At 51.6% G+C, this 72,089-nt stretch overlaps 2 protein-coding genes across 2 annotated transcripts; one reads left to right on the forward strand and one right to left on the reverse strand.

Moving 5' to 3' along the window:
• The first annotated feature begins 24,671 nt into the window (after positions 1 to 24,671).
• SUMF1 (sulfatase modifying factor 1) lies at positions 24,672 to 51,974 on the forward strand. Its single transcript, XM_073591520.1, has 9 exons — positions 24,672 to 24,891; positions 25,791 to 25,964; positions 26,040 to 26,114; positions 32,354 to 32,436; positions 40,155 to 40,277; positions 44,479 to 44,593; positions 47,745 to 47,858; positions 50,184 to 50,243; positions 51,274 to 51,974. The coding sequence occupies exons 1-9, from the start codon at positions 24,727 to 24,729 to the stop codon at positions 51,370 to 51,372; spliced, it is 1,008 nt and encodes a 335-aa protein (XP_073447621.1). The 5' UTR covers positions 24,672 to 24,726; the 3' UTR covers positions 51,373 to 51,974.
• Positions 51,975 to 57,042: 5,068 nt separating this feature from the next.
• On the reverse strand, positions 57,043 to 60,682 carry LOC141102302 (histone-lysine N-methyltransferase SETMAR). The gene is made up of 2 exons (XM_073591261.1): positions 60,557 to 60,682; positions 57,043 to 57,857 (listed from the first exon to the last, which is right to left on the reverse strand). The coding sequence occupies exons 1-2, from the start codon at positions 60,680 to 60,682 to the stop codon at positions 57,099 to 57,101; spliced, it is 885 nt and encodes a 294-aa protein (XP_073447362.1). The 3' UTR covers positions 57,043 to 57,098.
• Positions 60,683 to 72,089: the final 11,407 nt, after the last annotated feature.

Genomic DNA, 72,089 nt, shown 5'->3' on the forward strand with positions numbered 1-72,089 from the left:
TCTCCGCCGCACTCTGAGGACACAACGCCGGGGGGAGGAGCTGCAGGCCTTGCACAAAGTTTACTTTTACAAAATCCACATTGGCGCGGCGGCGGAGCGCAGCCTTCCAGATGGTGCCGAGTGCAGAGGAGGAAGGTGATTGAATGAAAATATACTTTTCAACTTGGTTACAATAATGTCTTGTGATCCTAAAAATAGAATGACGCGGGGAAGGGGGGGAGGGGGGAGGGGGGGTGGGATCCGCTCTCCGACTGAGACATGTTCAGGGACAGATGTGCTTCTATCCCGGGAGACCACCAGCCCACGGATCGCGGCCCACCTGTCAGGACTGCCGTCTATGGAGGACTACAAGTCCCAGCAAGTCTGTACCAAGAATGTGTGGCTACCCGCCGGGAGGGGGGGGGGTTAGGGTTTTAAGGGGGAAGTAATTTCCCCCCTTCATTTCTCCTGTAAAACTATATAATTGCCCCCAATCTGCCTTGCCCCCACACCTCCCCCTCTAATACACGGTCATTCTGCCCCTGTGAGCCCAGCCTGTCATTTACACCCCCCCCAGGGGGCACCTCATCAAATCACAGGCTGGGGTGACAATACTCCATAGAGCTCTGAAGACTGCAAGAAAAAAAAATAAAGAAAAAAAATAAGTACCCCCCCCGGTGATTTCTGTACATTGCAGATGGCGGATTACGACCTTTTGTTACTCTGAAGAAATATCTGCTCCCCATGTCCTGTGATTGTGAATGATGGGGGGGGGGTCAGATGTTTGTGAATGATATGGGGGGGGGGGGTCAGATGTTTGTGAATGATATGGGGGGGGGGTCAGATGTTTGTGAATGATATGGGGGGGGGGTCAGATGTTTGTGAATGATATGGGGGGGGGGTCAGATGTTTGTGAATGATATGGGGGGGGGGGTCAGATGTTTGTGAATGATATGGGGGGGGGGGTCAGATGTTTGTTGAATGATGGGGGAGGGTCAGATGTTTGTGAATGATATGGGGGGGAGGGTCAGATGTTTGTGAATGATATGGGGGGGGGGGGGGGTCAGATGTTTGTGAATGATATGGGGGGGGGGGTCAGATGTTTGTGAATGATGGGGGAGGGTCAGATGTTTGTGAATGATATGGGGGGGGAGGGTCAGATGTTTGTGAATGATATGGGGGGGGGAGGGTCAGATGTTTGTGAATGATATGGGGGGGGGGGGTCAGATGTTTGTGAATGATATGGGGGGGGGTCAGATGTTTGTGAATGATATGGGGGGGGGTCAGATGTTTGTGAATGATATGGGGGGGGAGGGTCAGATGTTTGTGAATGATATGGGGGGGGAGGGTCAGATGTTTGTGAATGATATTGGGGGGGGTCAGATGTCTGTGAATGGGAGGAGTCTGGTTCATTATAATCACCTGGTGCACTCAGTGTTGTGATGAGGAAAGTTGCAGGGTCTGCATCCCTTAAGGCCCCTTCCACACTTATACGACGTGTCCCACCATTTTGTACTGTGAAATCGTATGACAATTCATTCTCCATGATTTTCAATGACTACCATTCATGGGTGCAGAACGCCGGCATGTCTCATTGGATTTCACAGAAAACTACAGCGGCTGAAGACTGAGAAGGGAAATGGAATATTTAGTAACATTCGATTACAATATGAATTGTAAGTTCTATTTAATTTTTCACAAAAGTAGAGTTACCCTTTAAGGGGAGAATATACAACATGTTCTCCTCGTTTGGGGGGGACCGGTCTTTTCTCCGCTCCCTACTGTAGATTTCTGAAGTGGGTGGAGCCTGCTGGGCCCCTCCCAAAGCTCTGCTCTCTTTGGGCAGAGGGGGAGGGGGGGCAGGTCTTGTCTCCACAACCCTTTACTGCAGTGGGCGGAGCCTGATGGAGCCCTCCCACAGCTAGGATATGTACAGCCCAGTGATGATGTCACTATTACTTTTACAAGGTAATATCTGGGTTTGTAAAGAGCAGTCGGATCGATTACAATGTAGCAATTTTTGAATAAAGTCAGAATTTAGACTGGAAGGTGATAAAAATCGCAGAACACCGAATGGAATTTATAAATCGCCGCTCCTCACCGATCCGGCTTCATAAACCTCCGGCTCTCCAATCCAATCACTAATATATCAGGACTCCTATGTACAGCACACCTGACTCCAGGGTCCCCCCCAATCTTACCCGATCGTCTCAGTACGTTCGACTTCCTGCAAAGTGCAGCGATTCCCCTCCCCCCTGTACAGACCTCGCTCCTCATCAGATCGACAGACCGAGAAAGAAACGAACGTTCCACCTTTCCATCCGCACACATCCAGGGATCCGGATCAAGGCTCGGAGCGAAGGCCTGAAATGTTACATGGATGCAAAACGCAGATTTCAGAACGTTCGATAATCGCTGTTTAGACCGATTTCACCGGGGGGGGGGGGGGCGGGGGGGCTGGGCGGGGGGTGGTATTTATAAATACCTGCCAGCCTTGCAATGCCTCATGGGAAATGTAGTTCCACAACAGCTGGAGGGGCCCCAGGTTGCCTCCCCCTGCACCGCAGGCTCCACCCACACCTTAGCGTTCTGGAATTGTGATTCCACCCGCGATCCAAAATTGCGGCGGAACGCGTTTGCCATTCCATTTCTTAAATCACAACCGCAAACGCTCCCGACTCTGTGGCGAGATTTGGTACTTGAGCTTCTATTGCAGCATTTTGAACGGGCCCCGCCCTCCGCTCCAAATACGCACCATCAAAAAAACAAACAAAAAAAAAAAAGAAGAAAAGGGAAGCGGTCGCTGCAGATCACTCAGATGTGAATGGAGCCCAAGGCTGCGTTCACATCGGGGGGGGGGGGGAGGGGGCACGTTTTGAATGACGGGCACACACCCCTCCCCCCCAGGTGTAAATGACAAGTCTATGCCTCTCCCTGTCCCCACCGTGCTTAGGGGGGACCAGTTATGAAGCGCAGCGCGACTCGCGCATGCGCAGTAGGGAACCGGGAAGTAAAGCCGCAGCGCTTCACTGCCCGATACCCTTACAGAGAATGGCGGCGGCAGCAACCGAGGGACGATCCGGTCTTGGGTGCCGACATCGCTGGACCCCGGGACAGGTGAGTGTCCTTATTTTAAAAGTCAGCAGCTGCAGTATTTGTAGCTGCTGACTTTTACTTTCTTTTTTTTTCCGCGGGACTCCCTCTTTAAAACACGTGCTGACACGCCCCTTTTTCTGACACTGTTTTTTTGCTTGAAAAATTACTTAGAACCCCCAAACATATTTTTTTTTTTTTGTTAGCAGAGACCCGAGGGAATAAAAAGAACATTGTTGCAATGTTCTGTCACATGATTACAGCGGCGTCTATACAGGGAATTCCAGCGGCATTGTCCAGGTCTGGTATATACATAGCTGCTCCAATCTGCATCAATGTAACTAAATATAATCTTGTCTCCAAATATCACCCAAACCATCCTCTCCGCTCCTCCCAAGACCTCCTCCTCTCCAGCAATCTCGTCTCCTCTTCTCCAGCAATCTCGTCTCCTCCTCCCATGCTCGTCTCCTCCTCCCATGCTCGTCTCCTCCTCCCCAGCAATCTCCTCTCCTCCTCTCCAGCAATCTCGTCTCCTCCTCTCCAGCAATCTCGTCTCCTCCTCTCCAGCAATCTCGTCTCCTCCTCTCCAGCAATCTCGTCTCCTCCTCCCATGCTCCTCTCCTCCTCCCCAGCAATCTCCTCTCCTCCTCCCCAGCAATCTCCTCTCCTCCTCCCCAGCAATCTCCTCTCCTCCTCCCCAGCAATCTCCTCTCCTCCTCCCCAGCAATCTCCTCTCCTCCTCCCCAGCAATCTCCTCTCCTCCTCCCCAGCAATCTCCTCTCCTCCTCCCCAGCAATCTCCTCTCCTCCTCCCCAGCAATCTCCTCTCCTCCTCCCCAGCAATCTCCTCTCCTCCTCCCCAGCAATCTCCTCGTCTCCTCCTCCCATGCTCGTCTCCTCCTCCCATGCTCGTCTCCTCCTCCCATGCTCGTCTCCTCCTCCCATGCTCGTCTCCTCCTCCCCAGCAATCTCGTCTCCTCCTCCCCAGCAATCTCGTCTCCTCCTCCCCAGCAATCTCGTCTCCTCCTCCCCAGCAATCTCGTCTCCTCCTCCCCAGCAATCTCGTCTCCTCCTCCCCAGCAATCTCGTCTCCTCCTCCCATGCTCGTCTCCAGGATTTCTCCAGAGCCTCTCCCATCCTCTGGAACTCACTATCTCCACCTGTCCGGCTATCCCCTACTCTTCTACCTTCAGACGATCCCTGAAAACTCATCTCTTCAGGAAAGCCGATCACATCTCCCACTAATCTTCTACCACTTCCATCAGCTCATTCCCACAGTCACAACCTTTTGTACCACCTGCCCCACCCTATTAGATTGTAAGCTCTTCTGAGCAGGGCCCTCCTAATCCTCTTGTATTTTATTGTATTATAACTGTATTGTCTCCCTTTTATATTGTAAAGCGCTGCGTAAACTATTGGCGCTATATAAATCCTGTATAATAATAATAATAATAATAATAATAATAATAATATATAAATTCTCCATCCCCGGAACGCTCCATTGATCGGATGCAGCGCACTCCATGGATCCGGATGTTCTGGGGAATCGGATTTTCCGATGACGGGCTCTCTAATAAAAGCCGTATATATTGGTGTCAGGCGGTGACGAGAGGACCCCCCTGTCACAGTTTATTCCATTACACTTAATTAGCTCTTTGAAGCTGCACAGGGCTGACTAACCGTTTGGCAGGTTCTACCCGGCTTGGCATTCCTATTCATCTGTATGGAGACTGGCTTCATTCACAGAGGTGTCAGACACAACCCCCATCATACACAGTGAGGGGGGGGGGGGGCAACATGGAGCTGTTTACCAGGAATGAACTACAAGTCCCAGCAAGCTGCCAGTCTCCGGGGGGCCCGCAGGTTGGTGTCTTCATACATTCACACCTAGAGATGTGCAACCCTGACAGGCACCTATAGGATCAGGAGTCAGTTCTGATACCTTATCAGGGATATGATGGGGGTTGTAATTAGTGTGGGGGTGGGGTGCAGGATTCAGATGGGGCTCTTGCAGGTCTCCACCCTCCTGTCAGTCTGACGCCTTACATCACAGCAAACACTTCAAAGCAATAATTCCCTATAATCTCCTTTAATGTCCAACCATTTCCACCTTGTACTGCCCCCCCCCCCCCCCCCCCCCCAGCAGGTACATTACTCCCGGGATTATATATATTATACACATCAGAGCAATCAGGAGGCCGGCAATGGAGCCGATACTTCCAGATGTTCCCACCAATCAGCCGCCTACAATTTACAAGAAATAGATTATTTATGGCCGATTTTATCCACAAAAGTTGACCTTTCACTTTACAAATCTGATGACCGATCTCCTTCCCCCTCACAATGTACAGCAACAATCTTCTTTACACAAAAATAAAAAAAAAACACACCACAAAAAAACACCCTTTCAATATTAAATATCCGTCCTTGTCAGTGACTTTGCCTCGGCTCAGTAAAAAACCTCATTTAAGCCGTATGTTTACTGCCCCCCACCCAGCCACTACCCCATGTAGCTGCAGAGGCAGCAGTCGGGATGTGGACACCTTTGTACTGTTACATTGTCAGTCAGGTTGAAAAAAAAAAAAAAAAAAAATACAAAAACAAAACAAATTCCATAAACATAATCCTTCATCTACAGTTTATCCAGAGGAAGGCAAAACCCCCCCAGCAAAGCATGAAAGAATTCCTTCCTCATTCCAGAGATACAATCAGATTCTCCCCGGATCACCTTTCCCTATAAGTGTCAGTACCCCGTTATATTTGTACTTTGTAGCCGCGGCAGGAATTATACCCCCCCCCCCCCCCCATCTCCTGTGGCGGGTGTAGTGCCTGATGAACGCGGCCCATTCAAGTGAAAGATGCCCCACGTGCAATGCACACGGTTGAAGCGCACTACTGTGGGGTGCAGAAAGCGGGTGATGAGGATGTGATAGAACGCCTCACTGCCCGTCAGAGACCCAAACACCGATCGCTCTTCAGAGACCAAAGCCAGTGCGAATGAGCCCCTATAGAGATCCATTGTAGTGATCGGTAACCTTCCTACATGGTGATCCAGGAGAGAATGATACTTAGTAACTGCCAGAGACACAGAGAGCCCTGAGGAGTAATCGCCCCGCCCCCCCAAGGGTCAGCAACCGGCCCTCAAGGGTCAGCAACCGGCCCTCAAGGGTCAGCAACCGGCCCTCAAGGGTCAGCAACCGGCCCTCAAGGGTCAGCAACCGGCCCTCAAGGGTCAGCAACCGGCCCTCAAGGGTCAGCAACCGGCCCTCAAGGGTCAGCAACCGGCCCTCAAGGGTCAGCAACCGGCCCTCAAGGGTCAGCAACCGGCCCTCAAGGGTCAGCAACCGGCCCTCAAGGGTCAGCAACCGGCCCTCAAGGGTCAGCAACCGGCCCTCAAGGGTCAGCAACCGGCCCTCAAGGGTCAGCAACCGGCCCTCAAGGGTCAGCAACCGGCCCTCAAGGGTCAGCAACCGGCCCTCAAGGGTCAGCAACCGGCCCTCAAGGGTCAGCAACCGGCCCTCAAGGGTCAGCAACCGCCATCATCTTCCTATAGGAAGTAGAGAGAAGAAAACAAAGGAAAACCCGGAATTAAGCTGGAAGATACAACACTGATATCCACCGGAAACACTTCCCACCCAGAGACTCCGGAATACCGATTCATTATTGAAGTATAAATCCCAATCCGCGGAGTGCAGACATCTTCCATGGTACAGCCGATGTATCCAGTGGTAGAATTATCAGCAAATATCTGATCTGTATACAGCAGGAGCCGAGGGAACAGCCACCGTATGATCCAGACATACAAGTCAGGGGGTGACCATGTGTACCCCGAGAGCCGAGCCATCAATCTGTATACAGCAGAGGAGGAAGTGGTGCCGGATCAGTAATGTGTATACAAGGTGATGGTGCGTCTGGCTCCGGGACCCAGCCGCGGCCCTCGGGGCTCCGGGACCCAGCCGCGGCCCTCGGGGCTCCGGGACCCAGCCGCGGCCCTCGGGGCTCCGGGACCCAGCCGCGGCCCTCGGGGCTCCGGGACCCAGCCGCGGCCCTCGGGGCTCCGGGACCCAGCATCTATACTGGAATGTGGTGGAAGGTGCTTTCCCCACAAATCAGAGGAGGAAGCAGCCATCAGCAAGCTGACCACATGTTCTTTGTAATATCAGAGAAGGAAGCAGTAATCGATCGTTAAGCTTTATAACAATAAGTGTGGATCAGGACCACAAACTGCACAAAAAAAAAAAAAAAAAGCTGTACACAAGGTGCCGGGAGGAGGAAGCTGTGATATGTTAGGTAATCAGGTGACACCGTCTTGTCAGGCTGTAGAGGAGGAAGCGGTGATGGATCAGTAAGCTGTATACAAAGGTGAAGGTGTGCTGTGTCTGGAGGAGGAAGTAGTGACTGATCTTTTAGCTCTATATGAGGCGATGGTGGAAGTCTGATCTCTATAGAAGGTGACAGATGAGCCCCGGATATGGTGGAGGAGGAAGCAGTGCCGGATCAGGAAGCTGGTAGAGGTCAATGTGTGTCTTGTGGGATAGGAGGAGGAAGTCGCACTGTATGAGGAATAAAGGGAATATATTGGACAAGGTAACAGGTTTTCGTGAAGCAGATTGATGGCGCCGGTTGGTGAGGGATATTTTGTTACTCAGAATTCATGTTGTACTGATGGTTTCTCTGGGGAGGGGGGGGGGGGGGGGGGGCGGGGTCATCAGGATGAGGAAGGCGATTGGTCGGCGAGCAGAATAATCTCGGGATGGGAAGACAATCTTCTGGTCTAGAATAAAAAGCCCCGCCCACACTGGAATATTCCGGCTTCATCCCAATCAGTGATATCAGGCCAACGCGTTTCACCTCCATCAAGGCTACAAAGATTCCGAATATCAGAATGAGATTCCCGGAACAGATCCTCTTCTCTGATAAGAAGATTTCACCTTTTACATTCCAGGTCACATGTCTGCCTGACAAGTGCGGCTCCAGAAAAGGGAAGACTCGGGGGAAGTTTTAGAACCCAAACCATCAAATGATACAAACATGTGACTCTGATTATCACTACATATCAACAATCAGTGAGCCAATCAGAGCGCAGAGATGCTGAAAGATAAACATTGTAGAAGGAAGACACCTGCTGGAGGGAAATACATTGTAGCAGATGGTGATTTCACAGAAGAGATGTCACCCCGAGTGAGGGTACTGAGCCCTAAACCTGCCCCAGTGTCCCCCCCCTCCGGATCCTTCCCCAGGCCCCTCCACCTGCCCCAGTGTCTGTCCCCCCCCCCCCTCCGGATGTTCCCCAGGCCCCTCTACCTGCCCCAGTGTCCCCCCCCCCCCGGATCCTTCCCCAGGCCCCTCCACCTGCCCCAGTGTCGTCCCCCCCGGATCCTTCCCCAGGCCCCTCCACCTGCCCCAGCGTCCTCAACCCTGGACCCCCCCCCCCCAAGGCCTCCACCTGCCCCAGTGTTCTCCCCCCGGACCCACCTCCCCCAGGGCCCCCACCTGCCCCAGTGTCCTCCCCCTGCACCCCACCCCCCCAGGGCCTCCACCTGCCCCAGTGTCCCCCCCCCCCCGGATCCTTCCCCAGGCCCCTCCACCTGCCCCAGCGTCCTCACCCCCCCCCCCCCAAGGCCTCCACCTGCCCCAGTGTTCTCCCCCCGGACCCACCTCCCCCAGGGCCTCCACCTGCCCCAGTGTCCTCCCCCTGCACCCCACCCCCCCAGGGCCTCCACCTGCCCCAGTGTCCTCCCCCTGCACCCCACCCCCCCAGGGCCTCCACCTGCCCCAGTGTCCCCCCCCCCCCGGATCCTTCCCCAGGCCCCTCCACCTGCCCCAGCGTCCTCAACCCTGGACCCCCCCCCCCCAAGGCCTCCACCTGCCCCAGTGTTCTCCCCCCGGACCCACCTCCCCCAGGGCCTCCACCTGCCCCAGTGTCCTCCCCCTGCACCCCACCCCCCTAGGGCCTCCACCTGCCCCAGTGTCCTCCCCCCGCACCTCCCCCAGGGCCTCCACCCAGACCCCACCCCCCCAGGGCCTCCACCTGCCCCAGTGTCCCCCCCCCCCCGGATCCTTCCCCAGGCCCCTCCACCTGCCCCAGCGTCCTCAACCCTGGACCCCCCCCCCCCCCCCCCCCAAGGCCTCCACCTGCCCCAGTGTCCTCCCCCCGCACCCCACCCAGGGCCTCCACCTGCCCCAGTGTCCTCCCCCCGCACCCCCCCCAGGGCCTCCACCTGCCCCAGTGTCCTCCCCCCGCACCCCCCCCCCAGGGCCTCCACCTGCCCCAGTGTCCTCCCCCCGCACCCCACCCCCCCCAGGGCCTCCACCTGCCCCAGTGTCCTCCCCCCGCACCCCACCCCCCCCAGGGCCTCCACCTGCCCCCAGTGTCCTCCCCCCGCACCCCACCCCCCCCCAGGGCCTCCACCTGCCCCAGTGTCCTCCCCCCGCACCCCACCCCCCCCAGGGCCTCCACCTGCCCCAGTGTCCTCCCCCCGCACCCCACCCCCCCCCAGGGCCTCCACCTGCCCCAGTGTCCTCCCCCCGCACCCCACCCCCCCCAGGGCCTCCACCTGCCCCAGTGTCCTCCCCCCGCACCCCACCCCCCCCAGGGCCTCCACCTGCCCCAGTGTCCTCCCCCCGCACCCCACCCCCCCAGGGCCTCCACCTGCCCAGTGTCCTCCCCCCGCACCCCACCCCCCCCAGGGCCTCCACCTGCCCCAGTGTCCTCCCCCCGCACCCCACCCCCCCCAGGGCCTCCACCTGCCCCAGTGTCCTCCCCCCGCACCCCACCCCCCCCAGGGCCTCCACCTGCCCCAGTGTCCTCCCCCCGCACCCCACCCCCCCCAGGGCCTCCACCTGCCCCAGTGTCCTCCCCCCGCACCCCACCCCCCCCAGGGCCTCCACCTGCCCCAGTGTCCTCCCCCCGCACCCCACCCCCCCCAGGGCCTCCACCTGCCCCAGTGTCCTCCCCCCGCACCCCACCCCCCCCAGGGCCTCCACCTGCCCCAGTGTCCTCCCCCCGCACCCCACCCCCCCCAGGGCCTCCACCTGCCCCAGTGTCCTCCCCCCGCACCCCACCCCCCCCAGGGCCTCCACCTGCCCCAGTGTCCTCCCCCCGCACCCCACCCCCCCCCAGGGCCTCCACCTGCCCCAGTGTCCTCCCCCCGCACCCCACCCCCCCCAGGGCCTCCACCTGCCCCAGTGTCCTCCCCCCGCACCCCACCCCCCCCAGGGCCTCCACCTGCCCCAGTGTCCTCCCCCCGCACCCCACCCCCCCCAGGGCCTCCACCTGCCCCAGTGTCCTCCCCCCGCACCCCACCCCCCCCCAGGGCCTCCACCTGCCCCAGTGTCCTCCCCCCGCACCCCACCCCCCCCCAGGGCCTCCACCTGCCCCAGTGTCCTCCCCCCGCACCCCACCCCCCCCCAGGGCCTCCACCTGCCCCAGTGTCCTCCCCCCGCACCCCACCCCCCCCAGGGCCTCCACCTGCCCCAGTGTCCTCCCCCCGCACCCCACCCCCCCCCAGGGCCTCCACCTGCCCCAGTGTCCTCCCCCCGCACCCCACCCCCCCAGGGCCTCCACCTGCCCCAGTGTCCTCCCCCCGCACCCCACCCCCCCAGGGCCTCCACCTGCCCCAGTGTCCTCCCCCCGCACCCCACCCCCCCAGGGCCTCCACCTGCCCCAGTGTCCTCCCCCCGCACCCCACCCCCCCAGGGCCTCCACCTGCCCCAGTGTCCTCCCCCCGCACCCCACCCCCCCCAGGGCCTCCACCTGCCCCTGTGTCCTCCCCCCGCACCCCACCCCCCCCAGGGCCTCCACCTGCCCCTGTGTCCTCCCCCCGCACCCCACCCCCCCCAGGGCCTCCACCTGCCCCTGTGTCCTCCCCCCGCACCCCACCCCCCCCAGGGCCTCCACCTGCCCCTGTGTCCTCCCCCCGCACCCCACCCCCCCCAGGGCCTCCACCTGCCCCTGTGTCCTCCCCCCGCACCCCACCCCCCCCAGGGCCTCCACCTGCCCCAGTGTCCTCCCCCCGCACCCCACCCCCCCAGGGCCGCCACCTGCCCCAGTGTCCTCCCCCCGCACGCCACCCCCCCCAGGGCCTCCACCTGCCCCTGTGTCCTCCCCCCGCACCCCACCCCCCCCAGGGCCTCCACCTGCCCCAGTGTCCTCCCCCTGCACCCCACCCCCCCCAGGGCCGCCACCTGCCCCAGCGTCCTCCCCCCCGCACCCCACCCCCCCAGGGCCTCCACCTGCCCCAGTGTCCTCCCCACCCCCCCAGGGCCTCCACCTGCCCCAGCGTCCTCCCCCCTGGACCCTGCCTCCCACTCAGATGCCTCTGTCTGCCCCTGGGATCTTCCCTCAGGCCCTCCACCTGCCAGAGCATCCTCAACCCTGGACCCCAGGCCCCCAGGGCCTCCGCCTGCCCCAGTGTCACACCCCCTGGACCCCACCCCCCAGGGCCTCCGCCTGCCCCAGTGTCACACCCCCTGGACCCCGCCCAGCCAGGCTCCTCTGCCTGCCCCTGGGATCCTGCCCCAGCGTCGACCCCGTTCCCCCCCCCCCAGGCCCCACCACCTGCCCCCCAGGGTCCTACATGTACAATGCGGCAACCCGCTGACCTTCCTACACAGCAAAATACACCCCCCCCCCAAAAAAAAAAAAATTTCAAGTCTGGGGAAGTGGGGGGGGGGGGGGGCTATAAATGACCCCCTTTATTCCCATCATCGCTGCAGTACTGAGTACTAACCTGCAGCAGGTAAGGGAGAGATCATCCAATGTCAGCTAAGAATAGAGATTAAGAAGACGGAACCAAAACCATGACAACCCCAACTTCCCACATCATCCGATCCGAGGGAAATAATCCACGGAGGACCCATGACAACGCAAATCCGATAGATGCCTTGAAAAAGTATTCATACCCCTTGAAATTCCCCACATTTTGTCATGTTACAACCAAAACCATAAATGTATTTTATTGGGATTTTATGTGATAGACCAACACAAAGTGTCACATAATTGTGAAGTGGAAGGAAAATGATAAATGATACAAATAAATATGTGAAAAGTGGGGGGGAGGGGCATTTGTATGGCGCCCCCCGGAGTCAATACTTTGTAGAACCCCCTTTCTCTACAAGTCTTTTTGGGGATGTCTCTACCAGCTTTGCACATCTAGAGAGGACATTTCTGCCCATTCTTCTTTGTAAAATATCTCAAGCTCCGTCAGATTGGATGGAGAACGTCTGTGAACAGCAATTTTCAAGTCTTGCCACAGATTCTCAATGTGATTTAGGTCTGGACTGTGACTGGGCCATTCTAACACATGAATATGCTTTGATCTAAACCATTCCATTGTAGCTCTGGCTGGCTAGGTGGACGGCCATGTCTTGGTAGGTTTCCAGTTGTGCCATACTCTTTCCATTTTCCGATGATGGATTGAACAGAGCTCCGTGAGATCTTCAAAGCTTGGGAGATTTTTTTATAACCTAACCCTGCTTTATACTTCACAACTTTATCCCTGACCTGTCTGGTGTGTTCCTTGGCCTTCATGATGCTGTTTGTTCACTAAGGTTCTCTAACAAACCTCTGGGGGCTTCACAGAACAGCTGTATTTATACTGAGATGAAATGACACACAGGTGGACTCTATTTACTAATTAGGTGACTTCTGAAGGCAATTGGTTCCTCTAGATTTTAGTTATCAGAGTAAAGGGGGCTGAATACAAATGCCCCTCCCCCCCCACACTTTTCACATATTTATTTGTATCATTTATCATTTTCCTTCCACTTCACAATTATGTGACACTTTGTGTTGGTCTATCACATAAAATCCCAATAAAATACATTTACGGTTTTGGTTGTAACATAACAAAGTGTGGAGGATATCAAGGGGTATGAATACTTTTTCAAGGCACTATATATAGATATATTATTATACAGGATTTATATCATGCCAACAGTTTGTGCTCCACAAAATAAAGTGATTCTTCTATGGAGGATATCCATTCCACCCATCATCCACCCATCCTCCACCCATCATCCACCCATCCTCCACCCATCCAGAGAAACAAGCAACTTAGACAACTAAACATTGCAGCACCTCCAGATCCCGGCACAGAGGACACTCATCAGCGGGTACAATCCATACATCCCATCCCATCCCTCCCATCCCTCCATCCATCCCATCATCCCTCCCTTCCATCCCATCCCCCCATCCTCTATCCCATCCACACACCACAGACACCCGCTGGAGGAGGAGAGAAATGTTTTACAATTGTAGCAACCAAATAAGTGAAGTAAACTAGAAGAATAATAATCTGCTCCCAGCAAAAGAAGTTTGTGCTCAGTGACCCCCCCCCAATACTATGAATGGTCATTATACAGCAATCAGTGACCCCCCCCCCAATACTATGAATGGTCATTATACAGCAATCAGTGACCCCCCCCCATACTATGAATGGTCATTATACAGCAATCAGTGACCCCCCCCCATACTATGAATGGTCATTATACAGCAATCAGTGACCCCCCCCCATACTATGAATGGTCATTATACAGCAATCAGTGACCCCCCCCCATACTATGAATGGTCATTATACAGCAATCAGTGACCCCCCCCCCCCCATACCCCGATCTGTACATGTGTAGTACGCAGTGTGTGGTTTATAGTCTGATACAGACGAGTTCCACGTTATACAAAGAAGAGGTGAGATTGGAATACATTGGGGTGATGATCAGATCCCGGGATGGAGACTGTAGTCCGGGCCCCCCCCCCCCATACTCCAGGATGGAGACTGTAGTCCGGGCCCCCCCCCCCCATACTCCAGGATGGAGACTGTAGTCCGGGCCCCCCCCCCCCATACTCCAGGATGGAGACTGTAGTCCGGGCCCCCCCCCCCCCCATACTCCGGGCCCCCCCCCCCCATACTCCGGGATGGAGACTGTAGTCCGGGCCTCCCCCCCATACTCCAGGATGGAGACTGTAGTCCGGGCCCCCCCCCATACTCCAGGATGGAGACTGTAGTCCGGGCCCCCCCCCCATACTCCAGGATGGAGACTGTAGTCCGGGCCCCCCCCCCATACTCCAGGATGGAGACTGTAGTCCGGGCCCCCCCCCCCATACTCCGGGATGGAGACTGTAGTCCGGGCCCCCCCCCCCCATACTCCGGGATGGAGACTGTAGTCCGGGCCCCCCCCCCATACTCCGGGATGGAGACTGTAGTCCGGGCCCCCCCCCCATACTCCGGGATGGAGACTGTAGTCCGGGCCCCCCCCCCCATACTCCAGGATGGAGACTGTAGTCCGGGCCCCCCCCCCCATACTCCAGGATGGAGACTGTAGTCCGGGCCCCCCCCCCATACTCCAGGATGGAGACTGTAGTCCGGGCCCCCCCCCCCCATACTCCAGGATGGAGACTGTAGTCCGGGCCCCCCCCCCCCCATACTCCAGGATGGAGACTGTAGTCCGGGCCCCCCCCCCCCATACTCCAGGATGGAGACTGTAGTCCGGGCCCCCCCCCCCCATACTCCAGGATGGAGACTGTAGTCCGGGCCCCCCCCCCCCCATACTCCAGGATGGAGACTGTAGTCCGGGCCCCCCCCCCATACTCCGGGATGGAGACTGTAGTCCCTCAGGGGCCCCCCCATACATTGTAACCCTCAGGGGGCCCCCCCATACATTGTAACCCTCAGGGGGCCCCCCCATACATTGTAACCCTCAGGGGGCCCCCCCATACATTGTAACCCTCAGGGGGCCCCCCCATACATTGTAACCCTCAGGGGGCCCCCCCATACACTGTAACCCTCAGGGGGCCCCCCCATACACTGTAACCCTCAGGGGGCCCCCCCATACACTGTAACCCTCAGGGGGCCCCCCCATACACTGTAACCCTCAGGGGGCCCCCCCATACACTGTAACCCTCAGGGGCCCCCCCATACACTGTAACCCTCAGGGGCCCCCCCATACACTGTAACCCTCAGGGGCCCCCCCCATACACTGTAACCCTCAGGGGCCCCCCCATACACTGTAACCCTCAGGGGCCCCCCCATACACTGTAACCCTCAGGGGCCCCCCCCATACACTGTAACCCTCAGGGGCCCCCCCATACACTGTAACCCTCAGGGGCCCCCCCATACACTGTAACCCTCAGGGGCCCCCCCATACACTGTAACCCTCAGGGGCCCCCCCATACACTGTAACCCTCAGGGGCCCCCCCATACACTGTAACCCTCAGGGGCCCCCCCATACACTGTAACCCTCAGGGGCCCCCCCATACACTGTAACCCTCAGGGCCCCCCCCATACACTGTAACCCTCAGGGCCCCCCCCATACATTGTAACCCTCAGGGCCCCCCCCCATACATTGTATCCCTTAGGGGCCCCCCCATACATTGTATCCCTCAGGGGCCCCCCATACATTGTACCCCTCAGGGGCCCCCCCCATACATTGTACCCCTCAGGGGCCCCCCCCATACATTGTACCCCTCAGGGGCCCCCCCCATACATTGTACCCCTCAGGGGCCCCCCCCATACATTGTACCCCTCAGGGGCCCCCCCATACATTGTACCCCTCAGGGGCCCCCCCATACATTGTACCCCTCAGGGGCCCCCCCATACATTGTACCCCTCAGGGGCCCCCCCATACATTGTACCTCTCAGGGGCCCCCCATACATTGTATCTCTCAGGGGCCCCCCATACATTGTATCCCTCAGGGGCCCCCCATACATTGTATCCCTCAGGGGCCCCCCATACATTGTATCCCTCAGGGGCCCCCCCATACATTGTACCCCTCAGGGGCCCCCCCATACATTGTACCCCTCAGGGGCCCCCCCATACATTGTACCTCTCAGGGGCCCCCCCATACATTGTACCTCTCAGGGGCCCCCCCATACATTGTACCTCTCAGGGGCCCCCCATACATTGTATCTCTCAGGGGCCCCCCATACATTGTATCTCTCAGGGGCCCCCCATACATTGTATCTCTCAGGGGCCCCCCATACATTGTATCTCTCAGGGGCCCCCCATACATTGTACCTCTCAGGGGCCCCCCATACATTGTATCTCTCAGGGGCCCCCCATACATTGTATCCCTCAGGGGCCCCCCATACATTGTATCCCTCAGGGGCCCCCCATACATTGTATCCCTCAGGGGCCCCCCATACATTGTACCTCTCAGGGGCCCCCCATACATTGTACCTCTCAGGGGCCCCCCATACATTGTACCCCTCAGGGGCCCCCCATACATTGTATCCCTCAGGGGCCCCCATACATTGTACCCCTCAGGGGCCCCCCATACATTGTACCCCTCAGGGGCCCCCCATACATTGTATCCCTCAGGGGCCCCCATACATTGTACCCCTCAGGGGCCCCCCATACATTGTATCCCTCAGGGGCCCCCCATACATTGTACCCCTCAGGGGCCCCCATACATTGTACCCCTCAGGGGCCCCCATACAATGTATCGGTCGGTGATGGGGGTTGTATGGAGATGTTGGGGACCACACACACCTGTTATGGGGGAGGGGTGAACCCCTCCCCCCGGGTACATACCTGTCTCCTCCTCCCCCGCTCTCCCGGCTCCCCTCCGCTCCATTCCCCGGTACAGCTCCGGTTCAGCTCCTCATCAGCCGCTCGGCTCCTCTCTGTGTCCCCCTCCTCCCCGCACTGCCTCCTTATATGTGCCGCACAGCATGCCGGTCTTTGTAGTTCTGGGCGGAGCTCCGACTAGTCAGCGCAATGCGGCATCTCTGTGCCCCGGACTACATCTCCCATCATCCCCCGCGGCCGGCTCGGGGCTCAGCGGACAGAACGCAGCCCGTTACTCCAAGGATGAGAGAACTTTTCCCGGCTGCTGATTGGTGGGCTGAGACGTGACGTCACCGGGCAATCTCTGCATGAAGTTTAAAGAGCAGAAGAGGGGCAGGAGGGGGGCAAGGGGGCAGAATGAGATATGGGGGGGCAGAATGAGATATGGGGGGGCAGAATGAGATATGGGGGGGCAGGAGGGGGGCAAGGGGGCAGAATGAGATATGGGGGGGCAGGATGAGATATGGGGGGCAGAATGAGATATGGGGGGGCAGGAGGGGGGCAGAATGAGATATGGGGGGGCAGGAGGGGGGCAGAATGAGATATGAGGGACAGGAGGGTGTCAGGGGGCAGAATGAGATATGGGGGGGCAGGAGGGGGGGCAGAATGAGATATGAGGGGGGTCAGGGGCAGAATGAGATATGAGGGGGCAGGATGGGGGTCGGGGACAGAATGAAATATGGGGGCAGGAGGGGGGTCAGGGGACAGAATGAAATATGGGGGGCAGGAGGGGGGTCAGGGGGCAGAATGAGATATGAGGGGGCAGGAGGGGGGTCAGGGGGCAGAATGAGATATGGGGGACAGGAGGGGGGCAGAATGAAATATGGGGGGCAGGAGGGGGGTCAGGGGGCAGAATGAGATATGAGGGGGCAGGAGGGGGGTCAGGAGGCAGAATGAGATATGGGGGACAGGAGGGGGGCAGAATGAAATATGGGGGGCAGGAGGGGGGTCAGGGGGCAGAATGAGATATGAGGGGGCAGAATGAGATATGAGGGGGCAGGAGGGGGGGCAGGGGGCAGAATGAGATATGAGGGGGCAGGAGGGGGGTCAGGGGGCAGAATGAGATAGGAGGGGGGTCAGGGGGCAGAATGAAATATAAGGGGCAGAATGAAATATGGGGGGGCAAAATGAAATATGGGGGGGGCAGGAGGGGGTCGGGGCAGAATGAAATATGGGGGCAGAGGAGGATCAGGGGGCAGAATGAAATATGAGGGGGCAGAATGAAATATGGGGGGCAGGAGTTGGGTCAGACTGAAATATGGGGTGCAGAAGGGGGGCAGACAGGAGGGGGGTCAAGGGGCAGAATGGATTATGGAGGGGGGTCAAGGGGCAAAATGAAATATGGGGGGTCGGAATTTAATATGGGGGGCGGAGGGGGGCCAGGGGGATAATGGGGGGCACAGTGGAGAATGGGCGGAATATAGGGGACAGGAGGGGAGTCCAGGGGGGCAGAGTAGGGGACGGTGTTAATATAAGGGTGCAGGAGGGGGGGTGGGAGAGTATGGTGGGCAGGAGGGGAGTCCAGGGAGGTACAATGGGGGATGGGCACTAGTAGTTTCCTGTACATTGTATATAAATTGTATTAGATTCTTGTTTTATTGGCAGTTATTCCCGGCTGCCCTATACATTGCCTGCAACCACCATCCCCCATCTGATGCTGTGGACTCTGACAGGTGATGCTGACCCCTCCCTTACAGAGTCACATGATGGAGGCCCCAGTATGCCTGACCTGTGCCTGATCTCTGAGGGTGATTTTACTGGTGCATTAGTTAGAGGTGCAGCAGATCCATAATTATAGAGAACTCAGAAGAAGGACAATCACAACATTCTGACCCGGGTCAGGAGAAGTAACTTCATAAACTGTAATGTGTACAGGAGGGGGGAGGGGGGAGGGGGGTGGGGGGCGGGGAGGGGGTGCCCAGGGTGGGGTGTCTACAGGATCTAGTGTAAGGAAGCTGACCGCCCTCCCCCTACAACCCTCCTCACATTAACCTCTGCTTACCCTAATATAACCCAACATTAACCCTCCAATATCCTAACACTAACCCTGCAGGGGAGTCCAGTAACCCCAAAACTTACCCTTCCTTACCCCAACATTAACCCTTCTGTACTCCAACACTAACTTACCCTCCCCCCTTACATGTAGGGCCCGTGCACAGCGCAGGGCGGGTCCCTTCATTCTGAACGGGCTGTGAATTCCTCTGAACACACAAAGCACATCTCCTCCATGTGTGTGCGGTGTGCCATGGACACGGGTGGTGAGGCACTCTGGATACGTATATTGGATGTAACTAACAATATATAGGAACCCCCCCACATCACCCCTATACAAACCCCAATTCCCAAGAATTTGGGGTGGGGCCATGTTTTAGTGTAGCACCCCCTCTCTGTAAAGGTCGGGAATTGAGGAGACCACTTGCTGGAGTTTTGGGGGGAGGAATCTTGGTCTTCTTTGTCATACAGTGGTGTAGTGGGCGGCACAGTGGTGTAGTGGGCGGCACAGTGGTGTAGTGGGTAGCACAGTGGTGTAGTGGGTAGCACTCTAGTCTAGCAGTAAGAAGGGTCGCTGGTTCAAACCCCAACCATGACACTACCTGCCTGGAGTTTGCATGTTCTCCCTGCGCCTGCGTGGGTTTTCTCCGGGTGCTCCGGTTTCCTCCCACACTCCAAAGACATGCTGCTGGGTTAATTGTCTAAAATTGGCCCCCAGTATATGAATGTTAGGGACCTTGGATTGTGGGCTCCTGTAGGGTGGAGACCGACGTGAGTCTGCGATATATGTGTGGAGCGCTGCGTAAAAATTGACACATCGCTATATGGGTACCTTAAATAAAAATAGGGATGATTGTAGACACGCACCCACACTCGCTCAGGTTGAACTCGATGGACTGGTGTCTTTATTCAACCTTACTAACTATGTAACTATCTATGTAACATGAAGACCTTAATGAAAGATTTCTGAGTCTTTATGGAAAGTCTTAAATTATCGCAGGTTCTCTCTCAAATCCTGGAATACAATTCAAGTAACACTGTACTTGTCAAAGCAGTTCTCAAACAAGAGAAATATGCATTTCTGCTACTAGGGGGCGCTGCAGGGGAAATGCTCCAGTTTCGTTTGCTTGTGGGCTCCATCATCTACCTCCTACAGATGGGTGATTGTCAGGATACAGTAGATTATAGTTTCTCTCAGGCCTTAAGGGCCAGTTCGCACTGCTGCGATGCGGGAACCCTGTGAATCCACTGCGGGTTCCCACATCGCACCGACTCGCACGGCAGTTCACACAGCCATATGCGAACTGCTGGGGAGTGTCAATACATTGTTAATGACACCCCCATTTCAGCTCGCATATCGCACTGCAAACTGTCAGTTCGGACATGAATCGGATCGCATAGGTGTGAACACACATGCGATCCGATTCTGCTGCGGACCCAAAAAAGGGTCCTGTGCGAGTTTAGTCCGAATGCGTTGCGATTTCAGCCATACTATCTGTAAGGCTGAAATCACATGGCACGGACATCGCATGTGATTTGCAGTGCGGTGCGAATCACATGCGATCTCGCACCACGCAGCACTGTGAACCGACCCTTAAGGAGAAGAACGGGGAAAGCTTGTTTGGCTGGACTTCTCCTGTCGATCACAGGGGTGCTGTTCGCTCTGCACTCCTGTGACCCATTTTGCAGCAGGCTGAAGCCCGCTGTCAGCTGACGTCACAGAGCCGGTCCAGGCTCAGGCAAGATCCTGACAATTAAGTTGGGATCTGCCCACATCCCTGGACCGGCACCCAGCTCAGCCTCTCAGCGAGCCGCTGCAAGCCTAAGCCAGCCACTCCCGCCCCCTCCACAGCCCAGCACTCCAGTGAGCGAGGAGGGGGGCAGAGAGCTAATAGTCACCAGCTCTCTGCTCAGGAAACTCTGAAAACCGAACGAACAGCAGCGTTTGATCGCTCAGTTCTCGGTGTAGAGGCAGTGGGGGACTGGTGCCCACCTAGGTAAGTATGATTTTGCAAAAAAAAAAAACTCCATACTTCTCTTTTAATTGACAGGTTAGAGGGCAAATTTGACAAGTGAGTTTATATTTATATCCTTTAAATGATTCCTATGAATGTTTTCCACCATTACAGCATAATGTCCCCCTATAGTCTGCTCACTACATTGGTGCTTCTTCTCCTCTCAGGAAAATGCTGAGACCAACATCTAGAGTTTGGAAACATTTCCACAGTGCGATTTCTGCTGCGAGCAAAGCTGCCATTTGTAAATATTGTGAGAAGAAATCTTCTTTTCCAAATGCTACAGGGAGGACAAAACACATCCTGGCATGCCGAAGGAGCCCTAAAGACATTAATACTTTATGGGATGAAATGATGAGGAGCAGAATGAAAGTGGGAGGAGCTTTTCCCTCCAGAGTTCTCATTCCAGAAACATTCTTTCTGCTGCTTCTGAATCATTGCAAAGTGTTTCCTCACCAGCAACATCTTCAAGGAGGGAAGTGTTACAAACCACGACCTCCCAAATAGACACAATCCCTTCATTTATAGAGACAGCGACACCTGAAAATCAGAACATTCATTAAAGCGTAACTCCACTTTTGTTGAGGAAATAAACATTCCCCTCTGGGTGATCGATGTACATTACATGGATTATAATAACCTTTGTTGTAGATTCCTACCTTTTGTTATTCTGAAGAAATCCCTGTGTGTTTGTCTCTGCCTCTGTGGGAGTGGTTTCTGTCAGGGCTGGGCTCAGCCCTTCCTTCTCTGAGCTGGCCACTTAGCTGTCAGATAATTGCCAGCTCCTATCTCTCTCCACAATGACTCACCTGTTGATGATATCCTGCTCGTCAGTCCTGCCTACTTAAGCCGTCCAGTCCAGAGGATCTCTGCCTTCGACAACATCAGAGACATACTCTTGCGTTCCTGTTTAAAGACTTGCTTTGCTGACATCCCTTCTGGCTCCAGATCCTGCTTTCTGTTCCACTTCATTGATCCCTGATTTCTGGCTTGGCTGACTATCCGTTCCAATTACTGAACTTTGGCTATGTTTTGACTACGTTTGTTCTTTTTACTTTTATTATTAAACAAGTGTGATTTAACTGTACTTCTGTCTCGGTCTGATTTCATGGTTTCTGACAGTTTCATAATTATCTATCAGCTGTGGCAGCTGCAGGGCACTAATGAGGAAAGCTGCTGGGCCTGCATCCCTTTAGACGTGTTCCTAATGGAAAGTATCTCACCAAAAATGACATTTGTGTTGCAGGGGATGCCTGAAATCTGACTTGTATCCTAGTGTAGACTTCTGGGAAAGTTGGCGAGCCAATCACACAAGCAGGAAATGATGTTTCTGGGGAGTGGTCAGTAAAATTCTATGCGGCCATATTGCAATGTATTTACAGAAAATGACAGCGGCTGCAGATTGAAAAGGAAAGGTCATTTTTAATAACATTCAATAGCAATATGACTTCTATCGCAATTGTACACGCTATATTATTTTTTCTTTATTTGCTATTTTTTTTTCCACCACGAAAGTGGAGTTACCCTTTAAGCTCTTCATAGAACAATATAGGCTTCTGGGTTAGTAACTGGAAATACAAATTGGCAAGAAGCTTTTATATTATTATGAGGGAAGCGGGGTGGGGGGTGGGGCTGTTCTCATGTGTAGGCGAAATGTTCTTATCATATACAGTCCTTGTTATTCCATTATTATTAAAAAAGTTACATTTTAAAATAGCAAGTTTAGTTCATTTAACACCTTCCCGGCGCTCCTATAGCGGAATGACGGCCAGGGGGGAGGGGCTTTATTATTCTAACTGGACGTTTTATGACATCTTTTAGAATGGGCCGCTCGTGAGCGCCCCCCAGGGGCGTGCAGCATGGCAATCTGAGGTACTGCAGGACGTACTGCACCCCTGTGGATCCTCAGGAGAAGTACAGCCAAACCAGCTTTCCCTGCACTTCTCCTTTCATTAAAAAGTTTAAAAAGTTACACCAAAGCACTTTAAACCCCTCAAAAAAATTCTGTGCCCCCCCCCCCCCCCCTATCCCCATGTACATACCTATGTGAAGTCACACATTGGGGGCGGTGCCTACCTATGACATACCACTGTCCTCCACGGGGGGGAAATGAATAATTCTTGGCCCATTATTGCCATTATTATCTCTAAATCGATGACTTATAGGGGGGCTTTTAAAGCACCACCTATAGGAAATATACCTAACGAAATTTGTCGCCATTTTACAGCCACATCTATTATATTTTACCAAAGTAATCGGGTCATTTATCAAATTTATGTGACCTAAAATGATTTCATTAATTTCTTACTGAAAACCCGCACTCGATAAACCAATAATAATAATAATATCATGTGACATGAAAATTGGAACTACCACCATTTTATTCTCCAGGGTCTCTGCTTTCAGAAAATATATCATAATTGGGTCTTTAACTAATCTTCAGGAATAAAGTGTTTTTTTTTTGTAACCACTCCCCGCCCCTTGGATGTCAGGTGACGTCCTGGAATATGAGTGGAGATATCGGGGTGACGGGTGCAGCTGCAGGCAACATTCAGATATCTTTTTTCAATGATTCCCTGTAAAAAAAAAGCAATCATATCTGTGCTGCTCCCGGCTCCCCCATGTGATTTGATGAGCCGGAGTCCATCGGTGGCGGCAGTTTACCATAGAGCTGACTGCAGACCAGATGTACCCCGGCCATCTCTATGACCCTCGGAGGCCTCCATTGACGTCACTTCTAGCGCTGGCAGATGTAAACACTGACAATTTTTTTTGTCGGAAAGTCTGAGATCGATTTTTTAATCTTTTTTTGGATTTCAGGCTTTCCAGCATAGAGGAGAGATGTGGGGTCTTGCAGACCCCCGATCTTTCTGTAAAGAGGACCTGTCATGCCCTATTCTTATTACATGGGGTGTTTACATTCCTTGTAAATAAAAGTGATTCAAAATTAAAATTAAAAGGAAAGTGTAAAAAAAAAAAAAAAAAAAAAAAAAGTCAAGGGAAAGTGTAAAAATAACAAAAAAAAATTAAATAAACAATAATATAAAAAAATGTAAAGCGCCCCATCCCTCTGAGATGTGGGGACTTATAGACCAGATGTCTCCGTAAAGAGGACCTGTCACATCCTTTTCCTATTACATGGGGTGTTTACATTCCTTGTAATAGAAATAAAAGTGATAAAAAAATAAAATATTAAAGGGAAAGTGTAAAAATAAATAAATAAATAAATAAAATAAACAATAATATATAAAAAAAATTTTAAAAAAGTAAAGCGTCCCATCCCTGTGAGTTTGCCTGAAGAAGCGAACACATATGTAAACGGCATTCAAACCACACGTTGGGTATCACTGCGATCATTAGAGCAATGAATCCTCTGTAACTCTGAACATGTAACCTGTAAAAAAATTTTAAGTGTCTCCTATGGAGATTTTAAAGTACCAAAGTTTGGCGCCATTCCATGAGCATGCACAATTTTAAAGCGTGACGTGTTTGGTATTTATTTACTCGGCGTTACATCATCTTTTATATTATACAAAAAAATTGGGCTAACTTTACTGATTTTTTTTTTTTTTTTTTTAAATTCATGAAAGTGTTTTTATTTTTCTAAAAAAAATTAGAAAATTGCTGTGCAAATACAGTGTGACATAAAACATTGCAACGACCGCAATTTTATTCTCTAGGGTCTCTGCTAAAAAAAAAAAAATATATATAAAATGTAATTTTCTAGCAAAAACAATTATGATTTTTAGATATAGGAGAGGGGTGCTAGAATAGGCCTGGAAGGGGTTAAAGATGTGTGTATAATATATATATATATATATATATAGATATAAAGCGGCTCTGGCATCAAAAAGGTTAATAGAAGAAAGATGATAACATTAATAGGAAGGACAATATAATAACATCCATTATACAGAATAATAATAAAAAGTATAAAAAAATAATATCAGTTATATAATAATAATAATAATAATGACGTCACGCAGATGACGGGATGTGATTGGGTGACACTGCAGCCGGCGGGTCACGTGCTCCTCGGTCAGCTGACTCCTCCCCCCCGGTGGGTCACATGACCCGGGAAGATGGCGGCGCTCAGTGCCGTTGTGTTGGTCGCCGTCTTGTCTCTGGTCGGGGCGGATTGCGGCTGCGGATCGACCAGCAGAGGGGGCGGGGCTCCCGGAGAACACACCCACCAACAGGACAAGGCCTTCAAATACTCCCGGGAGGCCAATGAGCAGAGGGGCGGGGTGAGCGCAACTGGGGGCGGAGTCTGGTGGGCCCAAAGGAGCAAACATTCCAGGACACGCCCCAGAGGAGTCTGTTAGGGGGGAGGAGGAAATGTTGGGGGGAGGAGAGGGGAATGTGCGGGGGAGGGGGGACTGTTGAGGGGGGAGGGGACTGTAGTGAGGGGGAGGGGGGCTGTTGTGGGGGGAGGGGACTGTTGAGGGGGGAGGGGACTGTAGTGGGGGAGGGGACTGTAGTTGGGGGAGGGGAGGGGACTGTAGTGTGGGGGAGGGGGGCTGTTGTGGGGGGAGGGGACTGTAGTGAGGGGGAGGGGGGGACTGTAGTGGGGTAGGGGGGACTGTAGTGGGGGAGGGGACTGTAGTTGGGGAGGGGGAACTGTAGTGGGGGGAGGGGGGACTGTTGGGGGAGGGAACTGTAGTGCGGGGGAGTGGACTGTAGTGCGGGGGAGGAGGGGACTGTTGTGGGGCGGAGGGGACTGTAGTGGGGGGAGGAGGGGACTGTAGTGCAGGGGAGGGGGGACTGTTGAGGGGGGAGGGGACTGTAGTGAGGGGGAGGTGGGGACTGTAGTGGGGGAGGGGGGACTGAAGTTGGGGGAGGGGTGACTGTTGAGGGGGGGAGGGGACTGTAGTGCGGGGGAGGGGGACTGTAGTGGGGGAGGGGAGTGGACTGTAGTGGGGGAGGGGGGACTGTAGTGCGGGGGGAGGGGGGGACTGTAGTGCCGGGGGAGGGGGGGACTGTAGTGTGGGGGAGGGGGGAACTGTAGTGCGGGGGGAGGGGGGGACTGTAGTGTGGGGGAGGGGACTGTAGTGCAGGGGAGGGGGGGGCTGTTGTGGGGGGGAGGGGACTGTTGAAGGAGATTGGTCTCTGGTAGAATACATCACAATCTGTCTCCTCCCCCTAGATGGTCTTGCTCCCCTCGGGGGTGTTCACTATGGGGACGGATGACCCCGGGATCCCTGTGGATGGGGAGAGTCCGGCTCGGAGGGTTCACATCGATTCCTTCTATATGGACATGTATGAGGTCAGCAATGCGGATTTCTCCCGGTTTGTGGAGGTCAGCGGTCATGTGACTGAGGTGAGTGCCGATCATCATGTGATCCTCCGATTGTCACCATCACTGTAGAGGTGACCCCTGTCATTATATTTCCAGGCAGAGACTTTCGGGGACTCCTTCGTATTTGAAGGGCTGCTGAGTGAAGAAGTGAAGAGCGGAATTGATCAGGCGGTGAGTGAGATCCGGTCTGTGCTGGTCGGAATGATGGAGACTCCGTGTGATAGAAGTCGGGGCGCTCCTGAGGCCCCTGGTGTAAGAAAGTTACATTGTCACCAATAAGAACCAATCAGAACTCTCCATAGCAGGAAATGCAAAAAAGCTCCTCCCACTTCTGTCTTATTTTCTATCTCCGATTTTATGAATCTCCTCCAGTCTGTTATCCGACCATCACTCTCCTAACATCTCCTGTACTAAGTCCGCAGTCTCTGATCATCTCCTGTACTATGTCTGCAGTCTCTGATCATCTCCTGTATTATGTCTGCAGTCTCTGATCGTCTCCTGTACTATGTCTGCAGTCTCTGATCATCTCCTGTACTATGTCTGCAGTCTCTGATCATCTCCTGTACTATGTCCGCAGTCTCTGATCATCTCCTGTATTATGTCCGCAGTCTCTGATCATCTCCTGTATTATGTCCGCAGTCTCTGATCATCTCCTGTATTATGTCTGCAGTCTCTGATCATCTCCTGTACTATGTCTGCAGTCTCTGACCATCTCCTGTATTATGTCTGCAGTCTCTGATCATCTCCTGTACTATGTCTGCAGTCTCTGATCATCTCCTGTATTATGTCTGCAGTCTCTGATCATCTCCTGTATTATGTCTGCAGTCTCTGATCATCTCCTGTATTATGTCTGCAGTCTCTGATCATCTCCTGTATTATGTCTGCAGTCTCTGACCATCTCCTGTATTATGTCTGCAGTCTCTGATCATCTCCTGTACTATGTCTGCAGTCTCTGATCATCTCCTGTACTATGTCTGCAGTCTCTGATCATCTCCTGTATCATGTCTGCAGTCTCTGATCATCTCCTGTATCATGTCTGCAGTCTCTGATCATCTCCTGTATCATGTCTGCAGTCTCTGACCATCTCCTGTATTATGTCTGCAGTCTCTGATCATCTCCTGTATTATGTCTGCAGTCTCTGATCATCTCCTGTATTATGTCTGCAGTCTCTGATCATCTCCTGTATTATGTCTGCAGTCTCTGATCATCTCCTGCACTATGTCTGCAGTCTCTGATCATCTCCTATACTATGTCTGCAGTCTCTGACCATCTCCTGTATTATGTCTGCAGTCTCTGATCATCTCCTGTATTATGTCTGCAGTCTCCGATCATCTCCTGTATTATGTCTGCAGTCTCTGATCATCTCCTGTATTATGTCTGCAGTCTCTGATCATCTCCTATATCATGTCTGCAGTCTCTGATCATCTCCTGTATTATGTCTGCAGTCTCCGATCATCTCCTGTATTATGTCTGCAGTCTCTGATCATCTCCTGTATTATGTCTGCAGTCTCCGATCATCTCCTGTATTATGTCTGCAGTCTCTGATCATCTCCTGTATTATGTCTGCAGTCTCTGATCATCTCCTGTATTATGTCTGCAGTCTCTGATCATCTCCTGTATTATGTCTGCAGTCTCTGATCATCTCCTGTACTATGTCTGCAGTCTCTGATCATCTCCTGTATTATGTCTGCAGTCTCTGATCATCTCCTGTATTATGTCTGCAGTCTCCGATCATCTCCTGTATTATGTCTGCAGTCTCCGATCATCTCCTGTACTATGTCTGCAGTCTCTGATCATCTCCTGTATTATGTCTGCAGTCTCTGATCATCTCCTGTACTATGTCTGCAGTCTCTGATCATCTCCTGTACTATGTCTGCAGTCTCTGATCATCTCCTGTACTATGTCTGCAGTCTCTGATCATCTCCTGTACTATGTCTGCAGTCTCTGATCATCTCCTGTACTATGTCTGCAGTCTCGGATCATCTCCTGTATTATGTCTGCAGTCTCTGATCATCTCCTGTATTATGTCTGCAGTCTCTGATCATCTCCTGTACTATGTCTGCAGTCTCTGATCATCTCCTGTACTATGTCTGCAGTCTCTGATCATCTCCTGTATTATGTCTGCAGTCTCTGATCATCTCCTGTATTATGTCTGCAGTCTCTGATCATCTCCTATTTGTCGCTGACACTGAATATTATCTGAATTCCATGTGTGGCCCTTTAGTGATGTTGGGGGCCCCGCGGGGGGTGGGGTGTTTCCTCTTTACTGCTCAGATTGACACATTTTAGTGAATATGATTGGATTCGAGTCCCATGACAGCCCCTCCCCCCATGTATTCTCAGTGGGAGGTGTGATCTGATTTCCATGTGTTGGGGGGTCTCTCCATCATTCCCTTCCCAGGAATTCTTCTCCCGGTACAGACGCTGCGCAGCGCCGCATTCCTTCCATCCCCCGACCACGGAGACAATATATATATATACTGTATATAGGTTTCTCTTGTGTGATCGGGGGAGGGGGGACAGATGGATGTAGAGCGCTGTGCTCACCTCCCTCTATAATCTGATCTGTGATTTCTCCAAACATTTTATAATGTTACTAAAAATAATCTTTCTATAATTGTCTCCTCAACCCCGGCTTACAATTCAAAATCCTATTCCCTGCAACCATGGCAATAGTACTGTGTGCATCATGGGGGTTCATTTATATCCCCCCCTCCCCCACACACACCCCTCCAATCTCCCTTCCTCCGGTCTCCCCCTTTCCTCTCATTGTATCCCGGTCGGAGGAGGGGATGCCTTGTATTCCGGTCGGAGGAGGGGATGCCTTGTATCCCGGTGGGAGGAGGGGATGCCTTGTATCCTGGTCGGAGGGGATGCCGTGTATCCCGGTCTGAGGAGGGGATGCCTTGTATCCCGGTGGGAGGAGGGGATGCCTTGTATCCCGGTGGGAGGAGGGGATGCCTTGTATCCCGGTCGGAGGAGGGGATGCCTTGTATTCCGGTCGGAGGAGGGGATGCCTTGTATCCCGGTCGGAGGAGGGGATGCGTTGTATCCCGGTGGGAGGAGGGGATGCCTTGTATCCTGGTGGGAGGAGGGGATGCCTTGTATCCTGGTGGGAGGAGGGAATGCCTTGTATCCCAGTCGGAGGGGATGCCGTGTATCCCGGTCGGAGGAGGGGATGCCTTGTATCCCAGTCGGAGGGGATGCCGTGTATCCCGGTCGGAGGAGGGGATGCCTTGTATTCCGGTCGGAGGAGGGGATGCCTTGTATCCCGGTCGGAGGAGGGGATGCCTTGTATTCCGGTCGGAGGAGGGGATGCCTTGTATCCCGGTCGGAGGAGGGGATGCCTTGTATCCCGGTCGGAGGAGGGGATGCCTTGTATCCCGGTCGGAGGAGGGGATGCCTTGTATCCCAGTCGGAGGGGATGCCGTGTATCCCGGTCGGAGGAGGGAATGCCTTGTATCCCAGTCGGAGGGGATGCCGTGTATCCCGGTCGGAGGAGGGGATGCCTTGTATTCCGGTCGGAGGAGGGGATGCCTTGTATCCCGGTCGGAGGAGGGGATGCCTTGTATTCCGGTCGGAGGAGGGGATGCCTTGTATCCCGGTCGGAGGAGGGGATGCCTTGTATCCCGGTCGGAGGAGGGGATGCCTTGTATCCCGGTCGGAGGAGGGGATGCCTTGTATTCCGGTCGGAGGAGGGGATGCCTTGTATCCTGGTCGGAGGAGGGGATGCCTTGTATTCCGGTCGGAGGAGGGGATGCCTTGTATTCCGGTCGGAGGAGGGGATGCCTTGTATCCCGGTGGGAGGAGGGGGTGCCTTGTATCCCGGTCGGAGGAGGGGATGCCTTGTATTCCGGTGGGAGGAGGGGATGCCTTGTATCCCGGTCGGAGGAAGGGATGCCTTGTATCCCGGTCGGAGGAGGGGGATGCCTTGTATTCCGGTCGGAGGAGGGGATGCCTTGTATTCCGGTCGGAGGAGGGGATGCCTTGTATTCCGGTCGGAGGAGGGGATGCCTTGTATTCCGGTCGGAGGAGGGGATGCCTTGTATTCCGGTCGGAGGAGGGGGATGCCTTGTATTCCGGTCGGAGGAGGGGATGCCTTGTATTCCGGTCGGAGGAGGGGATGCCTTGTATTCCGGTCGGAGGAGGGGATGCCTTGTATTCCGGTCGGAGGAGGGGATGCCTTGTATTCCGGTCGGAGGAGGGGGATGCCTTGTATTCCGGTCGGAGGAGGGGATGCCTTGTATTCCGGTCGGAGGAGGGGATGCCTTGTATTCCGGTGGGAGGAGGGGATGCCTTGTATCCCAGTCGGAGGGGATGCCGTGTATCCCGGTCGGAGGAGGGAATGCCTTGTATCCCAGTCGGAGGGGATGCCGTGTATCCCGGTCGGAGGAGGGGATGCCTTGTATTCCGGTCGGAGGAGGGGATGCCTTGTATCCCGGTCGGAGGAGGGGATGCCTTGTATTCCGGTCGGAGGAGGGGATGCCTTGTATCCCGGTCGGAGGAGGGGATGCCTTGTATCCCGGTCGGAGGAGGGGATGCCTTGTATCCCGGTCGGAGGAGGGGATGCCTTGTATTCCGGTCGGAGGAGGGGATGCCTTGTATCCTGGTCGGAGGAGGGGATGCCTTGTATTCCGGTCGGAGGAGGGGATGCCTTGTATTCCGGTCGGAGGAGGGGATGCCTTGTATCCCGGTGGGAGGAGGGGGTGCCTTGTATCCCGGTCGGAGGAGGGGATGCCTTGTATTCCGGTGGGAGGAGGGGATGCCTTGTATCCCGGTCGGAGGAAGGGATGCCTTGTATCCCGGTCGGAGGAGGGGGATGCCTTGTATTCCGGTCGGAGGAGGGGATGCCTTGTATTCCGGTCGGAGGAGGGGATGCCTTGTATTCCGGTCGGAGGAGGGGATGCCTTGTATTCCGGTCGGAGGAGGGGATGCCTTGTATTCCGGTCGGAGGAGGGGGATGCCTTGTATTCCGGTCGGAGGAGGGGATGCCTTGTATTCCGGTCGGAGGAGGGGATGCCTTGTATTCCGGTCGGAGGAGGGGATGCCTTGTATTCCGGTCGGAGGAGGGGATGCCTTGTATTCCGGTCGGAGGAGGGGGATGCCTTGTATTCCGGTCGGAGGAGGGGATGCCTTGTATTCCGGTCGGAGGAGGGGATGCCTTGTATTCCGGTGGGAGGAGGGGATGCCTTGTATCCCAGTCGGAGGGGATGCCTTGTATCCCGGTCGGAGGAGGGGATGCCTTGTATCCTGGTCGGAGGAGGGGATGCCTTGTATCCCGGTCGGAGGAGGGGATGCCTTGTATCCCGGTCGGAGGAGGGGGTGCCTTGTATCCCGGTCGGAGGAGGGGATGCCGTGTATCCCGGTCGGAGGAGGGGGTGCCTTGTATCCCGGTCGGAGGAGGGGATGCCTTGTATCCCGGTCGGAGGAGGGGATGCCTTGTATCCCGGTCGGAGGAGGGGATGCCTTGTATCCCGGTCGGAGGAGGGGATGCCTTGTATCCCGGTGGGAGGAGAGAGAACAGAGTTGTGGGAGGGGCCATCAGGCTCCACCCACAACAGAAAACTCCAGGAGGGGGTGGAGACTTTTGAGCTCCAGGCAGATATAAAATGTATATATTTATACATTATTTTATTTTTCATATACAGTGTGATCTTTAGTTCAGCAGAGCTCAGACTGGGAGAGGGAGAAGCAGCACAATGAGCCAGTCTGTTGTGCTGCAGTGCAAGGGATGCGCTGATTGGAGAAGAGAGCAGAGAGATGAGCTCATCGGTCTGCCGCTTCTCCTTTCACTGTCCAGTCACCAGCTGGGGGAGGGGCAAGACCCGTCATTGTTACTGAACAGCAGAAAACAATAAATATCATGTCCTCTGGCCTGCCTGTGCTGTGTGGCAGAGCTGTGCAAATCTCAGGACTGGATGGACAGAAATGGAAGTTCTGTCACCAGATTTGTATTTTATGGGCTCAGTTCAGATGAAGTTCTCAGCCCCTCCTCCGCCGGTCTTTAGTTCCCGTCTGCTGCGCCTTTCCTCGGGGGGCCGCCGCGTCCCTCGGCTAATTACCATTTGTGCTAATTAGATGAAGAGCAATTATCAGTGCGTCCTCCGGGGGGACTCGCGACGTTCGCTCTCTTTATACCGATTTTTAACACATGACACAGAAAATGTTCCCCTCCCCCCCCCCCCTCCAGAAATGACGGTCCGCCGCCTCGTACACCGCATGGCGCTTGTGACACCCATGTGGCGGGAGAGAAGATGGCGAGGCGGCGCTCCGTCTTTTCTCGTTTCCCGGGAACAGATTGGCCGCGGGGCCGATGGAGGAGATTGTGCCGCACTTTTCACACCTCAGAGGAGCGGCGGAGGAGATTCGCAGAGACAGCGCCGCCTTCATGTCATCCTTTTCTTCTTCAGGTCGCTGCTGCACCCTGGTGGCTGCCGGTGAAAGGAGCAAACTGGAGGCATCCGGAGGGGCCAGACTCAGACATCGCCAACAGGTACTGTAGAGGAGTACAAAGCCCAACCGCGGGGGATGGGAAACCAAAATAGTTTATCAAATCTATCGAAGTAAAATGAAAGGTTAAAATAATTTTTTGACAGAATAAGGGAGGGTTATGACCCCTGTCAGGTGTCCCCATTGGGGGGAATTCCCTGGACTTCCTGTTCCAAATCTACAACAGGAAGTGAGAGGAAATCCCTGCAAAGTGAGGGAATGCTGGGGTGTCACCAGAACTAGTGTCCCCATAAAGGGAGGTTTCCACCCACTTCCTGTCCCATAGACCCAACAGGAAGTGAGAGGAAACCTTTCCAAAGTGAGGGAATCCCGAGGTGTCACCAGAACTGGTGTCCCCATAAAGGGAGGTTTCCATTCACTTCCTGTCCCATATCCACAACAAGGAGTGAGAGGAAATCCTTGCAAAGTGGGGGAATCCTTGGTTGTCATCCGAACTAGTGTCCCCATTAGGGGAGGTTTCCCTTCACTTCCTGTCCCATAGTCCAAGCAGGGAGTGAGAGGAAATTTCTCCAAGGTGAGGGAATCTCACAACTATTGTCCCCATTGCTTGTACCCGGCCCTTGGTGCAATATTTAATTCACTGACCCCCAACGAAAGGGCACAATTCCTCCCAATGACACCAATGATGGGGCTCAGTGACACCAATGATGGGGCTCAGTGACACCAATGATGGGGCTCGGTGACACCAATGATGGGGCTCAGTGACACCAATGATGGGGCTCAGTGACACCAATGATGGGGCTCAGTGACACCAATGATGGGGCTCAGTGACACCAATGATGGGGCTCAGTGACACCAATGATGGGGCTCAGTGACACCAATGATGGGGCTCAGTGACACCAATGATGGGGCTCAGTGACACCAATGATGGGACTCAGTGACACCAATGATGGGGCTCAGTGACACCAATGATGGGTCAATGTTTCCTCCCACTGATGCCAGGACACTTTCTACTCCCACTGGTCACAGTCCGGCCCCCCTGAACTCTGAAGGACGGAAAACTGGCCCCTTGTTCAGAAGGTTTGGAGACCCCAATCTATCCCTTTCCTCTCCGGCCTGATTGTCCCTGGCTCCGCCCCTTTCATTCGTTAGGATTTGATCTTCACATTAAAGGTAAGTCAGTTCTGATGTACAGAGGGGAAAAAAACGATCGTCTCCTCTGCAGATTGTGTAAGTTTTGCCCCCTTACATAGAAATGAAGGGTCTATAATTTTTATCATAGGTGTATTTTATATCATAGAGACAGAATATCAACCAAAAATCCAGAAAAATCACACAATACAAATGTTATAAATGGAGTAAAATAAGTATTTGCTCCCCTTAGTAGTTGGAGAAACCCTTGTTGGTGATCACAGAGGTCAGACGTTTCTTGTAGGTGGTGATCAGTTTCCACACATCTCAGGAGGGATTTTGTCTTCTTTACAGATCTTCTCTAAATCCTGAAGGTTTCTTGGCAACTCGAAGTTTCAGCTCCTCCATACATTTTCTATAGGATTAAGGTCTGGAGACTGGATAGGCCACTCCATGACCTTCATGTGCTTCTTCTTGAGTCACTCCTTTGTTGCCTTGGCGATATGTTTTGGGTCATTGTCATGCTGGAAGACCCATCCATGACCCATCTTCAGTGTTCTGGATGAGGGAAGAAGGTTCTCCTCCAAGATCTTACAATACATGGTCCCGTCCATTGACCCCTCAATGCGGCAAAGTCGTCCTGAACCTTTATCAGAGAAACGGCCCCAAATCATCATGTTTCCACCTCTGTGTGTGACTGTAGGGATGATGTGTGACTGTAGGGATGATGTGTCACGGCGAGTCGAGTTGATGCCAAAGAGCTGAATTTTGGTCTCATCTGACCACAGAACTTTTTCTCAATCCTCTGAATCATTTAGATGTTAATTGGTAGACTTCAGACGTTCCTCTACATGTGTCTTCCTGAGGGGGAGGACCTTGCGGGGGCTGCAGGATTTCAATCCATGGTGGTGTATTGTGTTATCAATGGTTTGTTTGGTGACTGTGGTCCCAACTACCTTGAGATCCTTCACAAGCTCCTCCCGTGTAGTTCTGGGCTGATCCCTCACTTTTCTCATGACCATCCTCACCCCATGAGGAGAAATCTTCCATGGAGCTCCAGACTGAGGACGATTGATGGTTATTTTGTATTTCTTCCATTTGTGAATAATCTCTCCAACAGTTGTCTCCTTCTCACCAAGCTTCTTGCTGATGGTCTTGTAGCCCATTCCAGCCTTGTGCAGGTCTACAATCTTCTCCCTGACGTCCTCTGACAGATCTTTGGTCTTCCCCATGATGGTGAGGATTGAATGGAAAAAAAAAGAGATTCTGTGGACAGGTGTCTTTTATACACATAACGAGTTGTCGTTAGGAGAACCTTCTTACATTGACAGGACTAATCTGTGTACCACATGAGCCCCTACTGTAGTGTCTGTGTATACTCCATATATACCCCCCATATATACTATATACACTGTCTATATACTCCATATATACCCCCCATATATACTATATACACTCTCTATATACTCCATATATACCCCCCATATATACTATATACACTCTCTATATACTCCATATATACCCCCCATATATACTATATACACTCTCTATATACTCCATATATACCCCCATATATACTATATACACTCTCTATATACTCCATATATACCCCCCATATATACTATATACACTCTCTATATACTCCATATATACTATATACACTCTCTATATACTCCATATATACCCCCCATATATACTATATACACTCTCTATATACTCCATATATACCCCCCATATATACTATATACACTCTCTATATACTCCATATATACCCCCCATATATACTATATACACTCTCTATATACTCCATATATACCCCCCATATATACTATATACACTCTCTATATACTCCATATATACTATATACACTCTCTATATACTCCATATATACTATATACACTCTCTATATACTCCATATATACAATCTCTATATACTCCATATATACCCCCCATATATACTATATACACTCTCTATATACTCCATATATACCCCCATATATACTATATACACTCTCTATATACTCCATATATACTATATACACTCTCTATATACTCCATATATACAATCTCTATATACTCCATATATACCCCCCATATATACTATATACACTCTCTATATACTCCATATATACTATATACACTCTCTATATACTCCATATATACTATATACACTCTCTATATACTCCATATATACCCCCCATATATACTATATACACTCTCTATATACTCCATATATACCCCCCATATATACTATATACACTCTCTATATACTCCATATATACCCCCATATATACTATATACACTCTCTATATACTCCATATATACCCCCATATATACTATATACACTCTCTATATACTCCATATATACCCCCATATATACTATATACACTCTCTATATACTCCATATATACTATATACACTCTCTATATACTCCATATATACTATATACACTCTCTATATACTCCATATATACTATATACACTCTCTATATACTCCATATATACTATATACACTCTCTATATACTCCATATATACCCCCCATATATACTATATACACTCTCTATATACTCCATATATACAATCTCTATATACTCCATATATACCCCCCCATATATACTATATACACTCTCTATATACTCCATATATACCCCCCATATATACTATATACACTCTCTATATACTCCATATATACTATATACACTCTCTATATACTCCATATATACAATCTCTATATACTCCATATATACAATCTCTATATACTCCATATATACTATATACACTCTCTATATACTCCATATATACAATCTCTATATACTCCATATATACCCCCCATATATACTATATACACTCTCTATATACTCCATATATACAATCTCTATATACTCCATATATACAATCTCTATATACTCCATATATACTATATACACTCTCTATATACTCCATATATACTATATACACTCTCTATATACTCCATATATACTATATACACTATATACTCCATATATACCCCCCATATATACTATATACACTCTCTATATACTCCATATATACTATATACACTCTCTATATACTCCATATATACTATATACACTCTCTATATACTCCATATATACCCCCCATATATACTATATACACTCTCTATATACTCCATATATACCCCCCATATATACTATATACACTCTCTATATACTCCATATATACCCCCATATATACTATATACACTCTCTATATACTCCATATATACCCCCATATATACTATATACACTCTCTATATACTCCATATATACTATATACACTCTCTATATACTCCATATATACTATATACACTCTCTATATACTCCATATATACTATATACACTCTCTATATACTCCATATATACTATATACACTCTCTATATACTCCATATATACCCCCATATATACTATATACACTCTATATACTCCATATATACTATATACACTCTCTATATACTCCATATATACTATATACACTCTCTATATACTCCATATATACTATATACACTCTCTATATACTCCATATATACCCCCCATATATACTATATACACTCTCTATATACTCCATATATACCCCCATATATACTATATACACTCTCTATATACTCCATATATACCCCCATATATACTATATACACTCTCTATATACTCCATATATACCCCCCATATATACTATATACACTCTCTATATACTCCATATATACTATATACACTCTCTATATACTCCATATATACTATATACACTCTCTATATACTCCATATATACCCCCCATATATACCATATACACTCTCTATATACTCCATATATACCCCCCATATATACTATATACACTCTCTATATACTCCATATATACTATATACACTCTCTATATACTCCATATATACTATATACACTCTCTATTTACTCCATATATACCCCCCATATATACTATATACACTCTCTATATACTCCATATATACCCCCATATATACTATATACACTCTCTATATACTCCATATATACTATATACACTCTCTATATACTCCATATATACCCCCATATATACTATATACACTCTCTATATACTCCATATATACCCCCATATATACTATATACACTCTCTATATACTCCATATATACCCCCCATATATACTATATACACTCTCTATATACTCCATATATACCCCCCATATATACTATATACACTCTCTATATACTCCATATATACCCCTATATATACTCTCTATATACTCCATATATACCCCCATATATACTATATACACTCTCTATATACTCCATATATACCCCCCATATATACTATATACACTCTCTATATACTCCATATATACCCCCCATATATACCATATACACTCTCTATATACTCCATATATACTATATACACTCTCTCTATACTCCATATATACCCCCATATATACTATATACACTCTCTATATACTCCATATATACTATAAACACTCTCTATATACTCCATATATACTATATACACTCTCTATATACTCCATATATACTATATACACTCTCTATATACTCCATATATACTATATACACCCTCTATATACTCCATATATACCCCCCATATATACTATATACACTCTCTATATACTCCATATATACTATATACACTCTCTATATACTCCATATATACTATATACACTCTCTATATACTCCATATATACCCCCATATATACTATAAACACTCTCTATATACTCCATATATACTATATACACTCTCTATATACTCTATATATATACCACATGAGCCCCTCCTGTATCCAGTCTGTGGGGGGAGAATTATTATTGGTTGGTTGGGGATCAAATACTTATTTTACTCCATTTATAACATTTGTATTGTGTGATTTTTCTGGATTTTTGGTTGATATTCTGTCTCTATCATATAAAATACACCTATGATAAAAATTATAGACCCTTCATTTCTATGTAAGATTGTACACAGTCTGGAGGGGAGACGATCGTTGTTTCCCCTCTGTGTGTGTTGGGATCGGGGAATTATCCGGATACAGAATGTTCTCTCTGATTGTATCGGTTTCATCTTCTCGCACTCATGGAGGTTCCTCGTCGCTCGTCCTTCCCGCTCGGTGACTAATGTCGGGTGACAGGCTGCGGCTAAATTTAGGAGAGATTATCGTGATTTCAGCGAACGTCATCAAATCAGAGAGAGGAGCCGATTCCTCCCGGAGACGAACGTTCCGCATATTCCTCCCGACTCAGCACATGATGAGAATGCGGGAATGGGGGGCGCTGTGTCAGCGGAATTGATGGTCTTCCCAGGGATCGGGTTTAATATCTGCGATCCGCCATATGAGCAGTTTTTACATTTTGTTTTAGATAAAGAGGACCTGTCATTGTCTGAACACATTCTACACGTCATATATACAGAGAAAATCTCCACCATTAGACTTATGCCGCGTACACACGATCGGACTTTACGGCAGACTTGGTTTGGCGTACCGGATTTCGTCGGACATTTCGATCGTGTGTGGGCTCCAGCGGACTTAGTTTTCTCAAAAGTTTGACGGACTTAGATTTGGAACATGTTTCAAATCTGTCCGACGGACTCGAGTCCGGTCAAAAAGTCTGTATGCCGGTCCGACGGACAAAAGCCGAGGCTAGGGCAGCTATTGGCTACTGGTTATGAACTTCCTTGTTTTAGTCCGGTGTACGTCATCACGTACGAATCCGTCAAACTTTGGTTGATCGTGTGTAGGCAAGTCCGTTCGTTCGGAAAGTCCGTCAAAGTACGCCGGACAAAGTATTTGTTTTTTTTTTGTTTTTTTTTTTTTACGATTTGAGACCAAACCAATACAATGTTACCTTTCTTTTTACACATTCTGATTGCATATACTAGTGAATTTCATTGCTATAAGAAGCCAATTTTACAGAATGAAACAAGTACATTCAGTGTGTATTGTTGTGATTGGCCCTTTCTGTATTATGTGATCACTGTGACCAATCACAGCTAACAACACAATTGTATACAATGAATGACATGAAAAGGAAGCCATCCATTAATTATCATATGATCTGCTGTGATTGGTCACAGTGATCACATGATCCTGGCAGCACCCTGGTACAGTGATCAGTCGGCGGCGGTGTGTGATTGGTCACAGTGATCACATGATTCTGGCAGCGCCCTGGTACAGCGATCAGTCGGTGGTGGTGTGTGATTGGTCACAGTGATCACATGATTCTGGCAGCACCCTGGTACAGCGATCAGTCGGTGGTGGTGTGTGATTGGTCACAGTGATCACATGATTCTGGCAGTGCCCTGGTACAGCGATCAGTCGTCGGCGGTGTGTGATTGGTCACAGTGATCACATGATTCTGGCAGTGCCCTGGTACAGCGATCAGTCGGGGGCAGTGTGTGGTCGGCACAGCCGGGGACAGAATAATGTTCTGGGTGATGATGTATAAAATATACTTTAACATGAAGCTTCCTCAGTGTTGCCCCCATCGGGGTATTTAGCAGTAAGGTGATCTCCCCGGCTTCGTCTTCCTTCATTGGCTGCTTTGCAGAAGATGTGATAAGTCTCTGTAGAAGTGGGCGGGGCCAGATCGATGATCCGGGATGATCGATTCTCTTCTCTTGCTCACAGATTGGACCATCCGGTTCTTCACGTCTCCTGGAACGACGCCGTCTCTTTCTGCTCCTGGGCCGGGAAGCGTCTTCCGACCGAGGCGGAGTGGGAATACGCCTGCCGGGGCGGCCTGGAGAACAGGTGAGAGCGCCCTCCTCTCTACACATCTCTACACTATTCCTCCCACTGACACCAATGATGGGGCACTATTCCTCCCACTGACACCAATGATGGGGCACTATTCCTCCCACTGACACCAATGATGGGGCACTATTCCTCCCACTGACACCAATGATGGGGCACTATTCCTCCCACTGACACCAATGATGGGGCACTATTCCTCCCACTGACACCAATGATGGGGCACTATTCCTCCCACTGATACCAATGATGGGACACTATTCCTCCCACTGACACCAATGATGGGGCACTATTCCTCCCACTGACACCAATGATGGGGCACTATTCCTCCCACTGACACCAATGATGGGGCACTATTCCTCCCACTGACACCAATGATGGGGCACTATTCCTCCCACTGACACCAATGATGGGACACTATTCCTCCCACTGATACCAATGATGGGGCACTATTCCCCCCACTGACACCAATGATGGGGCACTATTCCTCCCACTGATACCAATGATGGGGCACTATTCCTCCCACTGACACCAATGATGGGGCACTATTCCTCCCACTGACACCAATGATGGGACACTATTCCTCCCACTGATACCAATGATGGGGCACTATTCCCCCCACTGACACCAATGATGGGGCACTATTCCTCCCACTGATACCAATGATGGGGCACTATTCCTCCCACTGATACCAATGATGGGGCACTATTCCTCCCACTGATACCAATGATGGGGCACTATTCCTCCCACTGACACCAATGATGGGGCACTATTCCTCCCACTGACACCAATGATGGGGCACTATTCCTCCCACTGATACCAATGATGGGGCACTATTCCTCCCACTGATACCAATGATGGGGCACTATTCCCCCCACTGACACCAATGATGGGGCACTATTCCTCCCACTGACACCAATGATGGGGCACTATTCCTCCCACTGATACCAATGATGGGGCACTATTCCTCCCACTGACACCAATGATGGGGCACTATTCCTCCCACTGACACCAATGATGGGGCACTATTCCCCCCACTGACACCAATGATGGGGCACTATTCCTCCCACTGATACCAATGATGGGGCACTATTCCTCCCACTGACACCAATGATGGGGCACTATTCCTCCCACTGACACCAATGATGGGACACTATTCCTCCCACTGATACCAATGATGGGGCACTATTCCTCCCACTGATACCAATGATGGGACACTATTCCCCCCACTGACACCAATGATGGGACACTATTCCTCCCACTGATACCAATGATGGGGCACTATTCCTCCCACTGATACCAATGATGGGGCACTATTCCTCCCACTGACACCAATGATGGGACACTATTCCTCCCACTGATACCAATGATGGGGCACTATTCCTCCCACTGACACCAATGATGGGGCACTATTCCCCCCACTGACACCAATGATGGGGCACTATTCCTCCCACTGATACCAATGATGGGGCACTATTCCTCCCACTGATACCAATGATGGGGCACTATATCCTGGGTCAGTGAGCTGAAGGATCAGTCAGTATAGTGAAGGAGGTCAGTAGACATCCTGCGCACTCTCTGTGTATTGGTGTCCTTGGTGTGACTCTCCGGCAGTGCCGGGCTCCGGTGAAGTGTCTGGGAACGTTCCATCATTGCGATTATCATAAAACCTCTCCGTGTCCTTTACAGGATGTTCCACTTCACGTTCGGCCTAAATATAGAAACACCTCCCCCGCTTATTACAGGAAGAGACGCTGAGAATCGTCTAATTACAGATATCGTTACTAATTCCATTTATTACCAGAAAATCCTCATCAATGGCCGCCTACCTGCCGACAGCCAATCCTGCCCCCCCCCCAATCCCCCAATCCTCCCCCTCACGTTTCCCCCCCCCTCACTCCCCCCCCCCAGTCTCCACCCCCCAGTCTCCCCTCAGTTCCCCCCCCCCGTCTCCCCTCAGTTCCCCCCCCAGTCTCCCCCTCACTCCCCCCCCTCCAGTCTCCCCCTCACTCCCCCCCCCCCACTCTCCCCCTCACTCCCCCCCCCCCACTCTCCCCCTCACTCTCCCCCTCAGTCTCCACCCCCCAGTCTCCCCTCAGTTCCCCCCCCCCCAGTCTCCCCTCAGTTCCCCCCCCCCCCAGTCTCCCCCTCACTCCCCCCCCCAGTCTCCCCCTCACTCCCCCCCCCCAGTCTCCCCCTCACTCCCCCCCCTCCAGTCTCCCCCTCACTCCCCCCCTCCAGTCTCCCCCTCACTCTCCCCCCTCCAGTCTCCCCCTCACTCTCCCCCCCAGTCTCCCCCCCCCAGTCTCTCCTCAGTCCCCCCCCCCCAGTCTCCCCCTCACTCTCCCCCCCCAGTCTCCCCCTCACTCTCCCCCCCAGTCTCCCCCTCACTCTCCCCCCCCCAGTCTCCCCCTCACTCTCCCCCCCCCCCCAGTCTCTCCTCAGTCCCCCCCCCAGTCTCCCCCTCACTCCCCCCCCTCCAGTCCCCCCCTCACTCTCCCCCTCCAGTCCCCCCCTCACTCTCCCCCCCAGTCTCCCCTCACTCCCCCCCCCCCCCCAGTCTCCCCCTCACTCCCCCCCCCCCCCCCCCAGTCTCCCCAGCAGAAAATCCTCAATGGCCGCCTACCTGCCGACAGCCAATCCCCCCCCTCAATCCCCCAATCCTCCCCCCACTCTCCCCCCCCCCCAGTCTCCCCCCCTCCAGTCTCCCCCTCACTCTCCCCCCCCCCCCCAGTCTCCCCCTCACTCCCCCCCCCCTTGTCTCCCCCCCAGTCTCCCCTTCATACAATGAGCACAATTATAAACACAACACTTTTGTATTTTCCTCTATTTATCATAAAGCTGAACACAAAGATCTTCGACTTTTTCTATGTACACAAAAGGCCGATTTCTCTCAAATGTTGTTCACAAATCTGTCTCAATCTGTGTCGGTGAGATAATCCCTCCACCTCACAGGTTTGGCAAATCAAGATGCTGATTAGACAGGATGATTATTGCACAGGTGTGCCTTAGGCTGGTCACAATAAAAGGCTGCTCTAAAATGTGCCGTTTTACTGTTTTGGGGGGTCTGAAAACCAGTCAGTGTCTGGAGTGACCACCATTGTCCTCACACAGTGCAGCACATCTCCTTGGCATAGAGTCGATCAGGTTGTTGATCGTGGCCTGTGGAATGTTGGTCCGTTCCTCTTTGATCGATGTGCCAAGTTGTTGGATATTGGCAGGAACTGGAACTCGCTGTCCTATACACCGATCCAGAGGATCCCAAACAGGCTCAATGGGTGACATGTCTGGTGAGTGTGCTGGCCATGGAAGAACTGGGATGTTCTCATCTTCCAGGAATTGTGTACAGATCCTTACATCACGTGACCGCGCATTATCATACCGCACCATGTGACCGCACATTATCATACCGCACCATGTGACCGCACATTATCATACCGCACCATGTGACCGCGCATTATCATGCTGCACCATGTGACCGCACATTATCATACCGCACCACGTGACCGCACATTATCATACCGCACTATTATCATGCCGAACCACGTAACCGTGCATTATCATGCCGAACTACGGGGCCGTGTATCATGCTGCACCACGGGGCCGCGCATTATGCCGCACCATGAGGTGATGGTCGTGGATGAATGGCACAACAATGGGCCTCAGGCTCTTGTCACGGTATCTCCATCAATAAAATACACCTGTGTTTATTGTCAGTGGCCTTTTATTGTGACCAGCCTAAGGCACACCTGTGCAATAATCATCCTGTCTAATCAGCATCTTGATATGTCACACCTGTGAGGTGGAGGGATTATCTCGGGAAAGGAGAAGTGCTCACCGACACAGATATAGACAATTTGTGAGCAATAATGTTACTTTCACACCGAGGCGCTTTGCAGGCACTACACCACTAAAAATAGGGCCTGTAAAGAGCCTCTCCTCCTCTCCTCCTCCTCTCCTCCTCTCCTCCTCCTCTCCTCCTCCTCTCCTCCTCTCCTCCCCTCCAGTGTGGAAGCCGAGTGATATCACAAGAGAGAGATCTGGTTGGTTTTGATACATAAGGTCCAAATAAAGTCACTTTGTATCGAACGTTCCCGGGGCGACTCAGGAAATGATTGTCGCTCCTCACACTGATGATTTATAATTTATGGTCATTTTACGGCTTTATTTGAATTCTTCTGATTTGTCTTCTCTCTCCCAGACTCTTCCCCTGGGGGAACAAGCTGGAGCCGAAGGGGCGGCACTACGCCAACGTCTGGCAGGGCGACTTCCCGACCACCAACACCGGAGAGGACGGATATGTGAAGACTTCGCCTGTAAGTTCCCCCAACTTCATCTACAGCTGTGCCCCTCCCCCGGCAGAAACGCACAGTGATGATTGGAAGTCATTTATTATCACAGAGATGTTTGACGTCTTTTTAAATCCTAATGATATCAGAAATCCCCCAAATGTCCCCGATGACATTTCTGGTGGTTGTGGCTGAAATCTTCCTTGGCTTTGTATCAGGAGATTCCCGAAATTTCCAACTCCCCCCCCCCTCCCCCCTTCAGCAGAAAATTTTATTTTAATATTCGGACACTTACCTGTCCAGGAATCCAGCAATGTCGGCGCCGCAGCTGAGGTTTCCATCGGCTCTCGGGTGCTGCTGCCATTCGTGGTGGGCTTCACTGACCGTTTTTCCTTTTTGGCTGCACAGCCGGTTCCCTACTGCGCATGCGTGAGGCCTGCTGCGCTTTCCGAATGGCCCAGCGGCGGGGGAGGAAGGAGGGGGGCTTTGCCGTGGTGAGATCACTCAGAAGTGCGGATGGGTACCTGTCAAAAATGGGTACCCATCCCCCCTCCCCCCTGAAAGGTGCCAAATATGGCAGCGGAGGGGGGGAGGAAGCAGGTAAGCTGAACTTCAACTTTTGGATGGAACTCCACTTTAATAAGTGATTCAACAGTACTGACTGGAATATTCAAGGCTTTGGACAACTTTTTACATCCTTTTCCATCCTTATAAAGTCCCATTCCCTTGTTACGCAGGTCTTTTGACAGTTCTTTTCTGCTCCCCCATGGCTCAGTACATCAATCTGAGATAATCTCACTGATTATTTATACACAGACACTGATTGCAATGTAAGAAGGCACAGATGTGGGAAATTTCCCTTTTAATTGGCATTCTTCTGTGTCTGTACCAAGGCCAAACATTCCGGGGGGGGGGGCCTCTTCATCACAACTATACCCCTCCCCCATCACCCCCAATACATACCCCTCCCCCATCATCACCTCCTATCCAAGGCCAGACATTCCAGGGGGAGGGAACTGTTCATCACAACTGTACCCCTCCCCCATCATCACCCCCCAATACATACCCTTCCCCCATCACCTCCTATCCAAGGCCAAACATTCCGGGGGGGGGGGGAGGGGGAGACACTTCATCACAACTGTACCCCTCACCCATCATCACCCCCAATACATACCCCTCCCCCATCATCACCTCCTATCCAAGGCCAAATATTCCGGGGGGGGGGAGGGGCTCCTCATCAGGGACATTTGGGGGATTTCTGGTATCATTAGTATTTATAAAGACGTCAAACATCTCTGTGATAATAAATGACTTCAGATCATCTCTATCCGAAAATAAGAAGAAAATAATGGACAGTTTTTTGGCAGATCGGTCAGATTTCTGATATCGATGCCAAAATTTCACCAGTTCTGCAGCCAGAAAAGGGAAACTTCTCAGCACATCTGTACCTTCCGTGTTGTATGATCTGAAATTGGGGATTTAAAGGAAGTTTGTCACCTATAAGAGGAGTCCAGGCTGGAAACTCACTGCTACTGGATACCAGGACAATGGGGGGGGGGGGGCAGAATATGTTCAGCTTCACCGCAGCTGACACCAATGCTCAGAAATGAGTGGGGGGGGGCGCTCAGTTGGATGATTAGTCCTGTATATAGGTGTCATGTATTCCTCCATGTATTAGTCCTGTATATAGGTGTCATGTATTAGTCCTGTATATAGGTGTCATGTATTAGTCCTGTATATAGGTGTCATGTATTCCTCCATGTATTAGTCCTGTATATAGGTGTCATGTATTCCTCCATGTATTAGTCCTGTATATAGGTGTCATGTATCAGTCCTGTATATAGGTGTCATGTATTCCTCCATGTATTAGTCCTGTATATAGGTGTCATGTATTAGTCCTGTATATAGGTGTCATGTATTCCTCCATGTATTAGTCCTGTATATAGGTGTCATGTATTAGTCCTGTATATAGGTGTCATGTATTCCTCCATGTATTAGTCCTGTATATAGGTGTCATGTATTAGTCCTGTATATAGGTGTCATGTATCAGTCCTGTATATAGGTGTCATGTATTCCTCCATGTATTAGTCCTGTATATAGGTGTCATGTATTAGTCCTGTATATAGGTGTCATGTATTCCGCCATGTATTAGTCCTGTATATAGGTGTCATGTATTAGTCCTGTATATAGGTGTCATGTATTCCTCCATGTATTAGTCCTGTATATAGGTGTCATGTATTCCGCCATGTATTAGTCCTGTATATAGGTGTCATGTATTCCTCCATGTATTAGTCCTGTATATAGGTGTCATGTATTCCTCCATGTATTAGTCCTGTATATAGGTGTCATGTATTAGTCCTGTATATAGGTGTCATGTATTCCTCCATGTATTAGTCCTGTATATAGGTGTCATGTATTAGTCCTGTATATAGGTGTCATGTATTCCTCCATGTATTAGTCCTGTATATAGGTGTCATGTATTCCTCCATGTATTAGTCCTGTATATAGGTGTCATGTATTAGTCCTGTATGTATATAGGTGTCATGTATTCCGCCATGTATTAGTCCTGTATATAGGTGTCATGTATTAGTCCTGTATATAGGTGTCATGTATTAGTCCTGTATATAGGTGTCATGTATTAGTCCTGTATATAGGTGTCATGTATTCCTCCATGTATCAGTCCTGTATATAGGTGTCATGTATCAGTCCTGTATATAGGTGTCATGTATTCCTCCATGTATTAGTCCTGTATATAGGTGTCATGTATTAGTCCTGTATGTATATAGGTGTCATGTATTCCGCCATGTATTAGTCCTGTATATAGGTGTCATGTATTAGTCCTGTATATAGGTGTCATGTATTAGTCCTGTATATAGGTGTCATGTATTAGTCCTGTATATAGGTGTCATGTATTTCTCCATGTATTAGTCCTGTATATAGGTGTCATGTATTAGTCCTGTATATAGGTGTCATGTATTAGTCCTGTATATAGGTGTCATGTATTTCTCCATGTATTAGTCCTGTATATAGGTGTCATGTATTAGTCCTGTATATAGGTGTCATGTATTAGTCCTGTATATAGGTGTCATGTATTAGTCCTGTATATAGGTGTCATGTATTCCGCCATGTATGGAAATCACCCCGCAGTTCTGAGTGTCGGATTTTCTGCTCTCCGCAGGTCACAGATTTCCCCCCCAATGGTTTTGGACTTTACAATATGGTGGGAAACGCCTGGGAATGGACAGCAGATTGGTGGACCACCCAGCACTCTGCAGATGAAGCTCATAACCCGGTGAGTTGTGTGTGAGGTCACCAGCCACTCCCATCCAGCGGCTCGGAGGTCACATGTTGTGCTCAGCACCTTCTGCCAGCAATTGTTTAATGTCTCTATCAACCTCTCCCTGCTATATTCTCTTCCTGTCCTCACAGGTACAAGTCAACATTTCCCAACAGGGAAACTACAATGGTTTAGGGAAATGTATTTATTTATTTTAACCCATTCAGTCTTGCACAGGTGTACCGGCTCCTCCCCTTCAGTCTTGCACAGGTATACCGGCTCCTCCCCTTCAGTCTTGCACAGGTGTAGCGGCTCCTCCCCTTCAGTCTTGCACAGGTGTACCGCTCCTCCCCTTCAGTCTTGCACAGGTGTACTGGCTCCTCCCCTTCAGTCTTGCACAGGTGTACCGCTCCTCCCCTTCAGTCTTGCACAGGTGTCCCGGCTCCTCCCCCTTCAGTCTTGCACAGGTGTACCAGCTCCTCCCCTTCAGTCTTGCACAGGTGTACCGGCTCCTCCCCTTCAGTCTTGCACAGGTGTACCAGCTCCTCCCCTTCAGTCTTGCACAGGTGTACCGCTCCTCCCCCTGTCTTGCACAGGTGTACTGGCTCCTCCCCTTCAGTCTTGCACAGGTGTAGCGGCTCCTCCCCTTCAGTCTTGCACAGGTGTAGCGGCTCCTCCCCTTCAGTCTTGCACAGGTGTACCTGCTCATCCCCTTCAGTCTTGCACAGGTGTACCGCTCCTCCCCCTGTCTTGCACAGGTGTACTGGCTCCTCCCCTTCAGTCTTGCACAGGTGTACTGGCTCCTCCCTCTTCAGTCTTGCACAGGTGTCCCAGCTCCTCCCCCTTCAGTCTTGCACAGGTGTACCGGCTCTTCCCCTTCAGTCTTGCACAGGTGTCCCGGCTCCTCCCCTTCAGTCTTGCACAGGTGTCCCGGCTCCTCCCCTTCAGTCTTGCACAGGTGTCCCGGCTCCTCCCCTTCAGTCTTGCACAGGTGTCCCGGCTCCTCACCTTCAGTCTTGCACAGGTGTCCCGGCTCCTCCTCTTCAGTCTTGCACAGGTGTGCACAGGTGTCCCGGCTCCTCCCTCTTCAGTCTTGCACAGGTGTACCGGCTCCTCCCTCTTCAGTCTTGCACAGGTGTACCGGCTCCTCCCCTTCAGTCTTGCACAGGTGTACCGCTCCTCCCCTTCAGTCTTGCACAGGTGTACCGGCTCCTCCCCTTCAGTCTTGCACAGGTGTACCGGCTCCTCCCCTTCAGTCTTGCACAGGTGTACCGGCTCCTCCCCTTCAGTCTTGCACAGGTGTCCCGGCTCCTCCCCTTCAGTCTTGCACAGGTGTAGCAGCTCCTCCCCTTCAGTCTTGCACAGGTGTCCCGGCTCCTCCCCTTCAGTCTTGCACAGGTGTAGCAGCTCCTCCCCTTCAGTCTTGCACAGGTGTAGCAGCTCCTCCCCTTCAGTCTTGCACAGGTGTACCGGCTCCTCCCCTTCAGTCTTGCACAGGTGTACCGGCTCACACTGTGAGCTTCTGACCCGAAAACGAAGCCTGTGATGTCACCGCTGTCCCTGCTGGCTGGAAGCCTCCATCTTCACCCCTCTTCCTTCCGGGGCCAGGGACTCCGGCTCTGTGACTGGCCCGGAGTCACGTGACATCACAGGAACCGTCAGCCACGGCATAATTGTGCCCTTTCTAAGGTGATGATGTCGGTGAACGCGTACGTTGTAAATATCTCCTGAACTGTGCAGGTGTAGATATGGAGATATTTCCAGCACCTATAGCTGAGCCTTAATATAGACTTACATGTGGGTAAAAGTGATTGTAAAGATAAATTTTTATTTATTTATTGTTTTTAAATAACAAACATGTCAGACTGACCTCTACTGTGCAGTTTGTTTTGCACAGAGTGGCCCCAATCCTCCTTTTCTGGGGTCCCCCCAGCGGCGCTGGTAGCTCCTCCCCCGCATCGTATAACCCCCATGGAGAAGTGCTCTCCCGGGGGGGGGGGGGTTTACCTTGCTGTGCGCTCCCAAGTCCAGCATTTGTCCTGGTCATGAAGGGGGGTAAAACTTCCCGGAGGTCGAGGGGATAAAGACCGTTTTATGACTGAAGAGGAGACACATTTCTACTCTCAGCAGATGCAGGTCAGGGTCAGGTATCCTGCAGTCACAGTACAAAGAGGAATTTCTGTATTTCTCATGATGTATCTCTCTGCTCTCTCCTCCTGTTTAGTATCGCTATGCATAAAAACATAAAGATTACTCCGGTCCATCGGGGGGGATGGGAGGGGAGGGGGAGGGGTACGATAGCTGAACTGGTTGTGATTCTTTTATTTTCTTTGTGTGTAGAAAGGTCCGATCTCCGGGAAGGACAGAGTGAAGAAGGGCGGATCATACATGTGCCACAAGGTGAGCGCCAGTCCCATCTACACGAATGTATCACTGTAAGATCTTCAGGCCTAAAACACTTAGGAGCTAATTTACCCCCCACCATGGCCATAATACTGCTAAAAAAACAAAAAGAAAAAACCCCGCCCATTTATATTGCACAGCGGAACTCTCTACAGATGTGCTTAGTGCTTTTGTTTTGTTTCAGGACTTTATAGCAAGCAAACCTTAAGCCAGGAGGTCATGTGACCAGTGTTTCCTCCAATAACAGAGATCACCCAGCATGCCCTGGTTGATGACCCTGCCCCCCCTTGTGACATCTGGTGATGTCACCGGGTGGCCCCACTCTGTTTAGTGGTGGTGGTGGGGGGGGGGGGCAGTGGTGCTGTGAGAGAGCAGGAGCCAGCGTCCGGTGCAGGCTGCTCCTTTTTTTTTTTTTCTCGTTCGCAGTGACACCGGGGGGGACGTTTATTTAAAAAAAATAATAAAAAACAGATACAGTTTTTGACAAGTTTTTTTGTGTTTTTTTTTTTTTTTTTTTTACTTTTGGGCACTTATTTGGAGAATGAGTAGGGGTACAGTACCCCACACTCATTCACATGGGAGCATGGGATCTATATTGTTAAAGGGGGGCTTCCAGATTTCCGATAAGCCCCTTGCAGACTGGGCTGGTGGGGATCAACATGGGGGCGAGGTGCTTTTGGGGGAGGGCCTGGTTCAGGAAGGGGGGGGGGGTTGGGGGGATTTCTTACCCCCCTAAAGTGTAAGTCCACCTTTACAGAAAATCTGTAAGGTGACCTTACACTTGACTCTATGCGATGTATACTGGCACATTATGCCTTTACTCTGCGGTTCACAAAAGGGAAAAAAAGGACCGGCGAAGTAGCCTCTCCGGTGTCTGACCTGCGATAATTGGGCACAATGTGTCCTGACACCTCCGTACCGCACGCCGTCTTCTTCTGTGAATTGTTTGTAGTCACAACATCACTCAGATAATTCGATCTCATCCTCTTCTTCCTCCTCCTCCTCTTCTTCCTCCTCCTCCTCCCAGTCTTATTGCTATAGGTACCGATGTGCAGCTCGCAGCCAGAACACTCCGGACAGCTCCGCCTCCAATCTCGGCTTCCGCTGCGCTGCAGACACCAAGTAACCTGGCCGAAGGGCACCATCACCGGAGCCAATCACAGACCGGGACACCCGTGTGGAAAGTCCCACCACAGACTTGAAGATTTAGAATCATTCTATGCGTCCTCAACCACGGCAGCCAATCAGAAATGCACCAAAATGAACCAGTCACAGAGCTGCAAAGGTGGCCATTTTCCTTTATATTCCGTAAACTCGCACCACAGCGACATTCCATGTGAATTATTGGGCTCAGGGTCTCGCCCGCAGGGTGGCTGTACGGTACACGGGGGGGATTCAAACAGAAATCTCCAGACCCCACCCCCTCCTGGCAGACATCAGACCCTCTATCCAGCAACTGGAACACAAAACTTAGATCACGCTGCAATACCAGATTTCACCAGAAACGCAGAGGGGGGCGCTGTATGGTGCAGATTTTCTGATCAGGGTGGGATCTGGAAAAACTAAAACTGGGGAGTGCAAAATCTGTAGCCGCTGTGCATGGGAGCCAATCAGCTGCCAGGTTTTATTGTGAAAGCTTCATTGGAGAAGCTGATTGGCTGCCATGCACAGCTGCACCAGATTCTGCACTCTCCGTTTTTAGTAAATCCCCCCCCCCACCCCCCCCCCCCCATTGTATGCAGACAAATGAAAGCGGGTTACTGCAGGGGGGGGGGCACCACGTCAGAACAAAGTCTGTCCTTAGAAGGCTTTTGTAGCTACTTCACACACAGCCCCCCCTGCTGGTGAAATCTGGTATCAGCAGTGACTGAGATTTTTTTTGGCAGTCTTCAGTGTGTAGCGGGATGGATGATTTTCGGTCTGTTAGGAAGCTGCTGTATGTGGGTACCCCCAGTGTGTACAGCAGGGAGAAGCCCCAATCAAACACGGCGTCTTCTGCAATTTAAAGGGGGTTTCCAAATAAAAAAGGCGAGTGCCACCCCTGGTGATATCAGCCCCGGGTCACCTGTAATAGAAGAGGCAATATACTTACCCCTCCATGGGCCCGTGTGTTAGAACGTTACTTTTGGGGTGTGGAATATTTCCTGTGGTTTCATCCCGCTGTATGAAAATGTATGAGTTGGTGGGAGGAGCCACTGAATGTGGTTGGTGTGGGGGGGGGGGGGGAGAAAACGGGGATTGGACTCATCAAGCTGGTGGAATAGTGGGTGAGGGGCCCCTTTGCACAGGCGCCATCATTTTTGGGGGGGGGGGGGGGTCTGTTTATATCAATACTGAGACCTTAAACTGACCTGACACCAGACTGGTAAGCTGGATGCTGATTGGCCGTCGTGGTTTGAGGAATAATTGTCAGTGCTGGCGCTGTAATCCTGACCGATCTGCTGTAATCATGGAAGTGAAGGCTGCTGACCTCAGAGGATGCCGCCTGCCTGGCTGTCATAGTGAGCCTCCAATTCACTGACCAGAAGGATTCCAGACCTGAGAGCCAGACAACCGGCATTTTCAGCATCGGCAGCCCACCTTCAAAACGTCAGTCCACCCAGCAGCCGGGTCCATTGATGTGTGGATGGTGGCAGTGGCACCTCCTCTCTGTTCCTTGACTAGTCTCACTTCTGCTGCTGAACTCTCTGCCACAAATATGAGGACAGGAGCACCTCCCTTCCTCTGCTGCACAGAATTCTGCAGGAGAAGTGAGACTCTAACGGAGTAAATTCCATGTGAGGAGCTGCAGGAAATAAGGTGCCTGTGGCTGACTTCAATCCCCACCCACCGGGTGGCGCTGTCTTAGTGGTTTTGGGTGGACTGACCCCCTTGATTTTATATTTTCTACCTTCTGTACAGAAATTGTATGAATAAAGTTATTTTTGTGATTTTTCATGGTGGCCTCTCACTGTGTGATGGGGGAGGGTAGGGAAGGGACCCCCCCCTCGGGAAGTAGTGACGGTGATGGTTTATGGGGGGCGGATTCCCGGCCGCCCCTCTGTTCTATAATAAGCCGCGGCTCTTTGGAAACGCAGCTGTGCGTCTGCCTGCTGGAGGAAGAGACGACGCACATTGTACACAGGAATAAAGATTCATTTGTTACAATACAAAGAGCCCCTCGCTGCGCTGTGGACGCTCCCAGAACCCGCAATCACAGGTTGTCATTAGGGGGATGGGGGGGCGTGTTCTATTCAGTGATGTTCCACCAACCGATACTTTGTATAGTTCTATGTTTGTATCAAATATTTATTGTATCCGGTGTAAGTAGAATAAAGATTGGATACAAAGATAGCGGGGAGATCAGACTACACACAGGACACGCCCCCTTCCTCTCACCTGGCAGACATAGAAGAGGGACACGCCCCCTTCCTCTCACCTGGCAGAAATAGAAGAGGGACACGCCCCCTTCCTCTCACCTGGCAGACATAGAAGAGGGACACGCCCCCTTCCTCTCACCTGGCAGACATAGAAGAGGGACACGCCCCCTTCCTCTCACCTGGCAGAAATAGAAGAGTGACACGCCCCCTTCCTCTCACCTGGCAGACATAGAAGAGGGACACGCCCCCTTCCTCTCACCTGGCAGAAATAGAAGAGGGACACGCCCCCTTCCTCTCACCTGGCAGACATAGAAGAGGGACACGCCCCCTTCCTCTCACCTGGCAGACATAGAAGAGGGACACGCCCCCTTCCTCTCACCTGGCAGACATAGAAGAGGGACACGCCCCCTTCCTCTCACCTGGCTGAGATGGGATTAAAGTGATTGTAAAATCAGAAGGTGCATTCTATGCATGAAGATACAAAACCTTCTGTATGCCCCTCCCCCCTCATACTTACCTGAGCCCCATCTCCGTCCAGGACTCTCCCTCCTCATTGGCTGAGACAGCAGCACCATGCCATTGATTGACAGTAGCGGGAGCCAAAGTCGGTGAGCCAATGAGCAGCGGCTCTGTGTCTGAATGGACACAGGGAGGTGTGACTCGGCTCGGGGGCCCCTACAGCAAGCTGCTTACTGTGGGGGGGGGGCACCGAACAGGAGGGAGGGGCCAGTGAGGAACCTGAGAAGAGGGGGATGGGGGCTGCTCAGTGCAAATCCATTACAGAGAGGAGGTAAGTGTAAGAGGTTTGTTATTTTTAACCCCTTCAATACCGGGCACCCCCCCTCCCCCCTTCCTGCCCAGGCCAATTTTCAGCTTTCAGAGCTCTCACACTTTGAATGACAATTACTCGGTCATGTAACTCTGTACACAGAGGACATTTTTATTATTTGTTCACACAGAGCTTTTCTTTTGGTGGTATTTATTCACCACTGGGGGGGGGGGGTATTTTTTGCTAAACAAATAAAAAAAGACCAAAAACTTTGAAAGAAACAACTTTTTCTTCATTTCTGTTATAAAATTTTGTAAATAAGTAATATGCAGCACTGGTGGGCACTGATGGACGCCGACAGGTGGCAATGATGGGCACTGATAGGTGGAACTGACAAGTATTACTGGTGGGCACTAAATGGCATCCCTAAATTGGACACGTGTTTGCACCCCTGGTGGGCACAGGTTGGCACCCCTGGTGGGCACAGGTTGGCACCCTTGGTGGGCACAGGTTGGCACCCTTGGTGGGCACAGGTTGGCACCCTTGGTGGGCACAGGTTGGCACCCCTGGTGGGCACAGGTTGGCACCCCTGGTGGGCCTGCACTGATAATCGACGCTCTGATTATCAGCACAGACCCCCCCCTGTCAGGAGAGCCGCTGATTGGCAGAGTGAATAGAAGAAAAGCCGATGAAAGGCGCTTCCTGGTTGCACTGTGATTGGACACAGCTGATCACATGGTAAAGAGCCTCCATCATAGGCTCTTTATACTGAGATCGGAGATGTGGTGTGTCAGAGCGACACCTGATTGGTTGATCCTGCTGTACGTCATGTGACACTGATCCCCGCCCACCCATCATTCTGCTATAGTCTGGGTGGGATGTGGGTAATGGAAAAAAAGAAGAGACTTTTGTATCCCTTTATTTCTTGGTCATCTGCGTGCTTTATATATTTATTACAGGAAACATCTACAACCTTATCTGTAGGCTGAAGATTTTATACAACAATAGTGGGGAGATCAGACTACACACAATGCAGAGTGACTTATAGGACACGCCCCCTTCCTCTCATCCTTCACAGATGGGATGAACCTTTAGTCTTCTGCATACATTAGATCTGGTAATAGAAGTTTTCTGTAGACTAAAGATCCAATGCAGAAATATCAGGGAGATCAGACTACACAGAGTGCAGAGTGACTCATAGAAGAGGGACACGCCCCCTTCCTCTCACCTGGCAGAAACAGAAGAGGGACACGCCCCCTTCCTCTCACCTGGCAGAAACAGAAGAGGGACACGCCCCCTTCCTCTCACCTGGCAGAAACAGAAGAGGGACACGCCCCCTTCCTCTCACCTGGCAGACATAGAAGAGGGACACGCCCCCTTCCTCTCACCTGGCAGACATAGAAGAGGGACACGCCCCCTTCCTCTCACCTGGCAGACATAGAAGAGGGACACGCCCCCTTCCTCTCACCTGGCAGAAACAGAAGAGGGACACGCCCCCTTCCTCTCACCTGGCAGAGGTGGGGTTCATGCTTGGTAACACATCGGGGATGCAGCATGGAATACATACTTCAAGCATGCAAAGAATTAACCCCACCTCTGCCAGGTGAGAGGAAGGGGGCGTGTCTTGTGTGTAGTCTGATCTCCCCGCTATTTCTGGATAAAATCTATGGCCCACAGATTAGCATTTATTACAGGAAACATCTATAACTTTATATAAGGAATGCAGATTACTAAGCCAGTCGATCCCATCTCAGCCATGATCTGCCCCCTGCCGGCCCCTCCACCAGCCACGATCTGCCCCCTGCCGGCCCCTCCCACCAGCCATGATCTGCCCCCTGCCGGCCCCTCCCACCAGCCATGATCAGGCCCCTCCCACCAGCCATGATCAGGCCCCTCCCACCAGCCATGATCAGGCCCCTCCCACCAGCTATGATCTGCCTGTGTTACGTCAGATTTGGCGACCCGTGAAATTTGGTAACAGAAGTGACGTTCTGCGACGGCCATCTTGGTACACCCCGCAGTCGGCCACAGTAACGATAGTCTGAAGTCACCAAGCGGACATCTTGTTACACCCACCGCAGTCTTGTATTTAGCACTTATTTTTACCACTAAACTGACCTTATATAGAGAAATACAATATTTAGAAATCCGTCTGACTGTTTTGATGTTGAATTTTAAAAGCATCGTCAAGCCTGCTGATTGGACAGAACATCGCGCTGATTTTACAATTCAACATCAAAACAGTCCGATTGATTTCTAAATATTCTATTTCTCTATATAAGGTGTGAGTAAAGTGTGAAATACAAGACTCCGGTGGGTGTAACAAGATGTCCGCTTGGGGACTTCAGACTGTATATTTACTGTGTACGAGTGCGGGTGTACCAAGGTGGCCGCCGTGGAACGTCACTTCCGTTACAAAATCTGACAAGTCGCCTAATCTGACGGAACTCCAGCAACCATTGCATAGAGAAGTAGATACTCTTCACTCACTTCCTGTTATGGGGTGAGAGCACGGCCTCCTGCGGTGTCACCCCATCACATGACCCTATCATGATCACCATCCGGAATCTTCCTCTGAGGATTGCCACCATTGGTGGAGACAGGAAGTGGCTGTAAAGAGTCTGCAGGAGACCCGCAGAGTTGAAACGTAACAAAGGAGGAAAAAAGGTGAAAACAGATTTTTTATTAAATAAAGATTTGGCGATTCTCTGCGTTTCGGATCTGTCAGGATTTGGGAGATTTGTCGCCATACAAGGAACCATCGAAGGGTAACTCCCCGGTACAGACGTCTGTGCCGCACAGGCACCTCTTCCGGGGCCCCGGGCCCCCGTGTTCCGCACTCTGAGGTTCCGCGTTGAACGATCTCCCGGAATAATCATAACACAGCTCCTCTCCGGCATGAATATCGCGAGCGGCGAATAGCGCGAGGCGGGGCACCATGGAGTGACTCCGCACCGGCAGCATCGCCAGGTTGGGCCGGCAGGAATGGTTGAGGAAGCGGCCGATGTTTCCGATCCGCGTCGGGTCCACGTACGTCCGCAGCGTCCGCCCGTCATGGAGGTGTTCCCGCACAGCGATGATGTAATTGTTGGCGTTGGGGTCCTGCGATTTTATCCTAAGACACGCCTCCTCCTCCCCAAGCACCTCCCCCGCATACTCGCAGACAAAGCGCCCGCTGGGTACCGCCTCCTTTGTGCGTAGGCCCCACCCCTTCCCGGGCATCCGGCACACCTCCAGCCGGAACTGCAGGCCGCGCTGCGTCTCCCGGTTCTCACAAGTCTCAGCGCAGCCACACAGGACGTTACATTCCAGGATGGGCGTGTCCCGGCCCAGAGTGACCCGCCCATTCACATAGTTCTCACCCCGCGGGAGACACGGGCACCGCCCCACCACACAGCTCCGCCCCCGACATTCACAGCCCTGGATGGTCACTTCACTCGGGTCCAGATCCGCTCCGGGGCCCGCGATCAACTCCGGGGTGTACTGCAGAGAAAAGAGAGACAATATAAGTACAGAAGGGACACCAATATGAGTACAGACAGAGAGGACACCAATATGAGTACAGACAGAGAGGACACCAATATGAGTACAGACAGAGAGGACACCAATATGAGTACAGACAGAGAGGACACCAATATGAGTACAGACAGAGAGGACACCAATATGAGTACAGACAGAAGGGACACCAATATGAGTACAGACAGACTGGACACCAATATGAGTACAGACAGGACACCAATATGAGTACAGACAGAAGGGACACCAATATGAGTACAGACAGAAGGGACACCAATATGAGTACAGAAGGGACACCAATATGAGTACAGATAGAGAGGACACCAATATGAGTACAGAAGGGACACCAATATGAGTACAGAAGGGACACCAATATGAGTACAGACAGGACACCAATATAAGTACAGAAGGGATAACAATATGAGTACAGACAGACTGGACACCAATATAAGAACAGAAGGGACACCAATATAAGAACAGACAGGACACCAATATGAGTACAGACAGGACAGGACACCAATATAAGTACAGAAGGGACACCAATATGAGTACAGACAGAAGGGACACCAATATGAGTACAGACAGAACACCAATATGAGTACAGACAGGACACCAATATGAGTACAGACAGGACACCAATATGAGTACAGACAGGACACCAATATGAGTACAGACAGGACACCAATATGAGTACAGAAGGGACACCAATATGAGTACAGACAGACTGTGCTGGCCCAGCTCCTCTGCCACTCCCCACATCACCTTTTATGTAGCTGCCTGGGGGAGGAGTGAAGGGAATACTCTGTGGAGTTTCATATTCTTTATTGGAGGATTTATTATATTATTTTATATGAATTTGTTGTTAATATTTTATTATATTTCTGTGTTTTTAGTCTTTTGTCTGATATTTGATGTTCTGATATAAAGGATCGGGGGGGGGGGGGGGGGGCGGAGTTGTTCTCGGTCTTCTGTGATTGGACGGCGGGGTGCAGGACGGAAAGTTGCGCTGATTTCTTTTCTCGCAGATTTGTGATTGGACCACTTTAGTCTGGATCCCTGTAAACGATCGTTATTGATGAGCGGCGGGATCGCGCCTTACGATTACATCTTTTACACCGATAATAAATTCTTTGGCGCGGTTCCTGAGCTGGCAGAGCTCGGCGTTGTTGCCACGACTTGATTCGCACATATTTGGCCGGCCTGGTAATAAGCGCCGGTGTTTGCGGTTTTATTTTCTGAGGATCAGAAGACAATGGCGCTCTGTCTGCGCACATTCCGTCCTGAAGCCATCGCCATATGTGGAGCGCACCCCTCCCCCCTCGACTCACCTGGAAGACGAGCGTCCCATGGAATGTCACCGCGCCTTCAGCGCACCGAGCGAATAATTATTCTGTAGACAGCCGAGCGCCGACAATACCGCCGCAATCCCCTGTGGGGGGCGGGATTAAATTGTCAGCTTCTGTTCATTGTTCCTCCGTGTACAGCGCCACCGCCTGGGGGTCCCCGCACAGTGCCACCGCCTGGGGGTCACCGCACAGCGCCACCGCCTGGGGGTCACCGCACAGCGCCACCGCCTGGGGGTCACCGCACAGCGCCACCGCCTGGGGGTCACCGCACAGCGCCACCGCCTGGGGGTCACCGCACAGCGCCACCGCCTGGGGGTCACTCCCTGGGGGCCACCGCCTGGGGGTCAACGCACAGCGCCACCGCCTGGGGGTCACCACACAGCGCCACCGCCTGGGGGTCACCGCACAGCGCCGACAGAGGGTCACCGCCTGGGGGTCACCGCACAGCGCCACCGCCTGGGGGTCACCGCACAGCACCACCGCCTGGGGGTCACCGCACAGCGCCACCGACAGAGGGTCACCGCACAGTGCCACCGACAGAGGGTCACTGTACAGAAAAAAAATTTAAGGGACAGTGTAAAATAAAACATAAAATAAATAAGAAGAAAAGTAAATAAAGGGAAAGTGTAAACATTAAAATAAATAATAATAATAATAATAATAGTGTTCGCACCACATGTGGGGTATCGCCGCGATCGTTAGAGTAATTCCAGCCCTATAGATCTTCTCTGTAACTCTAAACATGTAAAATTCTTTAAACCGTCACCTATGGAGATTTTTAAGTACTGTAGTTTGTCGCCATTGCAGGGGAGTGTGCGCAATTTTAAAGCGTGACATGTTGGGTATCTATTTACTCGGTGTAACCTCATCTTTCACATTATAGAAAAAAAAATAGATATTGTGTTTTGTTTGTGTGCAATAAAATTCATCAAAATGTATTTGTTTTTCAAAAAAATTGCATTTGAAGAACCGCTGCGCAAATTCCGTGTGACAAAATATTGTATCACCCGCCATTTTATTCTCTGGGGTCTCTGCTAAAAAAAATCTATATATATATAATATTTGGGGGTTCTGAGTAATTTTCTAGCAAAATAAAAGTATATTTTTATCACCTATAGGAGAGAAATATCCCGGTAATGAAGAGGTTAAATGTAAGACCCTCCAGCCAATCAGAGTCCAGCATGAGATCACAGAAATTATAGGAAATCTCTCAGCCAATCAGAGTCCTCCCTGCGCTCTCTGGCCTCCTATGGAGCCCCACACAGTGCAGTCAGCCCATCATTCACAGCTCCCCTTCATTCCCGGGGCCCCCCCGCTCACCTGGAAGGGCCCCATCTCCCCCCGGGGCCCCCCGCACACCGGGAGCGCCTCCTGCCCGCCACACACGTCATCCTCCATCCTCCGCTTCCTGCGCTCTGCCGCCACCTGCCGGCAGAACGTGATCATTACATCTGAACTTCCTGCACTCTGCTGCCACCTGCCGGCAGAACGTGATCATTACATCTGAACTTCCTGCACTCTGCTGCCACCTGCCGGCAGAACGTGATCATTACATCTGAACTTCCTGCACTCTGCCGCCACCTGCCGGCAGAATGTGATCATTACATCTTGGACTATAAGAGAACCTGTCACAGCAAACTCTGCATTCTGCCCCTGGCTGTCCGGAAATACTAATGTACCTGGCTGCATCAGGCTTCAGTACTTCCTGAGTCACCGAACAAGCAAGCAGCCAGTGAAATCACAACATCTGATCTGCATCAGGGGCTTAGAAAGTACTGAAACCCTGGGATGAGCATGACAGGCTGGCAATGAGGAGCTGTGTATCCAGAAGGGGTCAGCCATGGAAGTGTCAGTATATATATATATATATATATATCTATTGTCAGTATATTATATAATCAGAAACCTGCGATGAGAGAAATATTGAAGAATCAAGTCCCGCCCCCTCTAGAAATACCAACTGCCTGGCTGTCATGCTCATCCAATGGGAACGATCGGACTGGCGTGATAAGAAAGTGAGCAATGGCGGCTCCGGATTTTGCGGTCTGCGTGTTTATTCTACTGTCAGAAATACACAGAATATTTCTATTGCTATAATCGGTTCCTGTCCAGTGGGGGCGCCACCAGATCCGCATTTCCCATCCTTCTAAGAGTTGGGGCGCCCTTCACCGGAATGTAGAATCCCCCGACACCCCGATATGTAATGTAACAAAATTCTTACCTGAGCCAAGAATAATGCGCACAACTGTCTGGATGAAATGAAATCGGAGTTCTCCCTTAAAATCAGAGTGCCCCCTTCATGTCACATCAGAGCCCCCCCTTCATATTAGAGGTCCCCCCATTACATCAGAGGCCCCCCCATCACATTAGAGGTCCCCCCATCACATCAGAGGCCCCCCCATCACATCAGAGGTCCCCCATCACATCAGAGGTCCCCCCATCACATCAGAGGTCCTCCCCATCACATCAGAGGTCCTCTCATCACATCAGAGGTCCTCCCATCACATCAGAGGTCCTCCCATCACATCAGAGCTCCTCCATCACATCAGAGGTCCTCCATCACATCAGAGGTCCTCCCATCACATCAGAGCTCCTCCATCACATCAGAGGTCCTCCCATCACATCAGAGGGCCCCCCATCACATCAGAGGCCCCCCCAGTACATCAGAGGGTCCCCCATCACATCAGAGGTCCCCCCATCACATCAGAGGTCCCCCCATCACATCAGAGGTCCCCCCATCACATCAGAGCCCCCCCCATCACATCAGATTTCCCTCATCATGTCAGAGGTCCTCCCATCACATCAGAGGCCCCCCCAGTACATCAGAGGTCCTCCCATCACATCAGAGGTCCCCCATCACATCAGAGGTCCTCCCATCACATCAGAGGTCCCCCCATCACATCAGAGGTCCCCCATCACATCAGAGGTCCTCCCATCACATCAGAGGGCCCCCCATCACATCAGAGGCCCCCCCAGTACATCAGAGCCCCCCCCATCACATCAGATTTCCCTCATCATGTCAGAGGTCCTCCCATCACATCAGAGGTCCTCCCATCACATCAGAGGTCCCCCCATCACATCAGAGGTCCTCCCATCACATCAGAGGTCCTCCCATCACATCAGAGGTCCCCCCATCACATCAGAGGCCCCCCCCCCATCACATCAGAGGTCCCTCATCATGTCAGAGGTCCCCCATCACATCAGAGGTCCCCCCATCACATCAGAGGTCCTCCCATCACATCAGAGGTCCCCCATCACATCAGAGGTCCCCCCATCACATCAGAGGTCCTCCCATCACATCAGAGGCCCCCCCATCACATCAGATGTCCCCTCATCACATCAGAGGTCCGCCCATCACATCAGAGGTCCCCCCATCACATCAGAGGCCCCCCCATCATGTCAGAGGTCCCCCCATCACATCAGAGCCCCCCCTATCACATCAGAGGTCCCCCCATCACATCAGAGCCCCCCATCACATCAGAGGTCCCCCCGTCACATCAGAGGTCCTCCCATCACATCAGAGGTCCTCCCATCACATCAGAGGTCCCCCCATCACATCAGAGCCCCCCCCATCACATCAGAGGTCCTCCTATCACATCAGAGGCCCCCCCATCACGTCAGAGGTCCTCCCATCACATCAGAGGTCCCCCCATCACATCAGAGGTCCCCCCATCACATCAGAGCCCCCCCCATCACATCAGACGTCCTCCCATCACATCAGAGGTCCCCCCATCACATCAGAGGTCCTCCTATCACATCAGAGGCCCCCCCATCACATCAGAGGTCCTCCCATCACATCAGAGGTCCCCCCATCACATCAGAGGTCCCCCCATCACATCAGAGCCCCCCCCATCACATCAGACGTCCTCCCATCACATCAGAGGTCCCCCCATCACATCAGAGGTCCCCTCATCACATCAGAGGTCCTCCCATCACATCAGAGGCCCCCCCATCACATCAGAGGTCCCCCATCACATCAGAGCCCCCCATCACATCAGAGGTCCCCCCGTCACATCAGAGCCCCCCTATCACATCAGAGGTCCCCCGTCACATCAGAGCCCCCCTATCACATCAGAGGTCCCCCCATCACATCAGAGGTCCCCCCATCACATCAGAGGTCCTCCCATCACATCAGAGGTCCCCCCATCACATCAGAAGTCCCCCCCCCCCATCACATCAGATGTCCCCTCATCACATCAGAGGTTCCCCATCACATCAGAGGTCCCCCCATCACATCAGAGCCCCCCCTATCACATCAGAGGTTCCCCCATCACATCAGAGCCCCCCTATCACATCAGAGGTCCTCTCATAACATCAGAGGTCCCCCCATCACATCAGAGGTCCCCCCATCACATCAGAGGCCCCCCCATCACATCAGAGGTCCTCCCATCACATCAGAGGCCCCCCCATCACATCAGAGGTCCCCATCACATCAGAGGTCCCCCCATCACATCAGAGCCCCCCCTATCACGTCAGAGGTACCCCCATCACATCAGAGCCCCCTATCACATCAGAGGTCCCCCCGTCACATCAGAGCCCCCCTATCACATCAGAGGTCCCCCCATCACATCAGAGGTCCTCCCATCACATCAGAAGTCCCCCCATCACATCAGAAGTCCCCCCCATCACATCAGATGTCCCCTCATCACATCAGAGGTCCCCCATCACATCAGAGGTCCCCCCATCATATCAGAGGTCCCCCATCACATCAGAGGCCCCCCTATCACATCAGAGATCCCCCCATCACATCAGAGGTTCTCCGTTACATCAGAGGTCCCCCCATCACATCAGAGGTCCCCCCATCACAGCAGAGGCCCCCCTATCACATCAGAGATTCCCCCATCACATCAGAGGTTCTCCTGTTACATCAGAGGTCCCCCCATCACATCAGAGGTCCCCCCATCACAGCAGAGATCCTCCCATTACATCAAAGGTCCTCCCATCACATCAGAGGTCCTCCCATCACATCAGAGATCCTCTCATCACATCAGAGCCCCCCCCCCCCATCACATCAGAAGATTCCATCACATCAGAGGTTCTCCTGTTACATCAGAGGTCCCTCCATCACATCAGAGGTTCTCCTGTTACATCAGCGGTCCCTCATCACATCAGAGGCTCCCCCATCACATCAGAGTTCCTCCCATTACATCAGAGGTCCTCCCATCACATCAGAGGTCCTCCCATGACATCAGAGGTTCCCCCATCACATCAGAGGTCCCTCATCACATCAGAGTTCCCCCATTACATCAGAAGACCCCCCCTCACATCAGAGGTCCTCGATCACATCAGAGGCTCCCCCATTACATCCGAGGTCCTTCCATCACACCAGAGGTCCCCCCATCACATCAGAGGTCCCCCCATCACATCAGAGGTCCTCTCATCACATCAGAGGTCCCCCCATCCCATCAGAGGTCCTCCCATCACATCGGAGCCCCCCCCCATCACATCAGAGGTCCCCCATCACATCAGAGGTCCTCTCATAACATCAGAGGTCCCCCCATCCCATCAGAGGTTCCCTCATCACATCAGAGGTCCCCTCATCACATCAGAGGTCCTCTCATAACATCAGAGGTCCCCCCATCACATCAGAGGTCCCCCCATCACATCAGAGGTCCTCTCATAACATCAGAGGTCCCCCCATCCCATCAGAGGTCCTCCCATCACATCAGAGCCCCCCCCCCATCACATCAGAGGTCCTCCCATCACATCAGAGGTCATCTCATAACATCAGAGGTCCTCCCATCACATCAGAGGTCATCTCATAACATCAGAGGTCCCCCCCATCACATCAGAGGTCCTTTCATAACATCAGAGGCCCCCCCATCACATCAGAGGTCCTCTCATAACATCAGAGGTCCCCCCATCACAACAGAGGTTCCCTCATCACATCAGAGGTCCCCCATCACATCAGAGGTCCTCCCATCACATCAGAGGTCCCCCCATCACATCAGAGGTCCTCCCATCACATCAGAGGTCCCCCCATCACAACAGAGGTTCCCTCATCACATCAGAGGTCCCCCATCACATCAGAGGTCCTCCCATCACATCAGAGGTCCCCCCATCACAACAGAGGTTCCCTCATCACATCAGAGGTCCCCCATCACATAAGAGGTCCTCTCGTAACATCAGAGGTCCCCCCATCACATCAGAGGTCCTCCCATCACATCAGAGGTCCTCTCATCATATCAGAAGTTCCCTCCTGGAGGGTTCTGGAAGCCCCCGTCACGTGGATCTGTGCTTGGGTCACAAAAATTATCATCTTGCTCGCTGACTCCAGCTGGATCATTGTTAGTGGATCTCACAGGCTCTCAGTCAGATGTAGAAGAAATGGCCCTTTGCAGGCAGGAACTCTCAGCCCCTTGTTGTGTAGCAGAATGCAGTGATCAGCTTGTACTTCTCCTCCTGTGGCTTCTGATCCCAGCACCACCTCTTCAGACAATGCCAAACCACCTGGCTGCAGTTGCCCCTTTCACTACCCCTCCTGGCTAACTTTCCCCACAGTCCTTCAGACTGACTTTCTCACCAGCCCACCCGGCTGACTCTCAGGAGATCTCCTAGGGAAGGGATGAAGACTTGGCACACCGGTGTCTTCAGGAAGAACTGGCTACATATGGCCGTCTTCCCTCTTGTAAGTCCCCAGTAGTGCTGATCTACTCACACTGTCCTCTCTCTTGTTCCTGTGCCTCCAGGAAGGGCTTTCCCATCGTGTGTTGTGGCAGGATCCTTCCAGCACTTGAGCCCCAGCCCGAGGTCACCCCTACCAGACTAGGAGGCATCTTTGAGGGCCACCGACAGCCTCCACAGCACTACATCTCCATCATCCACCCAACTGTCCCTGCTGGCATGGCTTATACCTATTTATGAGGTAAGCCTTGCCCCCTGCCAGCCCTTTACTGGGGATTGGCTGAGCCCCTCATAAATATTCCAGACAACTCCTCCTAACCTTCACCCACTAGCTCTAAAAGTTTCTACAACCTTCTAGACCATGGGCAGTGGCACCTGGTGCTCTTTTTTTTGGGGGGGCAGCAAATAAATCAACCGCCACCCCCCCCCCACACCTTTGGTCGGTCAAAATCCCCTCCCCCATCAGTCGCTCACTCGTTTGTGCGTTCGCCCGCCCTCCAGCCCTGCACCTACCCCATCTAAGTCGCCGGCAGCATCGTCTCCTTCCGGTGTCTCCTCCTCGGTGGCTTCCCCCTCGGCGGCCAATACGGTCGCTTCTTCTCTCGGCCAATCAGGTCTTAAGAATATTAATTCACTATTGTCACACAACTGGGTGGGCTCGGGGCACAATGCTCTGCACCCCGCACCCACCCTTTTTTTAAGCCAATTAGAGCTTTAGGTTCTAATCGTGTGCTTCTATAAAAAAAAAAAAAAAAACCCTTGGAATCCATGCATCCGGTGCCCTGCATAGGGGCATGGAGCCCTGACTTACTGAACCCCGACCCAGATTCACAGATCAGGCTTAGCCCTGAGCGAACTCATTTTACCTTCACTACAACCAGCACACACTAGAGGGCGCTACACTTACACCATCCTCACTATTTCTACTGAGGGAGGATAGTTGTGGGGGGGCTGTCTTTTAGGGGCCTCCATCGATAGGACCCCTATTCATACTCCGCCCTCCTCAGGTCTAGGATGTAATTGGTGGAGATTCGTCTTCTTCTCTCTGCAGAGCAATTTGCTGAGATTTGCAATCTTTGGATGGTAATGACTCTTCTCAGAGGTGATGTGGGGCTCAGAGACTCCCCTTCCTCCCCCCCATCTCATACGTTCTGCTGAGCCATCCACATTCCTCCGGTAAGGCTGAGATCACTAAAAATAACTCAGAGGAGACGCTCCAATTCTGAGAACATCCACATAAAACGCACAACCTAAAGGGGAACTCCGGGAAACAACAAAAGACCGACCTGCTGTGTACATTGGAAGCTTTTCAGCAAATATCATTGCAGATCTCCAGATACTGATCTGTAAATTCCGAGCGCAGGTGGTATAAACCGCAGAGTGCCAGCGCACGACGCCATAGAGCACAGGCGGTATAAACCGCAGAGTGGCAACGCACAACGCCACAGAGCGCAGGCGGTATAAACTGCTGAGTGCCAACGCACAACGCCATAGAGCGCAGGTGGTATAAACCTCTGAGTGCCAACGCACAACGCCATAGAGCGCAGGTGGTATAAACCTCTGAGTGCCAACGCACAACGCCATAGAGCGCAGGTGGTATAAACCGCAGAGTGCCAACGCACGACGCCACAGAGCGCAGGCGGTATAAACCGCAGAGTGGCAACGCACAACGCCATAGAGCGCAGGTGGTATAAACCGCAGAGTGGCAACGCACAATGCCACAGAGCGCAGGCGGTATAAACTGCTGAGTGCCAACGCAGGATGCCACAGAGCGCAGGCGGTATAAACCGCAGAGTGCCAAAGCACGACGCCACAGAGCGCAGGCGGTATAAACCACTGAGTGCCAATGCACAACGCCATAGAGCGCAGATGGTAAAAACCGCTGAGTGCCAACGCACGACGCCATAGAGAGCAGGTGGTATAAACCACTGAGTGCCAACGCACAGCACAGGTGGTATAAACCACTGAGTGCCAACCCCCCAACGCCAAAGAGTGCAGGCTCAATGCCATAGAGCGCAGGTGGTATAAACCGCTGAGTGCCAACGCACGACGCCACAGAGTGCAGGCGGTATAAACCGCAGAGTGCCAACGCACGATGCCACAGAGGCAGGCAGTATAAACTGCTGAGTGTCAACCGCAGAGTGCCAAAGCACGATGCCACAGAGGCAGGCAGCATAAAGCGCTGAGTGCCAACACACGACGCCATAGAGCACAGGTGGTATAAACCGCTGAGTGCCAACGCACGACGCCACAGAGAGCAGGCAGTATAGAGCGCAGGTGGTATAAACCGCTGAGTGCCAACGCATGGCGCAGGTGGTATAAACCGCTGAGTGCCAACGCATGGCGCAGGTGGTATAAACCGCTGAGTGCCAACGCATGGCGCAGGTGGTATAAACCGCTGAGTGCCAACGCATGGCGCAGGTGGTATAAACCGCTGAGTGCCAACGCGCGACGGCACAGAGCGCAGGCGGTATAAACTGCAGAGTGCCAACGCACAACACCACAGAGGCAAGCAGTATAAACCGCTGAGTGCCAATGCGCGACGCCATAGAGTGCAGGTGGTATAAACTGCAGAGTGCCAACGCATGACGCCGCACCCTGAGGGCCCAATTACATGTTTGAGGTGCGGTAACCTGCGCACGTTACTGCACTGATATAAATGGGCCCTTGGGGCTCGTGTACACTATCGCATTGTGGTAACAGTCGCTTGCCGACAGATGTGCATCGCAACGCAGAGCAACATGCAGCAATGCGATAACGTGCAGTGCTCTGTGCTATCAGGAGTGCCACATGCGTGATTTTGTGGTGCATTGAGCCGTCCATTTACATGAATGAACTGCTGTAACCCAACGCACATCAACATGCGATGCAATATGCATTAACTGATGTGCGATTAAGCTACCGCAGGGGACCAGGCTGGTGTGAATGGGCCCTCAGCTCTGTAGATGTTCATAGATGAATCTCCTTAGCTTTGCCTTCATCTACCCAACATACTCCAACCTCGACATAACGGGTTTAAGAGTCCATTCACACTTGTGCGACTTCAGATGTGTGCGATTTCAATTGCGACTCTACAGTGCGAGTTTCTTGCGATTTTGATGCGACTTTGGATGAGTTTGGCTTTGTTGCCACTTCGGCTTTGACCGATGTGATTGTTTCTGCTCTCCAAAGTTGCACACAAGTTGCATGCATATCATGTCGGTGTGACTTTCATGTAAAACTGTTGTGAAAAGTGCAGCGCTACAAAATATCAATTATAGCAACATAAATGTCTATAAAAAGTAGATTCTGTAGATGTAATATGTGACCTTATAGCAATCCACAAACAGTCCATAAAGTGTGATCAGTGTCCAAAAGATATAAAGGATCATTGGTGGATGGTGCTCCATTTTTAATTGGGGGGGCAAACAAACCCTCCACTCCTCCCCCACCAGGGACGACAATAGCGGATGTCACAAGTGGGTGGGCTTGGGGCGTAGTTCTCTGCCCACCCTTTTTGAAGCCAATTAGAACCTCAGGCTCTAATCATGTGCTTCAAAAAAAAAAAAAAAGATATAGTGAATACAGGCTCCTGGGGGTGGGGGTGGGGAGGTCAGATATAGTGAGTGCAGGCTCCTGAGGAGATCAGATATAGTGAATGCAGAGTCCTGGGGAGAGCAGATATAGTGAATGCAGAGTCCTGGGGAGAGCAGATATAGTGACTGCAGAGTCCTGGGGAGACCAGATATAGTGAATGCAGGCTCCTGGGGAGATCAGATATAGTGAATGCAGGGTCCTGGGGAGACCAGATATAGTGAATGCAGAGTCCTGGGGAGATCAGATATAGTGAATGCAGAGTCCTGGGGAGATCAGATATAGTGACTGCAGAGTCCTGGGGAGATCAGATATAGTGACTGCAGAGTCCTGGGGAGATCAGATATAGTGACTGCAGAGTCCTGGGGAGACCAGATATAGTGAATGCAGGGTCCTGGGGAGACCAGATATAGTGAATGCAGAGTCCTGGGGAGACCAGATATAGTGAATGCAGAGTCCTGGGGAGATCAGATATAGTGACTGCAGGCTCCTGGGGAGATCAGATATAGTGAATGCAGGCTCCTGGGGAGATCAGATATAGTGAATGCAGGCTCCTGGGGAGATCAGATATAGTGAATGCAGGCTCCTGGGGAGATCAGATATAGTGAATGCAGAGTCCTGGGGAGAGCAGATATAGTGAATGCAGAGTCCTGGGGAGACCAGATATAGTGACTGCAGAGTCCTGGGGAGACCAGATATAGTGAGTGCAGAGTCCTGGGGAGATCAGATATAGTGAATGCAGAGTCCTGGGGAGATCAGATATAGTGAATGCAGCAAGGAGATAAGACCAGACCATGTGTGTGTAGAACTACAAGTGACAGAGGAGCCTTGCTGCTGATCTGTGGCAAAAAATACAGCAAATGCATTTTGGGGGGAGGGGTTTTCCCCTTCTTCAGGACTAACAATTGAAACACAATTAAAAAGATGTTTTTTTACAAAAAATTTTAAGAATGAAGAATTTTCAATTCCACCCCCTCCCCCACTGTATAAACTTTTCAGGTCCTCTTTGTTAAGCATCAGCGTGTTGATTGGCTCTCGGGATGTTTTGCCTCACAGGCCCCCCACCAGTTATAAGGAAGAGGTATTATACTCTCCTCTCTAGCAGCCTCCGACCAATAGGAGCTCAGCAGTGTTGTTGTAGAGGGCGGAGCATGGAACCACAGTACTGACACCCCTGTAATTATTATTATTATTATTATCATCACTGAATACAATATTATTGTTAAGATAAAACATATTATATAATATATCAGCTTTATTATTATTACATTCAATATTGTTGTTTATTATTATTGTTTATAATTATGACATTTATCATTACAATACCCAATTACCTTCACTAGGTGGCAGCAACAGTACAACACAAATGATTGACTGATAAACCCAAAAGGAAACTTTTATTATCCCAAAAAGAAGAAAACTGGAAGTGATTATAAAGTCTGAGTTGGAGTTTGGCTTCGATGTGTTAGTGTATCTAAATCTGCTAATTCATCTTACACTCCCCTCCCCCCAGACTGATAATGCTGCTGTCTGCCGTGCCCCCTTTGCTCTTTCCTCCAGAGTGGGGGGGGGGGGGGGGGGGGGGGGCGCTCTAATACAGGAGGTCTGTTACTGGTAGGATCGCCAGGTGAAAACAGAGGGGGAAAGCCTAAAAAAATAATAAGGCATGCAGCCGCCACGTCTAATGATTGGTATATGACATTTCTGGTTTTGGATATAATTTGTCTTTAATGCTGACATTATTAAATGCTCCAATGTGTCCTCACTTTGTACAGCGCTGCGGACAATGTCAGCGCCATTTACATCCTATGTTGGGAGGATTGGCCGATTCAAGCGGTTTTCCAGCAATGACCAGCAGAGGGCGATGCAGCACCAGTCAGTTCCAGCTGTAGAAGATAATGAAGAGGAAGGATCAATAAATTGTATTGATAGGTATATTAGTATTATGTGAAGGGAACTATTGGAAAAGCTGCACCCTTCTCTAAGCGCTCCGTCTCAGCATTAAGGGGCACTCCGCCTTCATCGCCGACTGCTAGACTCCTCACCAAAATACCACCCAAGGGCCACATGTGGTCCTCTACAACAGTGGTCATCATCTCCTGTCCACTAACAGGCCAGGTTTGCAGGATAACTGAAATACATGACAGGTGAGATCATTTGCTGCTCAGTGATTGTATTCTAATCTGCATCTCCCCCCAAGGTAATACATAAAACCTGTATAGGGACACTGATGCATAGGGAGACTCTGATGTAAGAGGGGACTCTAGTGATGACTCTAAGAGGGGACTCAGATGGGGAGCCTGATGTAAAGAGAGGGATTTCTGATGGGGACCCTGCTGTAAGGGGGGGCTCTGATGGGGACCCTGATGTCAGGAGGGTCTCTGATGGGGACCCTGATGTAGGGGGAGCTCTCATGGGGACTCTGATGTAAGGGGGAGCTCTGATGGGGACTCTGATGTAAGGGGGGCTCTGATGGGGACTCTGATGTAAGGGGGGACTCTAATGGGGAGCCTGATGTGACGGGGGGGCTCTGATGGGGACTCTGATGTAAGGGGGGGACTCTGATGGGGACCCTGATGTAGGGGGAGCTCTCATGGGGACTCTGATGTAAGGGGGGCTCTGATGGGGACTCTGATGTAAGGGGAGCTCTGTTGGG

The sequence above is a fragment of the Aquarana catesbeiana genome, linkage group LG07, assembly GCF_042186555.1.
Source record: "Aquarana catesbeiana isolate 2022-GZ linkage group LG07, ASM4218655v1, whole genome shotgun sequence".
Lineage (NCBI taxonomy): Eukaryota > Metazoa > Chordata > Amphibia > Anura > Ranidae > Aquarana > Aquarana catesbeiana.

What these genes read in the sequence shown, in the direction of transcription:
- LOC141102302 (XM_073591261.1), bottom strand. Translation starts at nt 60,682, where the DNA reads ATGATCACGTTCTGCCGGCAGGTGGCGGCAGAGCGCAGGAAGCGGAGG. An exon ending in GGGAGATGGGGCCCTTCCAG is followed by an intron (nt 57,858 to 60,556) that starts GTGAGCGGGGGG and finishes TTTTCTCTGCAG; the next exon opens with TACACCCCGGAGTTGATCGC.
- SUMF1 (XM_073591520.1), top strand. Translation starts at nt 24,727, where the DNA reads ATGGCGGCGCTCAGTGCCGTTGTGTTGGTCGCCGTCTTGTCTCTGGTC. An exon ending in GACTCAGACATCGCCAACAG is followed by an intron (nt 32,437 to 40,154) that starts GTACTGTAGAGG and finishes TCTTGCTCACAG; the next exon opens with ATTGGACCATCCGGTTCTTC. An exon ending in CGGGGCGGCCTGGAGAACAG is followed by an intron (nt 40,278 to 44,478) that starts GTGAGAGCGCCC and finishes TCTCTCTCCCAG; the next exon opens with ACTCTTCCCCTGGGGGAACA.